Genomic DNA, 72089 nt, shown 5'->3' with positions numbered 1-72089 from the left:
CATTAGCCAAATCTGTAACTGGACTGTGGGTGATCCTTCCAGCATATGCAGAGGGCGTGCTGTAAATGGTGGAAGGAGCCACCTCTTCCTGTACAGTGATGGGAAGGTCAGGCTTCGCAACCACCAACACCCTTGGTCTCGCCTTGGGGATTTGTGATGCCATCTCTTTAGAAGGCAGAGTTGTTTGCTGTGTTGTTGATGACAGCTTAAGTCTCTTAAATTTTTTAGAGGGGGGGGGAGGAGGGGGGCTTAGATCCTTGGGTGAAGCTGAACCACTAGTCATGAACACTGAACTGTGTCGTAAATGGCATATTGGCAAGTTTACGTTTCTCCTTAGATGATTTCAATTTTCTTTTTTGCTAATTTTAGTGAACTTTGGCTTTTTGGATTTTACATGCCCTCTACTAGGAGATTGGGCATCGCCCTTGGCAGACGACGTTGATGGCATTTCATCGTCTATGTCATGACTAGTGGCAGCAGCTTCAGCATTAGGAGGAAGTGGTTCTTGATCTTTCCCTACTTTATCCTCCAAATTTTGGTACTCCATTATATGCAGCACAAGAGAGCGTACCCCTAAACCACACACACTCGGCAAAGCCTTTACAAATTATCTGCGGCACAGGAGAGTACCACTGGACTGGAGTTATACAGCAGTACCTATTATTTGGTACAGCAGCAACAGTGAACGTAGTTTGACTTTGAAATAACAGTACCTATTTTTGGTACAGCAGCAACAGTGAACGTAGTTTGACTTTGAAATAGCAGTACCTATTTTTTGGTACAGCAGCAACAGTGAACGTAGTTTGACTTTGAAATAGCAGTACCTATTTTTTGGTACAGCAGCAACAGTGAACGTAGTTTGACTTTGAAATAGCAGTACCTATTTTTTGGTACAGCAGCAACAGTGAACGTAGTTTATATAAACTATATGACATATTTTTATATATTGCAGTACTAATATTTCTTGACTGCAGGAACAGTGAACCTATTCATATATTGCAGTAGAAATTTTTAGAGACTTTTTTTATAATTTTTAATTATTTTTGTATAAGTTTTTTATAATTTTTTTTTCTTTTTTTATAACTTTTTAATAATTTTGAAATAACAATGCCCTTAGCAGAACAGAGCACTGGACACAGGCAGCACCACTGGACTCATCAGGACAGAGCACAGGACAAAGCACCACTGGACTCAGCAGGACAGAGCACTGGACAAAGCACCACTAAACTGATCAGCAGGACAGAGCACAGGATCTCATAGGAAACCACTGAAAAGCAGGACAGGAGCTCCCTAACTACAACCTCCCTCACGAGTGATCACAGCCAGAATGAAGATGGCGGCTGCGAGCGGTGAATTTATGACATCCGAGTCTCGCAAGATCCGACGCGAGACTTGGATGTCATAGCCTCTTTTTGGATTTATTTCGCGGGCGGAAATACCCGAACAGTGCTCAGATCCCGTCGGATCCGCACTATTCGGGTGGGCTCGGATTAGTGAAATCCAAGCCCGCTCATCACTAATTGTGGAGTCATGGTCTCACACCAGTTCCCCACTGCAGAACTGTAACGGGTATATTTACTAAACTGCGGGTTTGAAAAAGTGGAGATGTTGCCTATAGCAACCAATCAGATTCTAGCTGTCATTTTGTAGAATGTACTAAATAAATGATAACTACAATCTGTTTGGTTGCTATAAGGAAACATCCCCACTTTTTCAAACCTGCAGTTTAGTAAATCTAGCCCTATGTCTCTTTCATTTAAGTTCCACCAGGTATATTTAAATAGGTCACGGTGTGAAGTAACTTAGAACTACCTGTGGGAAATAATGTTTTACTTGGTGTATTGTGGAACGGTGTTATAGCTGAATCAGCATAATCTGTTGCATCTCAAATTTTGAGACATTTAGCCATCAGTCTGCATTACACTATCTTTACTGGGGCTGGATTTAGACCATTGAAGCCTGTAGGCACAAAATTTTTTGGTTCCCGAAAACCCGCAAATCAACTGACCACACGCTTTAAGACTTGTGGAGACATAACGAGAAAACACTGCACAAGACAAGATTATATTGAACTTACTTAATTGGCATAATTAAGTAAGGACTGCAGGAAAGGAGGGAGCCATTTCATTTTTGAAAGTATAAGAAATGGATGTTGTATTTAATTATCAAAATGGCAAATGTGACTTTCTCTAATAAAACCTTTTAAGACGTCCGCCTTTAAATGAGCCCCATTATGCAAAGGAGTTGAAATGATGGGGCAGTGGTGCACGCAGGGGGGGTTTCTGAGTCTCCAGAAACCCCCCCCCCTGCGCTAACTAAATGGCCACTATAGCTGCACTGTCCTATGCAGCAGCGCATGCGCAGTAGCTGGTTTTTTTTGGGGGGTTTTTTTGGTCGGGGGGGAACCCCCTGTCCGACAATCCTCCGTGCGCCCCTGTGGGGCATATTAAATTCTCGACGGAAACACCGAAAATCCCACGGTCCGCACACTATTACAGTTACTACGGTAATAGTGCACGGAAAAACCATTAATACAGTAATTTTCTCGCTGGATTTCAGCTCGCAGCTACCTGAGCCGCGAGCTGAAATCCAGCTAACTATTACAATATAAATGTGGATCTTGTTGCAGATATAATGCCTATCCTATTTACAACTGCTTGTTAGATACACTCTGTGAGAGAGTGTATCTTGCTATTACATGTTTGAATGCCTCACAGCACTGGGGTCATGAGTTCAATTCCCGACCATGGCCTTATCTGTGGGGAGTTTGTATGTTCTCCCCGTGTTTGTGTGGGTTTCCTCCGGGTGCTCTGGTTTCCTCTCACACTCCAAAAACATACTGGTAGGTTAATTGGCTGCTATTAAAATTGATCCTAGTCAGTGTCAGTGTCTCTCTCTCTCTCTCTCTCTCTCTCTCTCTCTCTCTCGGCAGGGACTGATGTGAATGAGTTCTCTGTACAGCGCTGAGGAATAGTGGCGCTATATAAATAATTGGTGATGATGATTATCTAGCCGATGTATCCAGTCTGAACTGAGTGAGGCTCTGGGGGGGATCAGCCATTGACAGAAGACTAAAGGACTTTTCTATTAAATATATGCTAGGGTCATATTCTTCTTCACAATACAATATTACACATATTGTTCTCATGTAACATCCACACAAGAAGTAATACCTAATGGTCATCTTAGTTACAATAGAATATGCCCTGTTTGAGCTATCACCATATATATCTCTGGTGTTATTAAATGACTGGGTCACAGTTGGACATAATTTGCAGCTTATTTTCTTATACTTTAACATTTTAATTATGGCTGCGCTATGAGACACCACCCTCCTAATATTTAGGGTGGAAACATTAGTAAAAATTTCCTTTATAAGAAAACTGTAAATATAAGGAGTGTACAGAAAAATGTGCCAAAGTATGAAAGCTGGAGACGTATCAGCAATTAATTTATTTGCTACACTGTCCATAGTTGGCCAAATAGAGGAGTCTACACTTCCAAAAAATTTTCTCTGATTTATTTCTAACATTGGGATAGTCCTATTTTGAAGGCGTGTCACTCTAATGCAATCATATGTTGTTCTATGTGTGTCTAATATGTTATTTTATTATTATAAATTAGCTAAGTTGGGCAAAAGTAATGCTCACTTTTACCGGGTCTTGGTGTCATCTTCCAATTGTGGAAATAGTTGTATCCACTGGTGAATCTAGTACCATGGTTGGTGGGTATGCAGGGCACAGAGGAGTCAATGGAGCTTCCAGTCATCCATTCGTCTTTTGGGTATTACTCTGGCACAGAGACCCTCCGCAATTATAACACATCCCTGGTTGTATTGCAATAGGTTTTCACTCCAAGCTACCTCTTACTGTGCGATTATGTCTTTAGGCTTGCGCAGCACAAGACTATCAGATCTTATAACTTTGTGGTTAACCCCCCTCTTTACTAAACTACACTGCCCACATAGGCAAACCAAGGGGTGGTTTCCTAGTGCCTAAAAACCCCTCTCCAAGCCTGGGGCACTGTATAATTGAGGTGGCTGGACCTTGCTCCCACTTTACATAGCTCTGCTTGAAAAGGGAGAGCTGCGTGCACCTAACAGTAGTCCACGCTGCATTGCCCATGTATATTATGGGGATAGGAAGAGTTGGAGAGCAGCCAAGCACTGTCTAAAATTATAGTCACGCCCCCATGCATGCTGGTCACAACCACTGGCGGCGTGGTGTGGAAACCCCCCTCTACAAATCCTGCATTTGCACCTGGCCCAGTGTTGATGTGTGTTGTTGAGAACCTACAGAAATAAGTATTTTCTTTGGGAGCCATGTATGGTGATCGGAGCATGCCCCTCGACTTCAATAATAATAAAAAATTATCTTTTTGAAGTAAAGTTATGATCTGGAGGTCCAGCTAAGAGTGAAAAACTAGCTGCCCTATATTGGTTTGTATTAATTGGCAGAACACTTGATATGTCACTGCAAAGGATTGTACGCTCCTTTGAGCAGGTTCATCTCTCCTCCTGTCTTCACCACTTTTAACTCTGGTCTCCAGCTACCTAGCCCTCCTCCTCGAGGACCCTCTTCCCCCCGTCACCTCTCGCTCCCTCCTATCCCCTCTGGGGGTCTCCCTGTCATCCGTGCCCTCCGTCTTGGACTCTGTCATAGGCGGACCTTCCCCTCTCCCCTCCCCCGCCCCTCTAGCTGTGCTTTGAGCTCACTGAGTTACTGTGCTTATTGTTTACTGTTAATTTGTGCTGACCCCCTCATAAGCAAAATCTAAAAACATAAACAACCTTTTCGTTTTGTTTTTTTTGTTGCTAATTCATTCCACGTTTTAGTGTTTATTAACATCAAGTGTTTAGTGACTATTACTTAATTATATATACAAATAATAAATAAGTAATGATGTTGCAAGTCTTGTGACGGCAAATCATTATTCATGATCCATGACTGCAATCTGTCCAGCTCTAATTTGTCCTTATACTCTACGCTCTCAGACTGGGTTGTTTGGTTGCACAACCTAATAATAACGCAGACCGAGAATAGTTTTTGATGCTGGTCCAAGAAAATAAGCTACTGAATAATCTATTCTGCAAAGAACAATATATAATTTGCAAAGGAAATAACTACTAAGACGAGGTCTCTGCAGGACATTGTTGGGATATTATTTATCTGTAATAGGCTGTAGAGGAATACATCTCTATATATTTGTAATAAATACGTATAACCTCTACTATTAATAAATACAGTATTTGTAGTTTGTATGTGATAAACGAAAGGTGTTAAGACGATGAAGAAATTAACAAACTGCTGCGGATTAATTCTGCCAAAATGACTACTCGTCCTACCAAAAATTTTTCATTTTTGGCGTATAGTTTAGCCTCCTTTCCTACCATAAACAAACATGTGATTTGTACATGAAGCAGGCTGTCACAAAGGAATTTTCTGCTTTAGAATTTGTATAGTGATATCTCATACTTGCCTACTTTCAGCAGGCTTCGCCGGGAGAGGGGCGTGTCTAATGGGCGGGAGGGGGCGGAGCACCTCAAATTGCGCCATTTTGGCCCCGCCCCCACGAGTAAAATTATGTTTTGACGTGGGGCGGGCCAAAATGCTGCGATTCTCTGTGAATCGCGTCATTTTAACAAGAAATTCGCGGGAGCCCGGGAGACAGACCCGAATTTTGGGAGTGTCCCGGACTTTCCGGGAGAGTTGGCAAGTATATGATATCTTTATTGGTGTTCCAGGAAGTGCTTGTTGTAATCTGAAGACTAAGTGAGGTGAGTTCTATTTTTTATGTATGCAGGATAAAGCTACATAGGGACTACCAACCATAGCACTCAGGGCCGTCTTAACACATTATAGGCCCCCGGGCAAAGCATTACACTGGAGCCCTACGTGTAGCATGTGTATGTGGTAGAGAGAAGAGGAGGAATTGGAAGTAAAGGAGAAACAGCAGATTTAAACACAGTTTTGCGTCACAGGTTGCAGAACAGAGTCAAAGAAAACTGAACCAAAGCTATTGTCGTGTCATAGACTTCAAACTTATTTGCGCTCTGTTCCATTTCTTTCATTATTTACATTTAGTAGGTAGCAGGGCAGGGCCGCCATCAGGGCGGTACAGGGGGTACTGTTGTACCGGGCTCGGGAGCACCAGGGGGCCCGGTACAACAGCGCCACACATACATACCTGGGGGCCCGCTGTCTTACAGTCCGCTGGTCTCCACTACTCTGCGCTGATGTCTTCAGCCTGGCTGTCACCGTGACAGCCAGGCACCAGAATGCGATCGCAGGGGTGGAGGAATCATTCCCCTGCGATCATGTGATCTACCGTGACAGCCAGGCTGAAGACAGAGTAGCAGAGACCAGCGGACTGCAAGACAGCGGGCCCCCAGGTAAGTATGTGTTGCGCTGTTGCTCATGGGGGGGCGCTCATCGTGGAGGGGGCCCGCTCATCAGGGGGGGGGCATGATTGCTGATGGCGGCCCTGAGCAGGGGGAGGCAACTGACATGGACTCTTAAAAATATTAGAATATCCGGGAGACTCCAGCATTTCAGGTGGGTCTCACGAACTCCCGGGAGTGTATAGCAATCTCCCGCATCTTCCCACTTCCTAGTGAAGTGAGCAGAGTTAGGTTCAAAATGCCATGATTCTCTGTGAATCGGGGCATTTGGCCCCGCCCCCGCTGTAAAATGACGTGTTTGCGTAATTAAGTCACGCCCACTGCCCCCCAAGAAGTTGACAAGTATGCTTTATGGCTTCAAAAAATGACGTGCTGATTTTGTCTTGCATATGTACAATTAGTATGTGTACGTTGTTTTCATCAAGGTCAAAATATGTATTCGCAACAAGATTGCATGTACAGATAACAGCTGATACTGAGGGGATTAGTCCACCGAAATGTTTCAATAAAGAGAGTTTGAAGGTTCTGAATAAATCTCCTGGAATAATATACTGAAAGCTGGCAAGCCTCTGGGGCCCCTATGCTTGTGGGGACCCTGGGCAACTGCCCAGTGTGCCTATGTGTTAAGTCAGTTCTGATATCACTATATTAGTAATGTATGCTGCGTCCAGTGGTGGATCCAGGGGGAGGGGGGGGGGGGCGATCGGGGCAGCCAGGCAGGGAGAGTGTGCTGCCCGGCCGCTCTGATTAAAACACAATCAGAGCGACCGGGTAGCACTTCTCCTTGCCTGTCTCTGCCGAATGGACTGGCAGTCCTGCACACAGTGTGCAGCCGCAGGCAGCCTTAGCTGTCAAAAAGGGGGCGGGGACTAAATCCCCCTCCCCCTAAATCGCCCCCCATAAAATAAAATTCTAGATCCGCCCCTGGTTGAGTCCAGCTTAATTTACAACTATAAGGAAACCAATCCTTGCCATGAAACCTGTCTGAAACCATCTGTGGTCTCTTTAAGTTGTAGTAACTTTGATTCTACAGACCGGTCCTAACAAAAGTTGTTCTATTAGCGGGACAGGTCATATATGTCTTTGCTTGAAATAGGTTGTAATTTTTGCTATCAGGTTTTCATACACAGTGAAGATCCCAATGACTTGCAAGATGCTAATTATGAGCTGACTTTATTATTAAATCTATGGGGAAAGCAGCCTGAATGTAGCTACATATAGTCTTTATCTGCAAAGACTTGCGGGAGAATATATATCTCTACATATTTGACATTTACATTTGTTGTAAACATTAACACACTGTATTACACAGGATCTTAATAAAGCCTCTGTCTGCAAAAAGTCGATGAGAAATAAATATTCTACATAATTAGTATTGAAATTTGCTGTAAGCATTGATTCACTTAATTACACTGCACAAATATTGGCCACTTACTTGCAATTGTCTGTGACTAAATCTTCCAATATGTGAGACTTAAATTTGTTCTAACCATACACAGACTGTCTTGCAAAAGGCCTATATATTTCCCTGATTAGCAGTATCTATCTATATCTCTTTGTATTTTGGACTTGAAAACTGCTAAATGCATGGACATACTAGATCATTCACTTACATATTCCCTCCATCTAGAGTAGCAGTGAAGAATCTAATATATATAAGCCTAGCGGCGTGTGTTAGTGTGTGTGTGTGTGTGTGTGTGTGTGTAAAAAACTATTTTCTCAGAAAGGGCTCATCCAATTGACCTGAAATTTGGTATACTGACATTATTTGACAAAAAAATTATAATAGTGAAGTCAGTTAACTTCCATCATCCCCCATTCCCCCCGTGGGAGGGGTAGTAAAGGCTAAATTTACCAGTCGAGGGCTCAAACTCTTGACCGTGTGGGTATTTATTTACCAGAGTCTGTGTTTGGTCATGGACAATTGTATGTCGCATTTTCACGAGTACGGAGAAGCAGTGATGTGAAAGTGCAGGTTATGAATACTGCCCTTCAAGGAAGACTGATTGAGCACAGCGATAAGGTGTTTAGCAGAAACGTTGTGTATCGAGAGGTTTTAGAACAGTAAGACAATGGAGATTAAGGATGTGGCGATGAAGATGAAGGATGAGGTGATGGAGAAGAATGATGAGGTGGTGACATGTGGACAAAACCACGTTAAAAAAGGGCGCTTACGTCGGGAAGTAGCGCTCTTCCCCTGAGGAGGCCTGGGCTATGGCCCAAATGCATGACAAGAACCTTTTTAACACCTTAAGTAGCTTGATTTGACTAGAATGCATGAGTATCATGCACGGGTTAACTTGTTGTATATATTCATATAGTAGTCTTAGGATTAACATTTTCTGTAAGCAGTCACCAAATTATGTTTGTTTATAAATACTTCTTTTATCTTCAAAGGTAAAATAATATCTCACTATTAGGGGCAGATTGAATTAGCCGCAAGGTGCCGTCAGACATTGTACCATATTGCCTGCAGAAATCTCTGCTGATTTTCTCTTGCATCTCAATGGGAAATAAGGGAAAATGAACAGAGTTTTCTGTAAAAACTCTGAAGCGATGTGTCTAAGCGGACTGTAACGGAGAAACATTGCATCCAATTAAAGCTCCCCCATTTGAGATTTTTTTTTTTTTATATTCTCTGCTACTAGCTAAATGCAGGTTCTCTACATCCTTTATGGATACGGTGTTAAGTGAAGCCATTTAGCTGAGGACACTTAAAAGCATTGGATTAGGATTTTCAGGCACTTACCCATTCGCGGTTAAAGTTTTGCTGATATCCAGCCAATAGGATCCGTGGGGAGTGGCATAGCCTCTTCATATTGCTTAACAGGGAATGCTGGGTCTTTTCTTCCCGCACTTTCTCGGATGCCTTCCCTCCCACCCAACTAAATGTGTATGGTTTGTATTAACAAAATTTTGTTTCAGAAATCGAGGCGCAGTGGGTGAGAGAGCGTTGCAGTCAGCGACTAGTCACAACGGTGCTTGTGCTAGTTGGCCGCACGTCACTGCCCCTTTAGAAGTAACATCACTCTTGATCCTTCTGAGTGAAGGATCCCTTGGCGTGCTTTACGTGGCCGCCAATGTCGGGTCCAGAGGGGAGCAGTCACGCTGACGCCTGTTTTAGTACTGGCCAATGTTAAGGGATTGTTCCTTGGTTGGTTTAATGCCATCTTGGCATTGTACAATTTGGTTAAAAGATTGGCTGCTAGCTGACTGCATTTTGCTCTCGCCCCAACCATTCTGGATTTTCATTCAATTTGTTATTTAATAAAACTGCGACCTTTTGCCAAAGAAGCTGATATGTGTCCGTGTGTTCATTTTGGTTTAGTTAAGTCACATTTATAGCATACGAAGGTTAGTAAGGTGCGTGAAGAAAAAGACATTAACCATATGCATTATATAGTATAATTGTACCTGGGTCGCCGTCCTCTGGGGTAGACGGTTGCACTACAGCCAGAGAAATCAAATCCAACGTTTCAGGTTAATAGCCTCAGCGAGATTTATTCACCAGCTTGCAACACATAACAAGACATAAACAAAACCCTAGCCGTCTGGCTAATAGCTAACACAGTGTAGTACACTCTCTAGAGTGAGGGGCTTAATGTCCCTCACTTTAAATCAAACAAGTGGCACTCACAGCATAATTTGCAGCTTCTCACAGGAGACCACTGATCTCCTCCCCAGACACTGAGATAGTGAGAGATCAGGGCTGGAGCCTTTTATAAGCCCCACACAGGTGTGTGTCCTGATTACTCTGCTGGGAGTCTGCAGAGCCAAAGACCCGGAATGGGCCTTTTGTATGGAGCCCACCCTACTCTCTCCATATAAAACACCAGGGATCCATTACCAGCTATTCCTGAAGCGGAGCAACCAAATGAGAAGCTTTTCCTCAGAAACAAACAATCTCCCTGGTGTTTAAAATACAAACGACAGGAACCTGGGACTTATGTACCTGCCATTTACCTCTTGCCCAGAGCTTCTGTCACAATACTATAAAACAGAAAAAATATGGTGATGATGGCAGAGTGACAAGCAGCTGGCTAGTGCTTATATGGAAAGTAACGGACCAAGGATGCAGAAGGAAAATGATCTGATATCTCAAAACCTGATTAATTGTTTCAGTCTTTCTCTTATCTCTATGCAACACCCCCTTTTCTATCCTTTGGGCTTTCTTTTGCCAAGCCTGGCTCTGCTTGCCTCACAATTTACCTATTGGCTCCACTGCAAAACTGATTATAAATGTATAACTATATCGCTTTTGTGTACTAACATTATTTTCTCTACTTTGATTAGATATTTTACAAATCCACTGACAATAGCGTTTGACAGGATATTGAATTTACTAGATTTAGGAAATAATCATGCAGCTCAGTGATATTGTTTTCAACAATGCAAAGCTTGTTCCATTATTAAAATATCAGTTACAGAAGTCATAGTTACACAGGCTTCTACTAAATGGCAATTTTATGGTCCTTGGCAAAACCGTAGTACAAACCAGAAACGGCAAGTGAGGTGGGCTCATTATTATTATTTCAAAGAGCGGAATTTAAAGTTTCCATTACTGACATCCACAAGATCTCCCTGAAGCCTCATAAAAGGTACAACAATCATGGAACCCCTTTATTGCACTTTTAAAGGTAATCAGGATATGCCTTCTTTTAAAGTAGAATAAATCAAATTTTTTTTAGTGTTCTCCCCCTCTCCACCATTAGCTGCACAACATTGCTCTTACCCTGATACGCAGAGCTCTCAAAATTTTGTTTTTTGAATGAAGAAAAAACTGGTAGTGACACAGCTTTAAACAATAGCCAATAGGGAGTCATTTCCCTCACATTGCTAGTAATTGTAGAGTGCCAGTAACGTGACTGTTATATTCTCAGAACACAGAACTAAAAATGACACGAACATTCTATTCTGAAGCTACCAGATCCACTTGCTGCAGTTGGAATTCGACCTGGTAGTTTTAAATTAAACCTCCATAGCCACTGCATAAACTACATATTATGTTATTTTTTATCTAGAAAGTGCCGCCCACATCCAGTATAAAGCTGTGTACACACTACAGAAATTTTCTCCCGATGTGTTATCTATAACGATTTTACCAACGACTGTAAATAAAAAAAAAGTCCTGATCAGCATGCTGATTCATGTACACACTGTACACGATTTACAAGATTTACCTTCAGATCTGTGCTCTGTCATTACCCGTCGGCTGAAAAGATCATGACTCTGTAATCTCTATCCTGATGGTGGGCGCATACACACTGCAAAATTGGAACAACATTGTTCCATTGTTGAATGAGATTTTTAGTTCAGTTTAAAAATCAAATGAAAGGATACAATCTGTTTTGGAACGATAATCGCTCATTGTTGCAGTGTACACACTAATGCAATATCGGGCCAAACAGTTGTTTATCGGGTGGTTGGGCCGATAATCGGCTGAAAACCTTGTGGTGTGGACCCAGCCTATCAGGAGGCAGGTTGTCTCTCTGCAACTTTAAATAATGAAATAATAATCAGGTGTTTCTGCTCTATGTCAGATGTCCATTTCTCTTGAGGGAATCTCGGACCAGATATCCTCCTACTTACCAAGATCCACAAAAAAACCTGAATCCAATAACTCCATATCCTGGAGACCATACATGTAACTGGATTTGGTGACCTGCCCAAGAGCTCTGCTCTGCAACCATCTCAGCTGCATAGAACACACTTTTTTTTTCCTGCTATATGTTTTCAGTTTGAAAAGATTTAAACACTTCCTGCTCCCGTAACCCAGGACAGATTCTGTTCGGAAAAGTCTAAAAACATTTTAAAAATAGTAATGACAAGATATTGAGCTCAAGGAGGAAAATACAGTAAATTCAATCAGGGAACATGTACAAGAAAAAATCCCGCAGAGCTGACTACGTATGGTGAAAATGTATGAAAGGATTCTCAATTTTCTTTTTCGCAAATACAAAAAAAAATTACTTGTAGAAAATATTGGCACGCAAATCATATTTCCAAGCAAACTTGGGTTTAGTGATCAAAGTTTAATCCAGAGTAGGATTACAACATTATGTGATGTGGAAGTGATAACAGCAAATTTTGAAGTCATCTGGACTAAACAGTTACATATGGTATCCTTTACAGTCAGGGGCATACGCAGGATTTGTAGAGGGGGGTTTCCACACCACGCCACCAGTGGGCGTGGCCAGCATGCATGGGGGCATAGCTATAATATTAGACAGTGCTTGGCTGCTCTCCAACTCTTCCTATCCCTATAATATACATGGGCAATCCTGAGTGCACTACTGTTAGGTGCACACAGCTCTCCTTTTTCAAGCAGAGCCGTGTGAAGCAGCGGCAGGGTCCAGCCTCCTCAATTATACAGTGCCCCAGGCTTGGAGGGGGTTTCCGGGCACTAGGACACCCCCCCCCTCGGTTTGCCTATGACAGTGTAAAATATCAACCCACCAATGATACTGAAATCTGGTGTTGAATATGACAGACCAGTTTTTTTAAAGTTTAACTAAAATCCAATGTCGAAATGAAAGAGATGATCTATTCCGTGCCTCCCAGAGGGGAAGGACACATGATATAATTATAATTATAAAATATATATATTTCTTTTCATATCTAATTTGAGGTTGACACTCCTTGTAAACTATTATGTTATGAGAACGCCAATCTAACCGCGATGGCTGACTATTACTAATGAGGCTAGTCATTCTGAAATTCTTTACAAAGTAATTATTTTGCCGTGCAGTCATCGAAATACATGAGTAATTGGATTTTAAAATTACAATAAATAAAGAAACGGTGGGAGTTTAACAAGAAATTAATTCCCTGTGTTTTATTGAGTTGGTGGAGGTTCAAAGTGGCGGTGCTTGAGTTTCTATAATCACTTCCAGGCGGACTTCAATTATCGTATGGACTGAAATCTTCAGTTCCTTGATAGCCTCGGATGAAGCAGATGGGATCTTTCTCTAAGGATAACACAATACTTGTAAGAGAGAGGTGATTTAGAGTCTGTGAGTCAATAGGATCATATTTGGAGATTTATTAAACTAATATACTGATTGCAAATTGCAGCTAGTTAACCCGTTAAGTTTATTTAGCTGGATGAGATATTTATTTTAATTGAACCGTTGCGCTCATCAGTTGAGTGACAACCAATTTCTCCCTTTATTTAAGCTAAAGAGAACACCTTAAACTTGACGTTGTTGAAAAATAATCTTTTTTTTTTTTTTCAAATTACTGTAGGGTTTATTATTTATCAAACGCAGAATGCCCTAACTCATACAATAAACAAGTTAAAATACTTATTTCCTAAAATTGCATCTAGGTACAAAAATTGCACTACACCACAGCGATCAATCAAATAATAGCTTTCATTGCCTATCTTGCACTAGGTAGATAAAAACGTATTGCTGATTGGTTACTGTTTCTTCATTGGTTTTCCAGTTAGGAGTGATTGCATTAATTTCAATTGACTAAGACAACATCTTAGTGCAAAGATAAGGGCCTTTTCTTTGTGGAGTTTGTATGTTCTCGTCGTGTTTTCGTGGGTTACCTCCAGGTGCCCCGGTTTCCTCCCACACTCAAAATAACATACTGGTAGGTTAATTGGCTACTATTAAATAGACCCTAGTCTGTGTGTGTGTGTGTGTGTGTGTGTGTGTGTGTGTGTGTGTGTGTATGTTAGGGAATTTAGACTGTAAGCTCCAATGGGGCAGCGACTGATGTGAGTGAGTTCTCTGTACAGCGCTGCAGAATTACCGCTGCTATATTAATGATTATGATGGTGATGAAATTATAGACTACTTCTCCCGCGTCGCTCCCCTCCATTGGAACAAGCTCCTCCGCTCCATCAGAACTTTCCCTAATTTGTCCTGTTTCAAATGAACATTAAAAACCCACCTTTTGTTAAAAGCCTTCCAGTCTCCTGCCTAACCTCCCACTGGTCGGTTACCTCTCTCTCTCTTCCCTTTTCGACTCCGTCTCCATTTCTCCCGTCTCTCAGTCTCATCCATGTGTCTGTCTGTCTTCCCCTCCCTTTAGATTTTACTCTCCTTTGAGCAGGGCTCTCCTACCTCCTGTTTCCATCACTTTTAACTGCGCTCTCCAGCTACTCAGCTCACCTCCTCTCAGTCCCTCTGCCCTCTGTCTCCTCTCGCTTCTCTCTGCTCCCCTCAGTGACTCTCAACCTGTCATCCATGCCCACCCTCTTGGGCTCAAGTTACCTGCCTGTACTGACTTTTCCCCTCCCTCTCTTTCTAGCTGTGCCTTGAGCCCCCAGAGTTATAGTGCTTACTGTTACTTGTACTGTGCTGTTTCACCTTGTACTGTGCCATTGTCTGTCCCTGTACGGCGCTGCGGATACTTTGTGGCGCCCTATAAATAAAAATTAATAATAATAATAATAAATACTTTAAATCCAGTGACGAGTATTGTTTGAATTAACATCAGTAAAATTGATAGTTATATTATTTAGGTAGGTAGATTTTGAAAGTATGTAAGTTGAATTTTTATTACCAATTGATCAACAGATATCCTCAACAGTCATACAAATTCACTGTTGATTTCACATGGGTATGTGTCTTCTTGTAAGCACAAATGATTGTAATGCAGTCTTCTAAGGAGAAAGTTTATGTCCACCTATAAATAAAACAGGTCTATAGTCAATATAGTAATTACTACAAATAATTTCTATTTGGGAAGTGATTATATATCTGCTGGGTTTGCGGACTCAGGACTTTGACCACCCAGGACCATTTGTGGCTGCTGGGCGTTTTGTCTCCCAAAACAGTGTCCTCACCCCTAGACAGAACATAAACACAGACAGTAATGTTACATTTACTTTCATGCGCACTAAACAATTAAAGAAATACACATTTTGAGATGAGTGTCCCTTTAACTTTAATTACTAGTCACTCTACGCGTGTACTGTTAAATGTGATTTTTAAAAAAAAATAAAAAAATAAAATAAAATTGTATCTATCAGCGTGAATTAGGATTGTGCAGCAACAACCTGTCTATTAGGCAATAGAAGAATGACAAGTCATGGCTTTATTAATACATACTGCTTCTTTTAGTATGGCACCATTATTACCGTGAGCACAAAGGGTGTAGTAAGATGATCGCCTTCATCTCTGTGTTGGAAAGAATATGTCTTTCTATACATTCTGAAGATTCTAATATGAAAGGAGTGAAAGGGGCCGAGGCAGCTTCTGTGATCTCAGAACATGAATGAAATTTGATGAAAGAATAAAGCATCGAGCATCTGACCGAGCTGAACGGAACACTTGCATTCCTCAGCGCAACTTTTTATCAGTCTATTTACCCCATGGCAAAAAAAGACTATCGCGTCCCATCTGCTTAGAAAATTATATCTTCGCTCCATAATGAGGCCATTTACAGTGTTACAGAGAGAAATCACACACCTAGACTTCGGATCGGTTCCCGTTCAGACAATCTGATTGTATTTCACAAGTAAAGCAAAAAAAAGTTATATAGCTTTTCGTACTTGTATCTCCTTGTGGGGCACATTTATCAATCTTTTCATAAAGTGAAAAATAGTTTTCAATCCTTATTGCATTTATAAGGATTGAACTATTTCTCAAATTTATGAAAAACGGATTACGGAAACAGCAGTTCCGATAAACTGCTGTTTCTGTGATAAAAAAAAAATCATACTTACCCCCCTCTTCGGAAGCGCTGTCTCAGGATCTCCTCCAGGTGTTCTTCGCTCCCCTTCATCCTTCAATTGCGCATGTGCATTTCGAAGAACTGCACATGCGCACAAAGATCCCCGCTCTGTCTCTGCAACTATAGTTGCAGAGAGCCAGCTGTGAGTGACAGGGAGGGATCATGTGATCCCTCCACACATGCGCTGTCCAGCTCTGCTCTTCAGAGCACAGCTGATAGCATTGGATTTTTTCAATTATGATAATGTACGCCAGCATCAGCTTAACATGACAAGTTTCCGAAAAAAAAATTTTTTGGGGAACTTGTTAGATTGAGTCACCATACTGTTGAATGATGACTGCTCCCAAAAACGAAAAGGAGTGCAAAGCAGCAGATATCCACGACATCTGCTGCGATGCACTCTTCTTAAATATGCGAGGGACACAGAGGGACTTTTTTTTAATGGTAAGTGAACGATAGTGCACTATCATTAATTTTTAAATATGCCCCTAAAACTTTTTTGCAATTACAAAACTGTAGCATCGTTCAGAATAAAGACGAAGAACATTACAATATCAGTTATAAAACGTATGTAATGTTACATACATTGTAGATAAAACACAAAACGACAGTATTCAGTATCAGTTATCAAATCATCTGTTAAAATTCCTGAGACATGTTGCAGTATCTATATGACAACTGGGTAATCGGGCTACAACTGCTATAAGGAGGACGCACAATTTTATTTCATCTTCAAATGATGGCCATTGGTTCAGATGATCCATTTTCAACCTGTTCAAATTGAACCTCACTGTTCCACACTCAGGCTAATCAACTGGATCAGGTGGTGTCCATGTGGTCTGAAGATGGATGTGTACTCTGGCAGACAGTGCGTGTCTCCCAACAAGATTTATAGACCTGCCAATAAAAATATTTGTTTGATTTAAATTGGATTTGTGGGGGAAACATGCTGCTCAATTTTCAGGTATGCATCCAGCAATCCTGGGCCAATTTTATGATCTATCACCAGTGATGTCACTGTGCGTTTAACCAGCCTAAGCATCCATACATAAAGACTGCGTAGCTGGTATGTAAGGGTTAAAGGGTCCTATTTATCAACCACCAAAGAGGTTAAAATACACAGAAATCTGCAGCTAGCTCTGAAAGCTGCTGTGGTCCCAGTCTCAATGTTAGCAAATCCTGTCCCCATAGGTGTCTATGAGGACTGTGATTATACCCTATTTATCAAGGTGAACAATTCGGAGATTGACCCCGGCAGCTAACACCATCTGAGGAACATGGCAGTAGAGGCAGATGCCAGTCTTTGACGTTCATTACAATAAATCATTCACTAGTTATGGCATTTGGGCATTGCTGTGGATAGTCCACATCCTCCACTGAAGACTAGCATCTAGCCAGCTCCTTCCATCATAAGCAGCAATAATGTTCTACACGTGTATAATCTGGCATTGCTGCGCTAATATAGTTTCTTGAGTCAAAAAAAACAAATTATTTCTGTCCTGCATCACCACTTTTTTTCCCTATTATGGGTATGACCTCTACCCTACTATGCTGACGGCAGGTAAGTAAGAAAGCTTTTACTAAATTGCTTCTTCCTTGAAAACTATTGAAAATAGGCTCAGAATTCATCTCTTTACTGAGGCTTTTAACTTTAGGGGGAGAATTACATTCTCTGTAACCTTCATTTTTTTTCATTGTGCTGTGTTATGGCCACCAGTGCAGCATAAACTCATAGAACAGGTAGAAGAGGTCTTCACCTTTAACAGTCGCCTTTCCCGTAGAGACTGGTTATGCTCACAGCTACTCGGATGCCCCTAGGTCTTATGCTCAGAGTATTATGAGTTTATGCTAACACGGCAGCGCACAGGTACAGGAGGTAGCGCACGGTATAGTAGCAGGCCATAGGTCAGCGGATTGGACAGAGCACCAGAGAGAATGTCAGGTACATCAAAAGGGTCAAGGTCACAGGCACAGGTTCAGAATCCAGGGACAGGCGATAGGTCAGGGTCACTAGCACAGGTTCAGAATCCAGGGACAGGCAAAGGTCATACACGGGTAATCAATCACAGGTTCCACACCAAACAATAGAACAGGAGCAGGCAGCAGTACTGGAAACAGGACACTATAACCGGCAGTGAGGCTCAGACCTCACTGCCTTAAATAGTACTAAGAGCCAATGAGGACAGAGGAGGACAGGGCTAACAAACAGCCTCAGGAGGCAGCTAGTTAATTACTAGCTAGAACTAGCATAGGTAATAACATAAACCAGGAAGCATGTATAAAAGTATAAATTAACCAGTTTAAATCATATGAGAGCTCCCCCTGGTGTTGGAGGATGTCCCTACACCCTCCTACATCTATGCCACAAGGATAATAACAGAGCATAGAATCTAAAGCACGCGCCCGGCTGCTAGTTCACTCCAGGATGCGGCGTACCGCAGCGGCTCGTGACATGCTGTTATTTGCACAGTTTTTTTTCCCACCATTAGCTTTAACATCATGTAATTCATTCAATTTCAAGTGTTTTTTTCACCCCAGTCGAGCTTTGATGATCGGAGAGCGTGAAGGAGGGATGGTATTGTCAGCTTTCCGCACCGAGACGGACTCCATAACAAGCACTAGCCTCCATCAGAAGCTGCCATCTGTTTAGACTTCATCTTGCTGGCCCCACTGTCCTCCCGTTATCTACAGAGTATCTACAGATTGGTGATTGGAAATACTTCCTTACTGAGTACACCACACATATTCACTTACTGTATAATACTACATAAGTATTTTTTTTACTGTATAATACTACACAAACCTTTTTTTTTTAACTTATCTATCCCATTACACCTGTCAGACCTGTCGGATCTTCTCAGCAACCACACCCCAAACACACAACAGACACTTATACAACTAGCCACTTAAAATATATTTCCGTTTGATTTTAATAGATTATAATTTATTTTATATAGGTAGTTTTTTTTTACCATTTTTTAATTGTGTTATTGTATTTGTCAGTGTACTTATTAAAATAGGAAATAGTGGTGTTTTTCTAATTACTTGATTTTGTTAGTTTAAATATTCAGTTAATATTTTGTTACTTAGAAATGCTTTTTTTCTTTCAAAAAAAGACAAAAGAGCAGATAGTTTAGGGAATGTAGGGATAACATTTTTTCCAAGGTCACCCCTGAATAAGATCTAAAACAGGTGGTGGCAGTGTAGAAGTATGATCACCACCCACAGAAGGTTAACAAGCCAGAAGGTGAGAGCGGTTCCTGACCAAGCCCCATCAACTTGCAAACAAGCCACACACAGGACTGACGATGATGAGGAGGACTCCACATGGAAGAAAGCGCTAGCGGTACAACCAAAGTCCATCGCTTCTCAGAGAACACAATCCTTATCACATGGTTACTGCAGAACTATGATATCCTGATAGGATCATTGGCGCTGAAGACCATCCAAAAGAGAGACAAAAAATTTGGAAAAAAATTGTACCTGCCGTCAGCGATGTGGCTGTCCAGCCTAGATTCATGGATACATGCAGGAAGTGTTTCTGGAAGCGCATCACCAAGGACAAGTGAGCAAGGCTTTCCCAACATTCCAAGGACACAGGTGGAGAAACACTATGATTTGCCTTCAAACTGTGGGAGGAATCATTGAGGGAACATCTGACTGCAGTACATTTGGAATAAGTGGGCAATGGACTACTCAGTAACAGATGCAGCCTGCATTCTCTTCCTCATTCACCGCAACATTCTGCTCACTTTCTGGAGTATTCTAACAGGCACTTCTCCATACATGCAGCATACATGTACATTCAGACAATGCCCCGCAATAGCATTGTTAACAGTCAATAAAAAAGTGTGTGTGTTTTTCTTTTTAAAATGAACATGCAAAAATTGAAGTATTATTGTAAAATAATTAAATATATTATCTGTAAGCCTACAGCAAGCAAGAGTTATCCAATACGTGAATCCTTGGGGTAAGTGTTATTTGAATCCTTGTGACTGCTTGGTGGTGTGCAAATCCCTGATCCGAACTCAGATGTGTGACCTTGGCAAAAATGATTTCTCATACATATATTATTTTCTGTTATATCTACTGTACTTTTGTATACATTTTTTTATTTTTCACATTTTCATCATTTTTGACCTTGGGGATTATTATTTGATGTATGTATGTAAGAATAATACATTCCTTGAGTTTCCTACATTTTTAGAAACTTTTCACCCCCTTCAGAGGTGCGCAGAAAAATATGTGATTCTGGCTGTAACACATAGTTGCCTACTCTCCCGGATTGTCCGGGAGACTCCCGAATTTTTAGGAGTTCTCCCGGGCTCCCGAGAGAGCAGGCAAAAATCCCGGATCCAGGTGTCCTTGCTGTTGAAGAAGGCGGGGGCGGGGCCAAACGTGCCATCGTGGTTCCCCATTGGGGGATCCCCTGCTGCGATTGCTAAACTGATTGACAGGGGGCGGAGCCTAACAGCACCACATGCGTGGCCACGCCCCTCGACGGACCCCCTCCCGGACAGATGCCTCTAAAAGTAGGCAAGTATGCTGTAACATCACCACGATGTTTAGGAAATGAATAGCTTTCCCCGCGGCCGCTAATACTTTTAATAGCGGTGAAGATATGGTTGCGATATGCCTGAGATGTTGACAACATCTTGGGATAGAATGCTGAATAGAATGGTGTGATGTGTAGTAATTCACAGCGTAAACCACGAACAAAATCGCTGCATCACCTCCTATGACTATTCAATCAACAATTACAAATATGACCTTTGACTTATATGATTAATTGCCAAGTAATGATTTGTAAACTGAATACCAGCCCTATGAGAAAAGGCTCATTGCAAATAGAGCATTGTTACTCCTCGTTAGTGACAACATATTAAATTGATGCTGCAAGTAAAATATTTAAAGATTTCTCTTTCATTTTTTTTCACATAACATTTGCTAAAAGTAAAAAGATATTGGAGACAGGACACCTCTGAGTCTGATTACTGTCACTTCAATTCACAAATATAAACAGAACTTGTTCAAAGGGGCCATTCCTTTGTGTTATGACACACTAAGACACAGGTAAAAGCCTCACTCACTGTATAGTGTTTGTATAACATAGATATTTAGGTGGTGTCTGCAGGATGTCTGCTACACACAAACACAATCCTGTCAGGTTTTCTATCTCCACCTGTCCGTATGCCCCATGCATCCCCTTATGGTGATCTATCCAGCTGCAATGATGTGTGTCATTTTCTTCTTATTATCCTTTATGAAATTCACAGATAAATAGTCCATTGCAGTTTTCTCAAATATTCTAAACCTGTTTCGCCACTAGTACAGGCTTCAATAGTGAGGTCATTCTCAAGAATTAGAATTAGAATTCTTGAGGAATTCTGAGGAAGACCCTTTCCCTACATTTCAAATACTGGTATTCTAATTAGAGATGTTCACTGACCCCCGTGTTCTCGTTTTGGCTTTGGATCCCGATTTTTTTCTAAAATCCCGATTTTTTCCCCCTAAAATTACGTAATTTTGCTTTTTTTCGCCCCTACATTATTATTAAACTCAATAACACTAATTTCAATTCATTTGCAGTCAATTTGACCATCTCACAGGTCACAATATTATTTTCATACACTTTCAAACAAATACTGCAGCGACCTGGCTGGATGGTAAGCGACAGAGCAATGACTCAAACACACGGCAGTTCATAGCACATCTAGGAAACATTACCACACAGCAGTGGCAGAAAAGAAAAGTGGTGCAAGATAGAATTGTCCTTGGATCATGAAATCAGTTATGGTTAATTTGATCACTCCACCCATTCCTTGGATAACTGTGGTAATTCTACAGCTAATACATGGCGACGAAAGCTGACCCCCCCGGAATGCGTGCTTTTATCAGACCCAGACCCATCCAGGGTGCCAGACAATGCACTAAAAAGACCCATTGTAACTCACAGCAAAAAGTAAGTTCATCACTGAGCTTCAAATCAGCCCCAATTCCCCAAAAATTAGAATATAGTTAGGTACCTTTGAGGTAAAGTGCAGATTACAAACACTTTGTGCAATACTGATGAAACAGCAGCAAAGTGGAAGGTAATACATATACACGTCTATTTACACATCCATGCTTACATTACTCTGGCTTTACAAACTTTACAAATGGCTAGAAAACTGTTGTCAGGATTTGAGTAAAAATAATTCCACACATAAGAGGTGGATTTTTTGGTCTTATGCCCAGGCATTAAAAAATGGCCTTCTTCTTATCACGTGCAAGAACTGCTTCCACTGGTGCAGGACTTACACAAACAACATCCTCCTCATTAACATCCTCATTAGCGCCCTCATCAGCTACACAACTATCCCCCTCATCCTGTTGCAATTCCAAAGTGGTATCCTCAATTTGTGTATCACCGGCTACACTTGGGCTGTTCATGCACACATCTGCAGAAATGCTGAAAGGGGCCTTCTTTATGGGTACACTATCAGACAGGTCAGGATTACACATAGCACTCGTGTCTGTGTCCCTCTGTGAAATGGTGCTGGATTGCCGTGGAGGGCGGTAGTTATAAAATTCAAAACTCGCGAGATCCAAGATCCAACGACGTAACAATGACGTTTTGCCTCGTTTTCAATTCTGTACTCGGATCTAAGTTCGGATGTGTTCGGTTCTCGGGGAATCGAGCCTGAGCATCTCTAATTCTAATATTTATATACCAGTATTGAAATACTATAATTATTAATACTTGTGCACTAATTTATAACTGTCTCTAATTGTCCATCCACCATTAATACTTCTTATCACCTTCCCCCAACCCCCTGTTTTACCTCCTACCTCTCCCCATTTCTCCACATCCCCCACCTACCACTTTGCTCACACTGACCACCAGACTCTACCCCCTCCCACCTCTCCACTTGGTCAATCATTACTCCACTGACTTTCGCATCTCTAAATTGTTCTGAGTAATTCTGGTGAATATGCTAATGTTTGAGCCGCAAGTACTTCCAGCTCTACTTGAGCCCCATAGTATCTTTATAATCTGCAGGACTCAGGAAGAGATTCTGCTGGTTGGCTGCATAACACGCCTTCAACCACAGGGCTGGGCCGTCTGATGTGGTACAGTGACATCATCACAGTGCCAGCCAATAGAAATCCTAGGAGCTGTCTGCATTTCGTCCTGTGTGGGACAGTTTAGGCTGGTCCCACACAGGAGATCTTGTGCTGAAAGCAGCAATGAAGCAGGCTGCGGGCTTACTATTTGTGTGTCTAGTGCAAATAGACCTCAGATATGTGAATAGGTTATAAATGCCACAACAACCTAGGACTAGATAACGAAATTACAATAGCCAGAAGACTACCTTTGTTTCATCAGATTATTACACTTTTTATGTTCTTTAAAATTACAGGTAGATTACATTTATATCCATGGTTCAGGCTTTCAAAAAACATTTCCTCAGGGACCATATTTTCCAGGTCTCCTCACATATCCACGAGTGACATAAATTAGTATCGAATGTGTCAGTCACTGACTAATAAACCTGTGGTCCAGCTAAGACAATCTGGAAAACATACACTGTTAGCGATACCTGTGTACTGGATTTAACAAACATCGGTTTAGGAGATGTGGTGGACATTGAGCGTAAGGAACTGTGGTGATGGAGGAATGGCAGCAGGTTTTTGAAGGCCCTCCCCACTCCCATCACTGGGATTCTCAGACAACAGATTACACTAGGCTGCACTATGAAGTGATGTACTTTTTTGTGTGTTTACGTCATAGACACCAATCCTGCAAATAGTGTGCACTTCGAAACGTGGGAGGGGGATGTGCCTATCAGACAGATAAAAATAAGTGTTGCATTTTCTTCAGTTCTTAAATAACCCCTATGGTGACTAACTTATTATGGAACATTGTATAATGTTTGTGGATACATCTGCAGAGAGTAATTCTCAGACAAAGGAGTACCATTATTTACTCAGGCAGAATAGAGATACACAACATCTGTGACTTTCAGAGTAAATATGTTCTGTCTCTTGGTGCTAACATGATGTTGTTACCATCATAATTACAATAAGTTACCAGTAATTGCCATGTCCTGTTTCACCACTTAAATCAAGACTGGACATATTAAAGGTCAGGTGTCATTATTTTACATTGGCATCTGTTTATGTATTTGTCAGGGAGGTATTCAAGAACTGTCACATTGTTTGGAAGGAATTGAAAAGTATTATTTGACGTCCTTTAATCTTCCGTGCTGTTATTAACCTGGTATAGGGGCTCAAGACCATGCTTTAAACAACCTCAAGCCATGTGTCTGTTACCTGTGCCCAAAAATGTAAAAGGAATGTGGAGAATTCACTAACAGAAATATTCCACATTCTGTTTTACAACTGCCTCCTAATGAGTTTGTGTAACGAGCTGCTGTGGGTCGGTATGTCTATAGTCTTACAAGTTAGTTCATAGCAATATTACTGGTAATACTGAGACTCAGCAACGGAGAACTGAAACAAGGGAATTCTGTATAAATGGCGGAAACGGGAAGTGGAGGCACATTTTCTTTAGAATTAGCTTTATACACTTTATAAAATATGACAACTCTTATCTAAAGTATCAACACTTTTTGGTTCTAAACTGTAGGTAAAAGTGGTAGCATTTTTTTTATTATTATTTAGCGTGGAGTTCATTTACTGTGCTTTTAGGTACAGTTTATCTCCCCTTCCATATAATTCCCCACAAAATCTCACTAGCATGAGGTAAAAAATGCATACTCTAATGTACTAAAACTGTAGTCTTGGCTGGCATTCAGCAACATAAGAGAAAATACCAATAGTTACTTTCCTTTGATGTGGTGGGTATTCCTTTCCCCTGCAATTATTTGTCCGATTTAAACAGGCAGCCGTGTAGTTATCATCATCACCAGCTATTTCTATAGTGCCACTAATTCCACATTGTCATGCAGAGAGCTCACTCACATCAGTCCCTGCCCCCATTGGAGCTTACAGGTTAAATTCCCTAACACACACACACACACACACACACACACACAGACTTGGGTCAAATTGATAGCAGCCAATTAACCTACCAGTATGTTTTTGGAGTGTGGGAGGAAACCGGAGCCTCCTTGGGAAACCCACGCAAACACGGGAAGAACATACAAACTCCACATAGATAAGGCCATGGTTGGGAATCAAACTCATGACCCCAGTGCTGTGAGGCAGAAGTGCTAACCACTAAGCCACTGGAGGTCCAAACAAGTGATAACCACTAAGCCACAATGCTGCCACTCTCTATGAATTTACCATCCATATTAATGGGACATCCACTGGGTCATCAGTAACAACTCTCTCAATTCACATTTTTTTAATAACATTTTACCATTTTTACATTAAGAATATATCTCCATTCTATTACACACCGTTTATTAGTTTCTTTTTGCAGTCCTGATTTTTACGGAAAATGTGGTGACCTTGTGCTTTGGTGGAATCACTTTGGGCCTCATGCATAGTTGGAAGCAATTTCCATCCAAAATGTAGATGTATATTACGTCCGAATAAAGGACACATCTTACAGGGTATGTTGAGCCTGACGCATCTCAGTTGATCGCCATCATTATCAGTCCATAGCTTACACCAGTGGTGGAGCTCACGCAAATTTCCCATCTACAACCAGGCGCATGTGCTCTTGAATCTCAGTCTACATAAGTCTTTACTCCAACACCCCATATTGTGTTTTGGCTACCCTTACAGACCCTTTCCTTCCCCATTTCGTCTTTTCAATCATATCGGGACGCTAGCGGTGGTAAGCGCAAAATGCCGCTAATCTAGCCGTAACCGTAACTAGTGCTTGATGCGTATGGCAGAAGAAAAAATGGTACACACAGCGTACCACACTTTGCATCCAACTCTACATGGTCCCCTTTCTGAATGTTGGATGCGTACAATGACTATATTGTGATATGTATATTAGTATGTATTGTAATATATATGGGATTTTTGACAAAATAATATTAAAATGTGATTACAAATCAGTTGACAAGTCAGTAGTAGACAATAGGTTTGCAATGAGAGGATTTATGAGAAGCCATTGATCATAGGTTAAATGATGACTGAACTAAATGTGTTGCTAGTAGCATTTGCAAATTAAAAGTTACCATACCCATAGATTATAAGCTTGCGAGCAGGGTTCTCTTACCTCTCTGTCTGTATGTACTACCCAGTATTGTTTTATTAATGTTTGTTCCCAATTGTAAAGCGGTACGGAATTTGCTGGCACTATATAAATAAATGATGATGATGATGATGACACTGCCGGAACTTGCAAAATATTGTTCTATTGTCAACTATATTGTGCAGAAGAAAGCTCACCGAGGCCACTGTAGTGTATATAGTATATATAGTGTATAGCGTAAAGTAACAAGAAGTCTGCTGTGTATAGGAAAATATGGCCCCCCAATATTCTCAACTTTATCTCAATTTTTGGTGTTCTGATTAATATATATTTGTGCTTGAAATTTAAGTTTAGTTGTCTAGTTGTCCTTTAAAAGCCCCTGTTGCCATGTTTGAAGGCAAAGTTACTATTACTGCCCATGTTGTCTTGTTTTGTTGAATTATACGCATCATGATAATTTTTGCATTTTACATCTTCTTACATTTTTTAAAATACATTGTAAATGAATTATACGAGCCTGAGAATGATTCTGAGCACTGAATGACTCTCTCCTATTCACTTACATCCAGACAGTTTTCCTTAATAACTTATTTTATTGAAACTCCCAAATAATCGTTGGTTACTTACAACACTTTGTTGCAGTACAGACTTATTTATTGCAACTTTTATGAAAAATCTTAAATTAGTATGATAGCCTATGAAAGTGTTAACAAAAAGCAAAAACTATTCAGTGCTTTTATCATAACTTTCTTTCTGCTCATTCATAAAACCAAAACCTATAATAATTCAGTAAATTACATAATAACAATATAAAAAAGAGATAAAAGCTGAACCCATTCTACTATGTTGGATATACAATTTCTTAAGAAACTTATATAATCCACTTTCGAATATGACCATCATCAGCAACCTTAGCTAAGAGTTCATAGTCTGACTTCTCTTACCGTAAAGAACCATTTCAATGGTAATATAGTAGTATTCTAGCATAAACATACTCAAAACAAAGTTTATAGGAAAATAATTTGCACCAGAAGCGTCTATATATATATATATATATATATATATATATATATATATATATATATATAGCGACACTACATACTCCGCGTAGACTTCGTTGCCAACCGTGGCACACTAAAGTGACGCGAACTCTACAAAAACTTTCTTGTAAAGCAGATCGTCACTGACGTAAATCTTGTATCTCTAATGATTTCATCACAAATACTGGTATCTACCAGTCCTATAGAAATTCTCTGGACACCGCAAAACAAACATACTTCCAATCTCTCATCTATGCTCAGGCTTCTAACCCCAAACGCCTTTTTAACACATTTAAATCTCTTCTCAATCCTCCAACCCCAAATCCTCCGACGACCATCAATGCCCAGGATCTTGCTTTCTATTTCAAGGACAAAATAGATAAGATCAGACTTGAAATGGTATCATCTCCCTCGACAAGCAATCAGCTCATTTCCTTTGTAGCACCCTCTGACACTCTCTCTTCATTTGATCCCACAAATGAAAAGGAAGTTTCTACTTTCTTCTCATCTTCCTAATCTACCTCCTGTCCTCTTGATCCCATTCCCTCACAAACTAGTAGATCCCTGTCTCCTGTGCTCATTCTCCCTCTAACTAAAATCTGTAACCTATCTCTCTCTATTGGTATTTTTCCAACACTTTTCAAGCATGCAGTGATTACTCCCATTTTAAAAGAAACAAAATTCTGACCCAAACTCTCTCTCTCAAATTACTGCCCCATCTCTCAGCTCCCATGCCCCTCCAAGCTTCTGGAGAGAATTGATTACACTCGCCTCACACACTTTCTTACAGCACACAACTTACTGGAATCTCTCCAGTCAGGCTTTCGCTCTCAACACTCCACAGAGACTGCGCTGACCAAGGTTGTCAATGATTTCATCACAGCAAAAAGTAAAAGACATTACTCTCTTCTAATTCTCCTGGATCTCTCTGCTGCATCTGACCACTCTCTCCTCATACAAACGCTACAATTCATAGGTCTTGAAGGCACTGTCCTATCCTGGTTCTCATCCTACCTATCTAATCGCTCTTTCAGTGTTAAGTTCTCTGGATCCACCTCTGCTCCGCTTCCTTTATCAGTTGGAGTACCACAAGGTTCAGTCCTAGGTCCTCTGCTATTCTCTATCTACACCACTTCTCTTGGAAAACTAATAGGGCACTTTGGATTTCAGTATCATCTCTATGCGGATAATACACAAATCTATCTATCCTCTCCTGATCTTTCACTATCTGTGTTGTCTCGCGTTACTGACTGTCTTTCTGCCATTTCATCTTGGATGTCTTCTCGCCAACTCAAACTCAATCTTTCAAAAACTGAATTAATAATATTCCCACCCAAAAACAGAAGCTTCCTGCCTGACATTTCTATTTCTGTTGATAACATGACCATAAATCCCACCCGCAAGCTCGCTGCCTAGGTGTAATCCTTGACTCACAACTATCATTTATTCCCCACATCGACTCTATATCTAAATCATGTTACATACATCTAAAGAACATTTCCAGAATACACACATATCTCACACAAGACACTGCAAAAACCTTAATTCATGCACTCATCATCTCCCGCATCGACTATTGCAATTCCCTCCTAACTGGTCTTCCCAAAGTCAGACTTAAACTCCTACAATCTATTTTGCACACAGCTGCTAGATTGATTTTTCTTGCAAACCATTCATCCTCTGCTGAGCCACTCTGTCAGTCTCTACATTGGTTGCCTGTATTTCAATGAATCCAATATAAAATTCTTCTACTAACATACAAGGCCGTCAACAAAATTGCACCAACATAAAGCTCCTCACTTGTCTCAAAATATTTCCCAGATCAACACCTCCGTTCTGCACAAGATCTGCATCTCTCTTCCACTCTCTTCACATCCTCCCATTCCCAGTTACAGGACTTTTTTCGAGCTGCACCTGTCACGGTTCCGTTTCACAATACTGCGACTGGAGAGGTATTGAACGGTAACCAGACTGGAACTAACACAACTCCCAGTAAGGCGCGGAATCTAACAAGAGAGAGGTATTCGCCAGGGACCAGCCGCAAGGCGGTTTGGACTTAGCTGCACTCCCTTGCAGGTCGCGGCCCTTGCTGAAAGTGACCAGTAATGATATGAGAGATAAGTCACGAGAGTAGTAGGTACTCACAAATAGCAGAGAAGAGTCACGGGATGTAGCCAGCAGATAAAGGACAACCGGAGAATGCAGTAGAGTGTCAGCTCGGCAGACGACTGTTTACCACGGAGTGGTGCCAGAACTACTTTACAGTAGTCAGCAGGATACACAGGTGGTGATGATGGATTGCAGGAGAAATCCGGCAGGTTAAGCAGAGACACGAGGAAGTGCAGTAGAGTGTCAGCTCTGCAGACGACTGTTTACCACGGAGTGGCGGCAGGAATACTTTACAGTAGTCAGCAGGATACACAGGTGATGAAACAGCAGAACAACCAGTAGATAGTCAGCTCTTTGGACGAGATGTAGACTTGGAGCCAGGAACCCATGGAAGGTACATGAAAATCAGGCACTGAGGACAGGGAGCAGGTGCCTTTTAAACTTTGGAGCCAAAACTCCTAACCAATAGGGAAAGGAACAGTATGATTGACAGATCGGATCTGCGCATGCGCAGACCCGGCAAGATAGCGGCGCCCAGCACGGACGGCAGGAGAAGGTAAGTAAGCCGGGGATCGGGTATATGACCCGATTCCCCGGCGCGTGATAGCACCCACCTTGTGGAATGCCCTCCCTCACACAGTAAGACTTTCTTCTAGTCTTCAAACCTTCAAGCGTTCTCTGAAAACCCACCTCTTCAGACAAGCTTATGATATTCCTCAACCACCATCTTAATCTCCCTAGGTTATCCTATTACCACCCTCTACACAGTTAACACAAGACAACAACCCTCTGACCAACATCGCTGTGTTACTGATCACACAGCCCACTCAATACTTACCTTTGCATTCTAGCTGTTCCAGTGTGCCATGAAATGTAGCACATGCCCTTGTATTTCAAACTCCCATTGTCCCATAGATTGTAAGCGTGCGAGCAGGGTTCTCTTACCTCTCTGTATGTATGTATTACCCAGTATTATTTTATTAATGTTTGTTCCCAATTGTAAAGCGCTATGGAATTTGCTGGCGCTATATAAATAAATGTTGATGATGATGATAGATATATAAATATATATATACATATATCTACTATATAAATGCCTAGTGGCGTGTGTGAAAAAAAAAACCAAGCTGCAGCGCCACCTGCTGGGCAGTGTTATACACTGACCTATATATTTCTTGAAGGAGAAGTGACAGTTGGGAGTGGTTGGTGGTTGCCGGGGGTGACAGTGGGGAGTTTTTAACACCTTAAGTAGCTTGATGAAGGATGTGGCGATGAAGATGAAGGATGAGGTGATGGAGAAAAATGATGAGGTGGTGACATGTGGACAAAACCACGTTAAAAAAGAGCGCTTGCGTCGAGAAGTAACGCTCTTCCCCTGAGGAGGCCTGGGCTAGGCCCAAATGCATGACAAGAACCTTTTTAACACCTTAAGTAGCTTGATTTGACTTGAATGCATGAGTATCCTGCACGGGTTAACTGACCTACTAAGTTCTTAGTGTGTGTGGAAAAAACCCTCAAAAAGACCTGAAATTTGGTATACTGATATTATTGACGAGTTGAGGGGTCAAACTAATTTTCGTGAGGTAATTTTACCTCATGAACACACATGTGTACAGTGGCGGATCCAGGGGGGTGCGATCGGGCAATCGCCCCCCCTAGCAGGGGTTTGCTGCCGACGGCTGCACAGTATGTGCAGGTCCGTTTGGCAGTGACAGTGTGCTGCCCGGCTGCTCTGATTGTGTTTTAAACACAATCAGAGCAGCCGGGCAGCACACTGTCCCTGCCTGTCACTGCCGAGCGGACCTGCACATACTGTGCAGTCCCCGGCAGCCTCAGAAGTCGGAAAGGGGGCGGGGCTTAAATCGCCCCGCCCTAACATCCCCCCGGGGAACAGACATTTTCTAAAATGCATGAGTATCATGCACGGGTTAACTTGTATATATATATATATATATATATATATATATATTGTCGAAGTCAGCAAATTGGATAAAGTCATTTCAATTAAAGACGAGCAAACTTGGTTGTCTTTGTCTGAAAAGATGCGTATGGTACGCTACGACGTACAAGGGCACGCTACGGCGTGAAAGGGCGTACGCATCCACTACACGTGGCAGCAACAGTATTTGGTCTTTTACCATACATTCGCACAAACACGCATACTTATAAAATAGTACACATTAATGGTAGTTGCAACACATAGTCAGTTATGTCGAAATATAGTAGTATTTATGTGTCATATTAAAGTTACATGCATATTAGTGAAATATACGGAACAGGTTGAAGGAATCATATCATGAGTGGTATCATAATAAACCTCTTTACATTTCCTACTGTTTGGTTCACTCTGCGAAGGAATCACAGAGTGCATACACAAGTTATGAATGATAGGGAATTATGAACTACTTAAGACTAAGGAATCTTGGCAGGAAGAGACGAGCATACCCCCTGGAGAGGTGACCCCCTCCTTTGGATTCCTTAGGATGAACTAGCCAATGATTGCCAACCCCTTGGACCTTCCTGAGACCTGAACCAATAGATGCAAGCTATACCATCTTCATTGTATTACTGTATTTCTGTGTGTATATAAGCAGCAGCTTCTCATCTAGTGTTCAGACATCTTGTCCCCAGACTTCAGGATTGAATGACTGCACACTGGATCCAGAGCGCCTGCGATAAGTAACGGCTGTATTTATTATCACTTCGCTTGAGCATATTATTCTACTTGTTGCGAATAAATCTTTGTGCGTTGGAAACACAAAATCGAGACTCGGCAATCGTTATTGGTCAGCGACAATGTGCACATAACAATATTTATTATCGGCAGCACGGTGGCTAAGTGGTTAGCACTTCTGCCTTACAGCTCTGGGGTCATGAGTTAAATTCCTGACAATGGCCTCATCTGAGAGGAGTTTGTATGTTCTTCCCGTGTTTGCGTGTGTTTCCTCCGGGTGCTCTGGTTTCCTTCCACACTCGAAAAACATACTGGTAGGTGAATTGGCTGCTAACAAATTGACCCTAGTCTGTGTGTGTTAGGGAATTTAGACTGTAAGCCCCAATGGGGCAGGGACTGATGTGAGTGAGTTCTCTGTGCAGCGCTGCGGAATTAGTGGCGCTACATAAATAAATGATGATGATGATATATATATATATATATGTATGGTAGTATATCCTAAAACTTAATATTAACAAGCCCCCAACTGCGGAGTATATACTTACAACTATTCTAAGATTCTAGAACTGATTGCCAATCAGGTATATAATACCCTTATAGGACAATTTACAAAGAGAGTGGCGGGTATATCTTAGAGTACTTTCCTCCTTGATTTTAATCTATTGCACATAGACACTTCTGTTTCTACATATCACAGTTTCATTTTACTAATTCACTGGAGGTCACAGGACACTATATACTGTATTTCGGATACACATTTTAACAATTTCAGAAATAAAATTAATTTTTAATAAGTCAAAATGTATTTACTTTGAAAAGTAATTTGGAGTCTTAGAACTGGCAGTTTAAAGTAATGTGCCTCCACCATTAAAACTAGGGATAAGCACCGGCGACTTTTGGTGTCTCGTGTTTTATGTTTTGGATTCGGATTTAAGGTTTTGGATTCGGATTTTTTTTGAAAAAAGCATAAAAAGTTCAAAAATCAAGTTTTTGGGCTTATTTTCACTCCTACGCTATTATTAACCTCAATAACATTCAATAACAATCATTTCCACTAATTTACAGTGTATTCTGAACACCTCACAATATTGTTATTAGTCCAAAACGTTGCAACGAGGTATCTTTCTGGACTGCGTAGTGGAGTGGTCCCCACAATATAATTTAAAAACCCTCAAATGGTCTGAATCCCACCAAAAATTGTACCTGGACTGCGTAGAGGAGTGGTCACCACAATATAATAAGAAAACCATCAACTGGTGTTAATTACACCAAAAAAGTATCTGGACTGCGTAGTGGAGTGGTCACCACAATATAATAAGAAAACCATCAACTGGTCTTAATTACACCAAAAATTGTACCTGGACTGCGTAGAGGAGTGGTCACCACAATATAATAAGAAAACCATCAACTGGTGTTAAAATTATACCAAAAATTGTATCTGGACTGCATAGAGGAGTGGTCACCACAATATAATTTAAAAACCCTCAAATGGTCTGAATCCCACCAAAAATTGTACCTGGACTGCGTAGAGGAGTGGTCACCACAATATAATAAGAAAACCATCAACTGGTCTTAATTACACCAAAAATTGTATCTGGACTGCGTAGAGGAGTGGTCACCACAATATAATAAGAAAACCATCAACTGGTCTTAATTACACCAAAAATTGTACCTGGACTGCGAAGAGGAGTGGTCCCTACAATATAATTAAAAAACCCTCCACGGGTCTGAATTCCAAAAAAAAAGTTTCTTGACTGCGTAGTGGGGTGGCCCCGGTACACAATTTTTTACTGGGGCCACAATATAATTAAAAAACCCTCCACGGGTCTGAATTCTACCAAAAAAGTTTATGTACTGCATAGTGTAGTGTTCCCCACAATATTATATAAAAATTTTGCAGCAACAGTCAACGTTGTTTCATATCTGATACACCTCTATCTGGACTGCATAGTGGAGTGGCCCCGGTACTAAATTTGGTATCGGGGCCACAATACCTCCTCCAACTTCCAAGTGTAGTGTTTAAAACATATAAACACTACAGTAGTTCTAGCTAGGGATGAGCGCACTCGGATTTATGAAATCCGAGCCCACCCGAACGTTGCGGATCCGAGTCGGATCCGAGACAGATCCGGGTATTGGCGCCAAATTCAAAAGTGAAACTGAGGCTCTGACTCATAATCCCGTTGTCGGATCTCGCGATACTCGGATCCTATAAATTCCCCGCTAGTCGCCGCCATCTTCACTTGGGCATTGATCAGGGTAGAGGGAGGGTGTGTTAGGTGGTCCTCTGTGCTGTTTAGTTCTGTGCTGTTTAGTTCTGTGCTGTTTAGTTCTGTGCTGTTTAGTTCTGTGCTGTGCTGTGCTGTGCTGTGCTGTGCTGTGCTGTGTTCTGCAGTATCAGTCCAGAGGTGCTGTGTGCTGTGCTCTGTCCTTCTGAGGTCAGTGGTGCTGCTGGGTCCTGTGCTGTGTCCTGTTCAGTCCAGTGGTGCTGTGTCCTGTGCTCTGTGCTTCTAAGGGCATAGTTATTTCCCCAATATTCCCCTGTGTTTAAAAAAATAAAAAAAAGTTTTTTTAAAAAATACCAAAAACTACTTTAATATTTTTTAATTACCACAAAATTTGCACAACCAATCCTGCAGTATAAGCCCATTGGTACTGCAATATTACCAAGTTCACACATTCAGCAGTAAAAGTCCAGTGGTACTGCAATATTACAAAGTTTACACATTCTGCAGTATCAGTCCAGTGGTGCTGTGTCCTGTGCTCTGTCCTGCTGAGTTCCGTAGTGCTGCTGGGTCCTGTGCCGTGTCCTGTTCAGTCCAGTGGTGCTGTGTCCTGTGCTCTGTGCTTCTAAGGGCATAGTTATTTCCCCATTATTCCCAAGTTTTTAAAAAATAAAAAAAAAGTTAAAAAAAAAAAAAAAATTAAAAAAAAAAAAAATATATAATAATTATAACCAAATTTGCAAAACCAATCCAGCATTATAAGTCCATTGGTACTGCAATATTACCAAGTTCACACATTCTGCAGTATCAGTCCAGTGGTGCTGTGTCCTGTGCTCTGTCCTGCTGAGTTCCGTAGTGCTGCTGGGTCCTGTGCCGTGTCCTGTTCAGTCCAGTGGTGCTGTGTCCTGTGCTCTGTGCTTCTAAGGGCATAGTTATTTCCCCACTATTCCCAAGTTTTTTAAAAATAAAAAAAAAGTAAAAAAAAATAAAAAATTTAAAAAAAAATAAATATATAATAATTATAACCAAATTTGCAAAACCAATCCAGCATTATAATTTATAAGTCCATTGGTACTGCAATATTACCAAGTTCACACATTCTGCAGTATCAGTCCAGTGGTGCTGTGTCCTGTGCTCTGTCCTGCTGAGTTCCGTAGTGCTGCTGGGTCCTGTGCCGTGTCCTGTTCAGTCCAGTGGTGCTGTGTCCTGTGCTCTGTGCTTCTAAGGGCATAGTTATTTCCCCACTATTCCCAAGTTTTTTAAAAATAAAAAAAAAGTAAAAAAAAAAAAAAATTTTAAAAAAAAATAATATATAATAATTATAACCAAATTTGCAAAACCAATCCAGCAGTATAAGTCCATTGGTACTGCAATATTACCAAGTTCACACATTCTGCAGTATCTTGTGCTACATATAATGGAGACCAAAAATTTGGAGGATAAAGTAGGGAAAGATCAAGACCCACTTCCTCCTAATGCTGAAGCTGCTGCCACTAGTCATGACATAGACGATGAAATGCCATCAACGTCGTCTTCCAAGCCCGATGCCCAATCTCGTAGTACCGGGCATGTAAAATCCAAAAAGCCCAAGTTAAGAAAAAGTAGCAAAAAGAGAAACTTAAAATCATCTGAGGAGAAACGTAAAGTTGCCAATATGCCATTTACGACACGGAGTGGCAAGGAACGGCTTAGGCCCTGGCCCGTGTTCATGACTAGTGGTTCAGCTTCACCCACGGATCTTAGCCCTCCTCCTCCTCCCCCCCCCTACAAAAAATTGAAGAGAGTTATGCTGTCAGCAACAAAACAGCAAACAACTCTGCCTTCTAAAGAGAAATTATCACAAATCCCCAAGGCGAGTCCAAGGGTGTTGGTGGTTGTCAAGCCTGACCTTCCCATCACTGTACGGGAAGAGGTGGCTCGGGAGGAGGCTATTGATGATGTAGCTGGCGCTGTGGAGGAACTTGATGATGAGGATGGTGATGTGGTTATTGTAAATGAGGCACCAGGGGGGGAAACAGCTGATGTCCATGGGATGAAAAAGCCCATCGTCATGCCTGGTCAGAAGACCAAAAAATGCACCTCTTCGGTCTGGAGTTATTTTTATCCAAATCCAGACAACCAATGTATGGCAATATGTAGCTTATGTAAAGCTCAAATAAGCAGGGGTAAGGATCTTGCCCACCTAGGAACATCCTCCCTTATACGTCACCTGAATAACCTTCATAGTTCAGTGGTTAGTTCAGGAACTGGGGCTAGGACCCTCATCGGTACAGGGACACCTAAATCCCGTGGTCCAGTTGGATACACACCAGCAACACCCTCCTCGTCAACTTCCTCCACAATCTCCATCAGATTCAGTCCTGCAGCCCAAGTCAGCAGCCAGACTGAGTCCTCCTCAATACGGGATTCATCCGAGGAATCCTGCAGCGGTACGCCTACTACTGCCACTGCTGCTGTTGCTGCTGTTAGTCGGTCATCTTCCCAGAGGGGAAGTCGTAAGACCGCTAAGTCTTTCACAAAACAATTGACCGTCCAACAGTCGTTTGCCATGACCACCAAATACGATAGTAGTCACCCTATTGCAAAGCGTATAACTGCGGCTGTAACTGCAATGTTGGTGTTAGACGTGCGCCCGGTGTCCGCCATCAGTGGAGTGGGATTTAGAGGGTTGATGGAGGTATTGTGTCCCCGGTACCAAATCCCCTCGAGATTCCACTTCACTAGGCAGGCGATACCAAAAATGTACAGAGAAGTACGATCAAGTGTCCTCAGTGCTCTTAAAAATGCGGTTGTACCCACTGTCCACTTAACCACGGACATGTGGACAAGTGGTTCTGGGCAAACGAAGGACTATATGACTGTGACAGCCCACTGGGTAGATGCATCCCCTTCCGCAGCAACAGCAACAGCTGCATCAGTAGCAGCATCTACAAAATGGCTGCTCATGCAAAGGCAGGCAACATTGTGCATTACAGGCTTTAATAAGAGGCACAACGCTGACAACATATTAGAGAAAATGAGGGAAATTATCTCCCAGTGGCTTACCCCACTTAGACTCTCATGGGGATTTGTGGTGTCAGACAATGCCAGTAACATTGTGCGGGCATTAAATATGGGCAATTTCCAGCACGTCCCATGTTTTGCCCACACCATTAATTTGGTGGTGCAGCATTACCTCAAGAGTGACAGGGGTGTGCAGGAGATGCTTGCGGTGGCGCGCAAAATTGCTGGACACTTTCGGCATTCAGCCAGTGCCTACCGCAGACTAGAGGCACATCAAAAAAGCATGAACCTGCCCTGCCATCACCTCAAACAAGAGGTTGTGACGCGCTGGAACTCCACCCTCTATATGCTGCAGAGGATGGAGGAGCAGCAAAAGGCCATTCAGGCCTACACAGCCACCTACGACATAGGCAAAGGAGTGGGGATGCGCCTCAGTCAAGCGCAGTGGAGACTGATTTCCGTGTTGTGCAAGGTTCTGCAGCCATTTGAACTTGCCACACGAGAAGTCAGTTCCGACACTGCCAGCTTGAGTCAGGTCATTCCCCTGATCAGGCTGTTGCAGAAGCAGCTGGAGAAAGTGAGGGAGGAGCTGGTAAGCCATTGCGATTACACCAAGCATGTAGCTCTTGTGGATGTAGCCCTTCGTACGCTTTGCCAGGATCCGAGGGTGGTCACTCTTTTAAAGTCAGAGGAATACATTCTGGCCACCGTGCTCGATCCTCGGTTTAAAGCGTATGTTGTGTCTCTGTTTCCGGCGGACACAAGTCTACAGCGGTGCAAAGACCTGCTGGTCAGGAGATTGTCCTCTGAAGAGGACCGTGACATGCCAACAGCTCCACCCTCATTTTCTTCCACATCTATGGCTGCGAGGAAAAAGCTCAGTTTTCCCAAAAGAGGCACTGGCGGGGATGCTGATAACATCTGGTCCGGACTGAAGGACCTGCCAACCATTGCAGACATGTCTACTCTCGCTGCATTGGATGCTGTGACAATAGAAAAAATTGTGGATGATTACTTTGCTGACACCATCCAAGTAGACATGTCAGACAGTCCATATTGTTACTGGCAGGAAAAAAAGGCAGTTTGGAAGCCCCTGTACAAACTGGCTCTATTTTACCTGAGTTGTCCCCCCTCCAGTGTGTACTCGGAAAGAGTTTTTAGTGCAGCGGGGAACCTGGTCAGTGAGCGGCGAAGGAGGTTGCTTCCTCACAACGTTGAAAAAATGATGTTTATAAAAATGAATAATCAATTCCTCAATGAAGTACAGCACTGCCCTCCAGATACTACAGAGGGACCTGTGGTTGTGGAGTCCAGCGGGGACGAATTGATAATGTGTGATGAGGAGGAAGTACACACTGTAGGGGGAGAGGAATCAGAGGTTGAGGATGAGGACGACATCTTGCCTCAGTAGAGCCTGTTTAGTCTGTACAGGGAGAGATGAATAGCTTTTTTGGTGTGGGGGCCCAAACAAACCAATCATTTCAGCCAAAGTTGTTTGGTAGGCCCTGTCGCTGAAATGATTGGTTTGTTAAAGTGTGCATGTCCTATTTCAACAACATAAGGGTGGGTGTGAGGGCCCAAGGACAATTCCATCTTGGAACTTTTTTTTTTGCATTATATGACCAAGCAACAGTCGTTTGCCATGTTCAAAAAGTAAAACCAAATGTAAAAAAATTCAAGAAATTAAACCAAAAGTAAAATGCCGTGTCATAATTTAAAACAAGAGGTATTGACGTGCTCTAAAACTACTGTATTGTTGTTTATATTTTATAAACACTACACTTGAAAGCTTGAGTCTTTCAATAGAAAAGTAACTGTCCATTGCACGAATATTTGCAACAGGGACAATTTTAGGGTTAAGAAAGTCAACTAATAATAACACTTCGACGCTGTGTGTCTTTATAAACACTACACTTGGAAGTTGGAGGAGGTATTGTGGCCCCGGCACCAAATTTACTACCGGGGCCACTCCACTGTGCAGTCCATATTTAGGTGTATCAGATATTAAACAACGGTGACAGTTGATGCCCAATTTTTTAATTATATTGTGGCCTCGGTACCAAATTGTGTACCGGGGCCACCCCACTACGCAGTCCAGATACTTGTTTGGTGGAATTCAGACCAGTTGAGGGTTTTATTATTATATTGTGTGGACCACTCTATCTATACCACACTACAACTCTATACCACTCTATTTCCTACTTTAATTCTATTTCATACTTTAATTCTATTTCCTACTTTAATTCTATTACTAATTAATTACCATAAAGAGGAACAAAATAAACCAATTTTACCAAAAGTATAATATGACTTAGACTTACAAACACTACACTTTAAAGATCGTGCCTTTAAATGAAAAAGTCAGTCTTCATTGCACGACTATGTGCAACAGGGACATTTTTTTGGGTTTACAAAGTCAAACAATAACACTTCGACCCTGTCTGTCTGGGGTCTCTCAATGACGAATTGTCTGTACCATGTTTGGAGGAGGTATTGTGGCCCCGGTATCAAATTGGGTACCGGGGCCACCCCACTATGCAGTCCAGATACTTGTTTGGTGGAATTCAGACACGTGGAGGGTTTTTTAATTATATTGTGGCCTCGGTACCAAATTGTGTACCGGGGCCACCACACTACGCAGTCAAGATACTTGTTTGGTGGAATTCAGACCAGTTGAGGGTTTTATTATTATATTGTGTGGACCACTCTATCTATACCACACTACAACTCTATACCACTCTATTTCCTACTTTAATTCTATTTCATACTTTAATTCTATTTCCTACTTTAATTCTATTACTAATTAATTACCATAAAGAGGAACAAAATAAACCAATTTTACCAAAAGTATAATATGACTTAGACTTACAAACACTACACTTTAAAGATCGTGCCTTTAAATGAAAAAGTCAGTCTTCATTGCACGACTATGTGCAACAGGGACATTTTTTTGGGTTTACAAAGTCAAACAATAACACTTCGACCCTGTCTGTCTGGGGTCTCTCAATGACGAATTGTCTGTACCATGTTTGGAGGAGGTATTGTGGCCCCGGTATCAAATTGGGTACCGGGGCCACCCCACTATGCAGTCCAGATACTTGTTTGGTGGAATTCAGACACGTGGAGGGTTTTTTAATTATATTGTGGCCTCGGTACCAAATTGTGTACCGGGGCCACCACACTACGCAGTCAAGATACTTGTTTGGTGGAATTCAGACCAGTTGAGGGTTTTATTATTATATTGTGTGGACCACTCTATCTATACCACACTACAACTCTATACCACTCTATTTCCTACTTTAATTCTATTTCATACTTTAATTCTATTTCCTACTTTAATTCTATTACTAATTAATTACCATAAAGAGGAACAAAATAAACCAATTTTACCAAAAGTATAATATGACTTAGACTTACAAACACTACACTTTAAAGATCGTGCCTTTAAATGAAAAAGTCAGTCTTCATTGCACGACTATGTGCAACAGGGACATTTTTTTGGGTTTACAAAGTCAAACAATAACACTTCGACCCTGTCTGTCTGGGGTCTCTCAATGACGAATTGTCTGTACCATGTTTGGAGGAGGTATTGTGGCCCCGGTATCAAATTGGGTACCGGGGCCACCCCACTATGCAGTCCAGATACTTGTTTGGTGGAATTCAGACACGTGGAGGGTTTTTTAATTATATTGTGGCCTCGGTACCAAATTGTGTACCGGGGCCACCACACTACGCAGTCAAGATAGATAGATGCGTATTGCGTATCATAGATAAAGTACATTCAGTGGTGTGGGGCAAATTGAAAAATATTCAAAATGCACTGACATTATCAAAAACAAGAGGTTGTCACACGCTAAAACTCCAACATGTATATGATGGAGAGGATGGAGGAGCAGCCGTATGTGTAGTGTAATGCAGATCTGTTGAAGGTTTTTTATATATTTTATTGTGGTGCCCAGTGCCCACTCCTCTACGCAGTCCAGGTACAATTATTGGTGCGAATCATAAAAGTTCAGGGTTTTTAAGATATTGTGGTGACCCACTCCTCTACGCAGTCCAGGTACAATTATTGGTGCGAATCATAAAAGTTCAGGGTTTTTAATATATTGTGGTGACCCACTCCTCTACGCAGTCCAGGTACAATTATTGGTGCGAATCATAAAAGTTCAGGGTTTTTAAGATATTGTGGTGACCCACTCCTCTACGCAGTCCAGGTACAATTATTGGTGCGAATCATAAAAGTTCAGGGTTTTTAAGATATTGTGGTGACCCACTCCTCTACGCAGTCCAGGTACAATTATTGGTGCGAATCATAAAAGTTCAGGGTTTTTAAGATATTGTGGTGACCCACTCCTCTACGCAGTCCAGGTACAATTATTGGTGCGAATCATAAAAGTTCAGGGTTTTTAATATATATTGTGGTGACCCACTCCTCTACGCAGTCCAGAAAGATACCTTGTTGCAACGTTTTGGACTAATAACTATATTGTGAGGTATTCAGAATACACTGTAAATTAGTGGAAATGCTTGTTATTGAATGTTATTGAGGTTAATAATAGCCTAGGAGTGAAAATAAGCCCAAAAACTTGATTTTTAAACTTTTTATGTTTTTTTCAAAAAAAATCCGAATCCAATACCTTAAATCCGAACCGAGACCTTTCGTCAAGTGTTTTGCGAGACAAATCCGAACCTCAAAAATAACGAAAATCCGGATCCAAAACACAAAACACGAGACCTCAAAAGTCGCCGGTGCACATCCCTAGTTCTAGCACGTCAATACCTCTTGTTTTAAATTAAGACAGGGCATTTTACATTTTGTTTTACTTTTTGAACATGGCAAACGACTGTTGAATGGTCACATAATGCCAAAAAAAGAGTTGCAAGATGGAATTGTCCTTGGGCCCTCCCACCCACCCTTATGTTGTTGAAATAGGACATGCACACTTTAACAAACCAATCATTTCAGCGACAGGGCCTACCAAACAACTGTGGCTGAAATGATTGGTTTGTTTGGGCCCCCCACACCAAAAAAACAATTCATCTCTCCCTGTACAAACTAAACAGGCTCTACTGAGGAAAGATGTCGTCCTCATCCTCAACCTCTGATTCCTCTCCCCCTACAGTGTGTACTTCCTCCTCCTCACACATTATCAATTCGTCCTCGCTGGACTCCACAACCACAGGTCCCTCTGTACTATCTGGAGGGCAGTGCTGTACTTGATTGAGAAATTGATAATTCATTTTTATGAACATAATTTTTTCAACGTTCTGAGGAAGCAACCTCCTTCGCCGCTCACTGACCAGGTTCCCCGCTGCACTAAAAACTCTTTTCGAGTACACATTGGAGTGGGGACAACTCAGGTAAAATAGAGCCAGTTTGTACAGGGGCTTCCAAACTGCCTTTTTTTCCTGCCAGTAACAATATGGACTGCCTGACATGTCTATTTGGATGGTGTCAGCAAAATAATCCTCCACCATTTTTTCAATTGTGACAGCATCCAATGCACCGACAGTAGACATGTCTGCAATGGTTGGCAGGTCCTTCAGTGCGGACCAGATGTTATCAGCATCCCCGCCAGCGGCTCTTTTAGGAAAACTGAGCTTTTTCCTCGCAGCCATAGATGTGGAAGAAAATGAGGGTGGAGCTGTTGGCATGTCACGTTCCTCTTTAGAGGACAATATCCTGACCAGCAGGTCTTTGCACCGCTGTAGACTTGTGTCCGCCGGAAACAGAGACACAACATACACTTTAAACCGAGGATCGAGCACGGTGGCCAGAATGTATTCCTCTGACTTTAAAAGAGTGACCACCCTCGGATCCTGGCAAAGCGTACGAAGGGCTACATCCACAAGAGCTACATGTTTGGTGTAATCGCTTTCTCCAGCTGCTTCTGCAACAGCCTGATCAGGGGAATGACCTGACTCAAGCTGGCAGTGTCGGAACTGACTTCTCGTGTGGCAAGTTCAAACGGCTGCAGAACCTTGCACAACACGGAAATCAGTCTCCACTGCGCTTGACTCAGGCGCATCCCCACTCCTTTGCCTATGTCGTAGGTGGCTGTGTAGGCCTGAATGGCCTTTTGCTGCTCCTCCATCCTCTGCAGCATATAGAGGGTGGAGTTCCAGTGCGTCACAACCTCTTGTTTGAGGTGATGGCAGGGCAGGTTCATGGTTTTTTGATGTGCCTCTAGTCTGCAGTAGGCACTGGCTGAATGCCGAAAGTGTCCAGCAATTTTGCGCGCCACCACAAGCATCTCCTGCACACCCCTGTCACTTTTGAGGTAATGCTGCACCACCAAATTAATGGTGTGGGAAAAACATGGGACGTGCTGGAAATTGCTTATATTTAATGCCCGCACAATGTTACTGGCATTGTCTGACACCACAAATCCCCATGAGAGTCTAAGTGGGGTAAGCCACTGGGAGATAATTTCCCTCAGTTTCTCTAATATGTTGTCAGCGTTGTGCCTCTTATTAAAGCCTGTAATACACAATGTTGCCTGCCTTTGCACGAGCAGCCGTTTTGTAGATGCTGCTACTGATGCAGCTGTTGCTGTTGCTGCGGAAGAGGATGCATCTACCCAGTGGGCTGTCACAGTCATATAGTCCTTCGTTTGCCCAGAACCACTTGTCCACATGTCCGTGGTTAAGTGGACAGTGGGTACAACCGCATTTTTTAGAGCACTGAGGACACTTGATCGTACTTCTCTGTACATTTTTGGTATCGCCTGCCTAGTGAAGTGGAATCTCGACGGGATTTGGTACCGGGGACACAATACCTCCATCAACCCTCTAAATCCCACTCCACTGATGGCGGACACCGGGCGCACGTCTAACACCAACATAGCAGTTACAGCCGCAGTTATACGCTTTGCAATAGGGTGACTACTATCGTATTTTGTGGTCATGGCAAACGACTGTTGGACGGTCAATTGTTTTGTGAAAGACTTAGCGGTCTTACGACTTCCCCTCTGGGAAGATGACCGACTAACAGCAGCAACAGCAGCAGTGGCAGTAGTAGGCGTACCACTGCAGGATTCCTCGGATGAATCCCGTATTGAAGAGGACTCAGTCTGGCTGCTGACTTGGGCTGCAGGACTGAATCTGATGGAGATCGTGGAGGAAGTTGACGAGGAGGGTGTTGCTGGTGTGTATCCAACTGGACCACGGGATTTAGGTGTCCCTGTACTGATGACGGTCCTAGCCCCAGTTCCTGAACTAACCACTGAACTATGAAGGTTATTCAGGTGACTTATAAGGGAGGATGTCCCTAGGTGGGCAAGATCCTTACCCCCTCTTATTTGAGCTTTACATAAGCTACATATGGCCATACATTGGTTGTCCGGATTTGGATAAAAATAACTCCAGACCGAAGAGGTGCATTTTTTGGTCTTCTGACCAGGCATGACGATGGGCTTTTTCATCCCATGGACATCAGCTGTTTCCCCCCCTGGTGCCTCATTTACAATAACCACATCACCATCCTCATCATCAAGTTCCTCCACAGCGCCAGCTACATCATCAATAGCCTCCTCCCGAGCCACCTCTTCCCGTACAGTGATGGGAAGGTCAGGCTTGACAACCACCAACACCCTTGGACTCGCCTTGGGGATTTGTGATAATTTCTCTTTAGAAGGCAGAGTTGTTTGCTGTTTTGTTGCTGACAGCATAAATCTCTTCAATTTTTTGTAGGGGGGGGAGGAGGAGGAGGAGGGCTAAGATCCTTGGGTGAAGCTGAACCACTAGTCATGAATACGGGCCAGGGCCTAAGCCGTTCCTTGCCACTCTGTGTCGTAAATGGCATATTGGCAACTTTACGTTTCTCCGCAGATGATTTTAAGTTTCTCTTTTTGCTACTTTTACTTAACTTGGGATTTTTGGATTTTACATGCCCTGTACTAGGAGATTGGGCATCGGGCTTGGAAGACGACGTTGATGGCATTTCATCGTCTATGTCATGACTAGTGGCAGCAGCTTCAGCATTAGGAGGAAGTGGGTCTTGATCTTTCCCTACTTTATCCTCCAAATTTTTGGTCTCCATTATATGTAGCACAAGATACTGCAGAATGTGTGAACTTGGTAATATTGCAGTACCAATGGACTTATACTGCTGGATTGGTTTTGCAAATTCTGTTATAATTACTTTTTTTTTTAAAAAAAAAAATTTTAATTTTTTTTTATAAGTTTTTTTTTATTTTTTAAAAACTTGGGAATAATGGGGAAATAACTATGCCCTTAGAAGCACAGAGCACAGGACACAGCACCGCTGGACTGAACAGGACACAGCACAGGACCCAGCAGCACCACTGAACTCAGAAGGACAGAGCACAGGACACAGCACCACTGGACTGATACTGCATAATGTGTGAACTTTGTAATATTGCAGTACCACTGGACTTTTACTTCTGAATGTGTGAACTTGGTAATATTGCAGTACCAATGGGCTTATACTGCAGGATTGGTTTTGCAAATTTAGTTGTAATTAATTTTTTTTTAAATTATTTTTTTGTATTTTTTTTTAGACGTTTTTTTAAAATTTTTTGAAAATGGGGAATAATGGGGAAATAATTATGCCCTTAGAAGCACAGAGCACAGGACACAGCACCACTGGACTAAACAGGACACAGCACAGGACCCAGCAGCACCACTGAACTCAAAATTGACAAAGCACAGCACACAGCACCACTGGACTGATACTGCAGAACACAGCATAGCACAGCACAGCACAGCACAGCACAGCACAGAACTAAACAGCACAGCACGAGATCTCCCAGGACAGAGGACCACCTAACACACCCTCCCTCTACCCTGATCAATGCCCGAGTGAAGATGGCGGCGACTAGCGGGAAATTTATAGGATCCGAGTATCGCGAGATCCGACAGCGGGATTATGACTCCGAGCCTCGGTTTCAGGTTTTCATTTGGCGCCAATACCTGGATCTGTCTCGGATCCGACTCGGATCGGCAACGTTCTGGTGGGCTCGGATTCACGAAATCCGAGTGCGCTCATCTCTAATTAAAACCAATTTTTTCTTGCCTTTTTGAACAAAACAATGGTTGCAATATAGATTGCAAACTATGGGTAAATATTTTTTTTGCAGTAGAGAACCTCTTTGGCTATTATCAATATATATATTTTTTATCTTTTTAAAGCTATATAGGTGGGTAGGTACTTAACAAACATGCACACACACACACATAAATATAATCTAAATGTAGATGATGTGGATCGATACATCACATTTTGATTCTGCAATGCGTATTTGGAATGCGGGCAACATTAAAGGCTTGATTGAGGGCTTGATTGAAGTACTCTGATCACATGTGTCTGTTAAGTAGAATGGCTGCAAAGCCAGTGATGGCTGCTTAGTTAGTGTGTATAGCTCTAAGTGTATAGATACAAGTGTGAAACAAAAAATTTAAACAGCATAATTCGGAGTTATACCGGAGTTACACAGGAGGAAACAGGAGAAGAACATTCTGCCTATTAACTCAGCTTCACAAGGACAACAGTCAGTATTCACCTGAAATTCCATATTCTACCTCTGATGTTTTCAACTCACTCTGGCTACAAGCTACATGCAACATGAGGACTGTTTTGGACTCTGATCTCATTTTCCTCTCATCTCATGAAAGTTTGTTCTATTTGTCAGTTTGTTTTCAATGCAAAATCCACTCTGTTTAATCAGACTGCTGTACTACTTGCTCAACCACTCTCTACCCATGCTACAGTTATTTCTGTCCCCTATCTCACCACTGTACTTCAATTCTATTTAAGCTTTGTCTCCCTTTACAAGTAGGAAGAAATTATACTGTCTTTCAACCAATCTCCTCTCTCATGAGTCTGCAAAATCTCAGCTACTCAATTACCTGCTCTTTATTACTCTCCATTCAACACTTCCACCCACTCTCCCACATGGCTCCCCACATCATTACTTTATACTATCCAGACATCCATGAATACACTACATTTGCTGCAGCCTAGCTCTACACTACTTATCTGATTACACTGGACATTGCAATTAGGCAATTCCTTTAATTCCTCATTTTTGCTATTTGACTACTAGTCCCAGTGCTTGCCAAAATATTTTTCTTTCTCTCTTTTCATGGCATTATCTTTAGGACTATATCATCCCTCACCCATCCTGCAACACACACCTCTGTCCACATTGCCCCTTCATTACTTCACTCACCTCTAGTTAACACTCATGAACTCTTTTGCTATTTAAATTCAATAACTTTAACAGCCTCACCCTGCCGCCAGAAACTAAAAGGACATACATCTTACAATCATCTTTTCTACCTTTCTTCCTCCCTGCTTCTATTAGCTGGTGATATATCACCTAATCCAGGTCCCCCTCACTTCTCCCACACACATATATCTGAACATTACAGAAATCTGGCAAACCTCAAACACATCACCTGTCTCCCCTCGATTCCAAAGTCCTTTAGATGTGCCCTTTGGAATGCACGCTCTGTTTGTAACAAACTTACCTCCGTACATGATCTCTTCCTCTCAAACAAACTCAACCTACTAGCAATAACAGAAACATGGCTCACGCATTCAGACACTGCCTTACCTGCAGCCCTTTCACATGGTGATCTCCATTTCACCCACACCCCCAGACCAGGAGGCAGACTAGGAGGGGGGGTTGGACTACTTCTCTCCCCACAGTGCACATTCACAGTTCAGTTTTAACCCATTCTCTATGCGTGTTGCTGTCATCTATCGCCCCCCTGGTCCACACCAACAAATTTCTTGAACACTTCTCTGCATGGCTCCCTCACTTCTTATCTACTGATATCCCCACCATCATCATAGGTGATTTAAACATCCCTATTTCTAATCCACGTTCCAATGCTGCTTCCAAACTACTCTCTCTAACCTCCTCACTTGACCTCTCCCAGTGGATTGAATCTGCTACTCATCAGGATGGCCACTGTCTTGATCTTGTTTTCTCTAGACTATGCTCAGTTTCTAATTTTCTTAACACTTCTTTTCTCCCACTCGGATAATCATCTTATTAGCTACGCGCTCACCCCCATTTCTTTACCCTCCCTGGTGTCAAACTCTTCCAAGCCTCCTCGTACCCGCAGGAATATCAACGCTATTGATTTTCAACAGTTTTCCACCTTCTCTCCCCAATTTCTACATTCTCCTCCCCTGATCGGGCAGTACCCCATTTTCATGAAACCCTAGCAACTGCTCTGGATCAAGTGGCTCCAGCGACACTACATACTTCGCGTAGAATTCGTTGCCAACCATGGCACACTACAGTAACACGAACTCTACAAAAACTTTCTCGTAAAGCAGAACGTCACTGGCGTAAATCTTGTACCACTCCTACAGAAATGCTCTGGACACTGCTAAACAAATATATTACCGATCTCTCATCTATGCTCAGGCTTCTAACCCCAAACGCCTCTTTAACACATTTAACTCTCTTCTGAATCCTCCCGCCCCAAATCCTCCAACTAACATCAGTGCACAGGATCTTGCTTCCTATTTCAAGGACAAAATAGATAAGATCAGGCTTGAAATGGTATCTCCCTTGACAAGCAATCTGCTCAATTCCTTTGTAGCACCCTCTGACACTCTCTCTTCATTTGATCCCACAAATGAAGAGGAAATTTCTACTCTCTTCTCATCTTCCTACTCTACCTCCTGTCCTCTTGATCCCATTCCATCACAAATGGGTATGTCCCTGTCTCCTGTGCTCATTCCCCCTCTAACTAAAATCTGTAATTGTCACCAATACTCACCTCTCCTCGTTCCCCCGCCGCTCAGTCGGACCCGGAAGCCGCACTTCCGGGTTCGGCGGTCACGTGATCGCTACCTAGGGTGGTCACGTGATTACTACCCCAGGGCGGGGAATTCAAATGGGACACACTATAAAAACATAGCTCTGACACTTGGTGAGTGTCAGAGCAACTTACCTGTTCCTGGCTCCTGATTCCTGTGTCCTCCTCGTTCCTGCTTCCTGTGTGCTTGATCTTCTGTGTACCGAACCTGCTTGCTGACCTCCCAGATTGCCTGTGCCCCTGACCCGGATTGCCTCACGCTCCTTTCTCTATACGTTTATCTGCCTTCCTGTGTACCGACCCGGCTAGCTGACCACCCTCCTGTTCTGGTGACCCGTGTACCGATCCGGTTTGTTTGACTCCGAGACTGCTTCCTGATTCTATCTTCATTGCCTGCCTGTGTACCGACCCGGCCTGTCCGACTACTCTCATCTTGCTCCTACTCCGCTGTACTACATCTTGGGGCAAACCTGAGGACAGCGACCTGCGACTCCTGGCAGCAAAGCCCAGCCCGCCTTGCGGCGGTTCTTGGTGAATACCGGGGAGATCGTTAGACTCCGCACCTCAGATGAGCCAGCGTTAATCAAGATTAGTAGTGAATCCAGTAAATCCGTTACAGTAATCTATCTCTTTCTACTGGTATTTTTCCATCTATATTCAAGCATGCAGTGATTACTCCCATTTTAAAAAAAACAGAATTCTGACCCTAACTCTCTCATAAATTACCGCCCCATCTCCCATGCCCCTCCAAGCTTCTCGAGAGAATTGCCTACAAACGCCTCACACACTTTCTTACAGCAAACAACCTATTGGATCCTCTTCAGTCAGGCTTTCGCTCTCAACACTCCACAGAGACGGCGCTGACCAAAGTTGTCAATGATTTGATCACAGCAAAAAATAATAACCAATACTCTCTTCTAATTCTCCTGGATCTCTCTGCTGCATTTGACACTGTTGACCACTCTCTCCTCATACAAACGCTGCAATCCCTAGGTCTTGAAGGCACTGTCCTATCCTGGTTCTCATCCTACCTATCTAATAGCTCTTTCAGTGTTAATTTCTCTGGATCCACCTCTGCTCCGCTTCCTTTATCAGTTGGAGTTTCACAAGGCTCAGTCCTAGGTCCTCTGCTATTCTCTATCTACACCACTTCTCTTGGGAAACTAATAAGCTCCTTTGGATTTCAGTATCATCTCTATGCGGATGATACACAAATTTATCTATCCTCTCCTGATCTTTCACCATCTGTGTTGTCTCGCGTTACTGACTGTCTTTCTGCCATTTCATCTTGGATGTCTTCTCGCCAACTCAAACTCAATCTTTCAAAAACTGAATTAATAATATTCCCACCCAAAAACAGACGCTTCCTGCCTGACATTTCTATTTCTGTTGATAACATGACCATAAATCCCACCCCGCAAGCTCATTGCCTAGGTGTAATCCTTGACTCACAACTGTCGTTTATTCCCCACATCAACTCTATATCTAAATCATGTCACATACACCTAAAGAACATTTCCAGAATACGCACATATCTGACACAAGACACCGCAAAAACATTAATTCATGCACTCATCATCTCCCGCATCGACTATTGCAATTCCCTCCTTACTGGTCTTCCCAAAGGCAGACTTTAACCCCTACAATCTATTTTGCATGCAGCGGCTAGACTGATTTTCCTTACAAACCGTTATTCCTCTGCTGAGCCACTCTGTCAGTCTCTACATTGGCTGCCTGTATTTCAACGAATCCAATATAAAATACTTCTACTAACATACAAGGCCATCAACAAAATTGCACCGACATACATCTCCTCACTTGTCTCGAAATATCTCCCTACTCGACACCTCCGTTCTGCACAAGATCTACGCCTCTCCTCCACTCTCATCACATCCTCCCATTCTCGGTTACAGGATTTTTTCCGGGCTACACCTACTTTGTGGAATTCCCTCCCTCGCACAGTAAGACTTTCCTCTTGTCTTCAAACCTTCAAGCGTTCACTGAAAACCCACCTCTTCAGACAAGGTTATGATATTCCTCAACCATCATCTTAATTTCTCTAGATTACCCTTTTGCCATCCTCTACACTGCTAACGCAAGACAACAACCTTCTGCCAACATTGCAACACACACAGCCCACTCAGTACTTTTACCTTTGCAGTCTGGCTGGTCCATTGTGCAATATGATGTAGCACATGCCCTTGTGTTTTTAACTCCCATTGTCCTATAGATTGTAAGCTTTCGAGCAGGGTTCTCTTACCTCTCTGTCTGTATGTATTACCCAGTATTGTCTTATTAATGTTTGTTCCCAATTGTAAAGCGCTACGGAATTTGCTGGCGCTATATAAATAAATGTTGATGATGATGATGAAAGTGTTATATAGAAACATAAAACACCAAAGTTAAAAACATGGGCCCACAGATAATAGTAAAGAGGCAAGTTGGTTCAAAGCAGGGAACTCTCATTCCAAAATTATGGAAAATATCACTTAGCTATTATTATCATGCTTTATTTATTTAGTGCCAGCATATTCTGCAGTATTCTGCAATCATGGAGTGTGTTTTAAATATTCAGGAGCTCATCTAGGGTCGATGTACATTAATAGCCAGATTAAGGGGATAGCCGCCTGGGAGGAGAGTAGAGGTCGGTGATGTAAACTCCTTCCATGCCTAGTGTGCCTTATGTTTTTATTAACTTTCTTTTTCACCACGCCTCCCCTGCTCACGGCACCTCCCCCCCTATCTTCCTATCTGATTGACTTCAGATAGGAAGTGCTCATTTCACTTCCTGTCTGAGCAGCGCGGAGTGATGCAGCAGAGAGCAAGGTAAGTGTGTGTGTGTGTGTGTTTTGACATGGGGGCTTGTGGCAGTATAATATGTGTGAGGGCAGCAAGGGGCTTGTGGCAGTATAATGTGTGCGAGGGCAGCAAGGGGCTTGTGGCAGTATAATGTGTGTGAGGGCAGCAAGGGGCTTGTGGCAGTATAATGTGTGTAAGGACATCAGGGGGCATGTGGCAGTATAATGTGTGTGAGGGCAGCAGGGGGCTTGTTGCAGTATAATGTGTGAGGGCACAGGGGGCTTGTGGAAATGTAGTGTGTGTGAGGGCACAAGGGGCTTGTGGCAATGTAATGTGTGAGGTAGGTAGTGGCTAATTAATGGGTGTTATTTTGTTTGTGGGGTGATGGTACGGCGATTTAATTTAATAGTGGGGTTGGTGCAGACTTATCAATGTAGGGTGGGATGATTAATTTAATGTTGGGGTGGTTTGGGCGCTATTAATTAAATGTGTGGCAGAGTTTTGGAAAAAAGATTGCTATTTCTTAAAAGTGAATGCAAGTTATTAAATGTATGGTAGGAAATTGGTTTATTTAATAAATGTGATTACTATTAATTTAATGTTGGTGTTGTTTGGAGGCAATGGGTCTTTTTATTAAAGGTGAATAAAATAATTTTACAGTCAGGCTGGTTACAGGAAAGGGGCACTAATAATAAAACATGAATTGTTTTGATTTAATGTTGGACTGCATAGAGGCAGGGAGGCCTACTGTGTTCACTCACTGCTGATATTTTTATATGTCATGTACCTATTCTATTTCTAAACAGGGAACCAACATTCCAAGATCCAGATAAGCACACCTGAGCTTAGGACCCAAGCGGCTACTCTACTCATGAAGGGGAGCTGCCTGCACCTAACAGTAGTGCACACAGTATTGTCTGTGTATTTGTCTAAAATTATAGCCATAGTACACTGTAGGGGCCCCCTGTCTAAAGTGCCCCGGGCCCCCCAGAGCCTTAATCCAGCTCTGTGTACATCTGCCTTATTTGCCTAAAATAAGCATTCCCGTACTGTGCATCAGAATTGTGTATGCGTACATCCTTATGCAGATTTTTCTGCACCTTATATTTGCGACTTCTTGCGACCAGAGAGGCGCCATGGGAAAGGGAAAGGGCAAGCATAGGTGGAGGAATGGGGTGTTGGCTGACTGTGTATTGACGCCTCCATCTGATTAATGAACTGAAATCATTAGTGTGACAGATATACTATATGAAGTTGCGGCTGTTTGTTTGCATTAATTAATCGATCAGATGTTTGCATTTAATTACATTTAATTTGTATTTTGTATTCGCATTTAATAACATTTTATATGGAATATGCATCTTTCACATTAATTAATAACTGTTGAGACATTATTCACTCTTGTGTATAGGACACTTCATAACATTATTATATTGTGTACAAATAGGATAATGCACATTGCACTTACTACTAACACTGACAAGCCACATGTCTACGCTACCTCTGCGCTCTCATGGGACATAAGTACACACTTGTACACTTGTGACGTACACCTGGCGCATACGCTAGTGATGTACAGTTGGACGCACCGTGAGGTGTGTTGTACCGAACACATGTGTGTAAATGCACTTTATCATGTGTGCGTCTTTTCCTGTGTACGGTCGGTGAGCAAATGTGTTGAGCTCGACATGAGCCCCACAATGTCAAAATGGGAAATTCAATGAAACAGAAAATGGGAAATCCCTGATCAAGAAAACTTATAGTTTACAGGTGATGAACTGAATGGAGCAAAATGCACAAGTACGCTACATATTAACGCTAGAGATGAGTCTGTAATGAGACAACGAGGGAGCAGACTTATTGGGAGAGCAAAATCTAATATACAAAATGAATAACATTTAATACTATTTAATACATTAATATTTTAACACAAAGCACATTTTCATGTTGTACATTAGTGGGTTCTATTTTGCTTATAAATGTTATATGATTAAAGTACCAGTTTTTGACTTTTATAATTTGCACCACTTATATACAAATGTCTCTGGTAGTGTCTGTTAACGATGAGAAAAGCGTCCGCTCAGTTTTCTCCCAGGCAGAACGTGGATTAACACATGAAACATTTAGAGTTATGATGTAGGGGGATCTCCCTCACTTTGATAAAAAAAACAAAAAACGAAAAAACTAGACATAATTAGCTGAGTACTTTTCCAGTTTAATGAAGCTAGTTCCGGACATTGCGTCTTCTCAAGTTGTAATGCCGGCAGCTCACTTTCCTGGTCCTGAAATATAACACTGTTTTGTAAATTACATGAATGAATAATTAACTCATCGCTGCCCTTTACACATATTAAAACTATCACAACAATGCTGTTATTTCAGCACCAATATTATGTATAATCTGAAACGATTGTGAGCGTTAAGTAAAGGAGCACAGTCGTTGTATAGTGAGTGTGCCTGATGGTGACGGCAGTGATACATTGATTAAGGTCTGCGAGGTACAAGGGTCATGTATTGTTTAAGTGTTCTCACTGTTCATCCTACTTATCCAAACACAGAGACTGGGATAACTAGTGTCTTGTAAACTTATTACACTGGAAGGTAACAAGAATGTAGGCAGGTATCATAAACAAATGAGGTTCTTGGTTGTGCTTTAGGCCTCGTACCCACCGATGTCAATTTCTTGCCCTATACAGTATAATGCCAACGGCCCCATGCCCACTTGTCATGTTATTCGTGTTCAATAGTGTTGTGGTTTTCCAGATATTGCTTCATTCATTGTATTTGGTGAAAGTTAAACGCATGAGGATCAATAGGGTGACCACCAATTACCTCATATTTGCCAACACTCCCGGGATGTCCGGGGGACTCCCAAAATCAGGGTAGGTCTCCCGGACTCCCGGTAAAGCAGGCATGTCTCCCGGACTCCCGGTAAAGCAGGCATGTCTCCCGGACTCCCGGTAAAGCAGGCATGTCTCCCACATCCTGCCCACTTCCTAGTAAAGTGGGTAGGATGAGAGCCTCAATAACGCGATTTACAGCGAATTGCGTCATTTGGCTCTGCCCTGCAACAAACTGACGTTTACATCACAGGGGTGGGGCCAAAATGACGCAATTTACTGCACCCTGCCCCCTCCCGCCACACCCCTGACGGGGATCTCCTGGACTTTAATAATTAAAAGTTGGCGAGTATGAATTACCTCCCAAATACAAGTAAAACATCTGCGTGTGCCAATACTGTTCACTTGAGTTTTTAAACATAAATCAGGCACCAGTAGCTTCCTGGCGTTATTATGACATTATGGCTCAGCAAGCTTTAATTTTTGGGCATATACTGTATAAACTTTCTGGGCCCTGTGCAGATTTGTTTATAAAATGTTCATTATTGCACTAAAAAAGCAGTACACACAAAAATAATTATGCTCTGCTTATAAGCAGAGAACATCGTGAGAGGTGTCCTAGCTGAACTCTAAATTTGAGTGTTAAAATAAAGCAGCCAGTATTTTCTCTCTATGCCCAAAAACTAAATGCATTTGAACCCCTTGCATAGCAACATGGTTTGGCAAATTGGCATTTTCTTGTTTTTTTTGCTACTTACTCTAATGCTGAGTTCTTGGGTTCCAAACTAATGCAGCAGATTCACATTTCGCTGTATTCGTCCTTAATTATTATGCTGCTCTTTAGTACGCGGGGGTGCCTGGGAAAGAGCAATGTATACTGTACTTAAAATACATACTTTGCTCTCCCAATGAGACATCACATTTTTCCTTGTTTGTGCAAAACGCTTGAATGTATTATTAAAATTATAGCATTACATTTTGAGAGAAAGCAGTAATTTGTCCTACTTTGCCACATTATAGTTATTATTTTATTTCCATATTAATTGTCATGGTTTTTCATTTTACCAGTTATCCGTCTGTTTTTCAGTTTTAGTATTTACATTTTGTTTTTTTATTTTACTACCTGACTTTAAGTGACTACATAAATATAACCGGGCAGCATTCTCTACCCAAATATTCTTCTGGGGGTGAACCAATGTAAGGGGACCTGAGGGCAAAAAGCAAGAGGGGGAGAGATGGAGGATGACAGAGGGTGAGGTGTACTGCATGGTGAGATCATTAGCTGTAGGACTGATTTTCAGAGTTATTTTTTCAATGACAGTTTGAAGCTATACCGGCTAAGGGATTTTCTGATAGAACGAGGGATATCATTCCAGTTGTGGGGAGGCTGCACAGAAGAAATCTTGGATAAGTGAGTGAGATGTGGTTACCAGAGGGGAGGAAAGGTGACGGTCGGATCATTGGCTGACCAGAGACGGCGGAAGGAAGTGTGTACGGAGATGAGGTTGGAGATTTAGGGAGCAGTGGAGTTGGAGAGGACCTTGTACCTGAGTGTGAGGAGTTTGAAGAGGATTTTGTAGGGGAAGGGGAGCCAGTGTAAGGTTTGGCAAAGAGTTGAGACAGATGTAGAGCGGCAAGAAAGGAAAATAAGTCTATCTGCAGCATTAAGTATAGATCGAAGAGGAGCGAGATGGGAGCGGGGGAGGCCAGTAAAGCTAAGGTTACAGTAGTCGAGATGAGAAATTATCAGTGAGTGAATAACAGTTTTGGGAGATGAAGGGTCTGATACGGGCAATGGTGCAGAGCTGGAAGCCAACGGATTGGGCAAGAAATTGAATATGAGGGGAGAGGGAGGAGTCAATGACACCCAGGCAGTGGAGTTGGGGAACAGAGGAGGTTGTGGTGTTGTCAACAGTGACAGAGAGGTCGGGAGGGGAGGAGACTCTTGATGGAGGGAAGACAATGAGTTCAGTTTTGGCCATGTTAAGTTTGAGACATCCAGGGAGAAATGGCAGATGGGCAACTGGACAAAGCAATGCCTGTGTGTCAGGAATTCATCACGTATGCTGTCTGCGATGTGTTGGAAAACAGAGCACAAAAGCATAAGGTTGCCTAGGCTAATAGTCATGGGCATGCAAAGCTCCCATATGCAATAAACCTTTGGGGTTTCAGGCTCAATGGACCCCTTGTACAGTAGCCATAGTAGCGGCACGGGCTGCTATGGATAATGTTACACCCTTGCAAATGATGATAAGATATGAGTTCTAAATCAGAATCAACACAGTTCAATATGGTCAACATAAAAGGTTAGCTGACCTTTATCTTCCAGTCTTACATGCAGTCTGAGCAGTCTCACTTATCAAAACTAGGTCTAAAATACTAGACTTCTTTCATGCAGTTTGGCTTGTGGTTTTGGAAACCGTCATTTGATGCATTATACGTTTCCTATTTGTCTAAGATCTTAAATCTAACAGTTCATGTTTAACCTTAGGCCGTTTTAATTCATTCAGCTTTATGTGTTTGCGTGGGTTTCCTCCGGGTGCTCCGGTTTCCTCCCACATTCCAAAAGAAAAACATACTAGTAGATTAATTGGCTGCTATCCAATTGACCCTAGTCTCTCTCTGTCTGTGTGTATGTTAGGGAATTTAGACTGTAAGCTCCAATGGGGCAGGGACTGATGTGAGTGAGTTCTCTGTACAGCGCTGCAGAATTAGTAGCGCTATATAAATAGCTGATGATGATGATGATGTGCGGTTTTGCCTACGATGCAATTCGTAGTTTGGAAACAGCACGTCAAATTACATGCAAATTGATTTGAAAAATACCAGTCAAAATGTATATTCAGATTGATCATAAATACTATAAACTGTGTATTTTACTTGGATTCAACAAACAAACCCGAAAACATATTTGTTTGCAGTGGCTATTTACAGCAAAAATAAACTCAGGAAAGCCTACTTTTGCAGTCCTTTCACAGAACGGATGCTCTGCATATTGGCAGTGTTTTGTAAACACAGGATTAGAGCCTGTACCACTAGTCATCATTACTCAAAGCATATGAAAAGCAGACACAACAAAGAGAACCAAAACGTGTCAAGTTATCAATCACTGAAAATTCAAACCCAGTTCGTTTATGTGCAAAATAAACCATTAATGACTTAGAAGTGTTGATGTAGGTACTGTATGTGCTATGCAGATTTATTTCAGAAATAATAACTATGAATTGTGGTATTAACTTAATCCAAGATTTTGATTTGAAAAAAGTAAAGTTACCAGTTTGCTCAGGGTAGCGTAATGTTCGGCTCGTTTTCTGCCACTGCTTGAACCCAGCTTCAGTATTAAATAAAATATAGAAGTCCCACAATGATAATTTTATTGACATTGATGGAATTAAGTGATTGGATGACAGTATACTGCAAGGTATGCAAATCAGGTCTTCCTTTATCTTAATCATCATTTATTTATATAGCGCCACCAATTCCGCAGCGTTGTAAAGAGAATATTTGTCATTCACTTCAGTCCCTGCCCCATTGGAGCTTACAATCTAAATTCCCTAACACACACACACACACACAAGTCAATTTAATAGCAGCCAATTAACCTACCAGTATGTTTTTTGAGTGTGGGAGAAAACCGGAGCACCCGGAGGAAACCCACGCAAACACGGGGAGAACAGACAAACTCCACACAGATAAGGCCATGGTCGGGAATCGAACTCATGAACACAGTGCTGTGAGGCAGAAGTGCTAACCACTAAGTCACTGTGCTGCCTGTTATAGAAACTTTCATCAGGGCTCCCTATCCTGGCACAGAGAAAGTAGGTACCAAGGAATGGATCCCCACTGCCAAGGGCTGGCTGGCAAATTTTAGCCCTGGGGGCAAGACTCGTCTCAACAGCCTATTAGGAAACTCTTAAAAGAAAAAAAAAGCAGGTAGCCTAGTGACCCAGCCCAAGGCAGCCCATTATGGGCCTGGCCAAAGAGCAAATGCCCCATTGCCCATTCAGCCCCTGCCGCCCACGTACCTCAGCAGCATTCTGCTGTTATTTGGCTATTTCTAAAAGCATATTGCCGTGTATTTTGCAAACACCTATTTATAAAAAACATTAATGTATCCTTCTTGACCACTTTTTCCCCCCGGATACAATAATACTCAATTATACTCTGGCAACACACTATGTACCAGAGCAGGTTTGTATAGACTGAGGCTGATTTGGGTGGGCTGTGTATTCAGTGATCACATGACCACCACTTTAAATCTTACAGACAGTTGTTTGCCAACCCTGCCAGGTTCGTTGCTGGTTAGGTTATGGTATAGTAGGTTATGGTATAGTCAGCGCCGGTGCTATGGTCCTTGGCGCCCTAGGCACAGTGTGAAAATCGGCGCCCCCCCCTTTAAAAATCAGCGCCCCCTGTCAAAATTGGCGCTGCGCTTCCCTCCCCTCAGCTCCCCATGTCTTTCTTTAACTTACCTGCATGAAGCTGCTCCTCTCTGCTCTGTCTTCTCCCCTCCACTCACAGACACTGTCGGGCTGTGATGATGACATCATCACGGCCTGTCACTGTCAGTGAGCGGAGGGGAGGAGACAGAGCAGAGAGGAGCAGCTTCATGCAGGTAAGATTCATAGCCCCTTCCCCCCTCCCCTCCCCGTGGATTTTCGTTTTAAATGACCATAGTCATTTTTTTTTAATTTCGAGGCGCCCTGCAGAGCCCGGCACCCTAGGCAATTGCCTAACCTTGCCTAATGGGAGCGCCGGGCCGGGGTATAGTAAGTTATGGTATAGCACCATAGGCGATGTGAGCGCAGAAGTAATGGGAGATGAAGTAGAAGGACACACACACGTACGTACGCACACACAAACACACACACAAACATACGCACACACACACATACAAACATACGCACACACACACGTACACACACACACACACATATATTCCATTTGTGCAATTAGCACACTATACTAATCTAGTTCATGTTGCATAATTAGACCATTTACAAAGCTGGAGAAAAACGTTATCCCATTAAGCTCTATATCTGAGTCACATTTTGTTGTTTCATACAGAGCCTGGAAAGCATTTGTGCTTTATCCAGTGTTTAATGCTGGATGTCTGTTGGATTATCACGGTCTAGCGCTGTCCCCATTGTAGATTCCCAGGACTTATGAATGGAACTCCCAATGATGACTATATTGAAGTGATACAAAAGCTATTTAACCCTTTGTGACAAGATATATTTTAGTTTTCTTTACTATGCGCTGGCTTTTTAGTTGTTAGGGCATCAAAGTAAATTTTATATTGTTTTTTTTTTTTATATATATACTATATTATATTTTATTTTGTTTTTGTTGTTTAATAGTCTGTTATTTTTAGAGTTATAAAAGCTATTTTGGATGAAAATAGTAACAAATACACTTTCTATGATTCTATGTATGGTTACAAGCATTTAGCGCATTAGCAGAATTATGTTCTTAAATGTGCTGCACTATATTTACCATTTTTATGCCTAATATGTGTCATTTTCTGTAGTTTAGGGAAAGGTATAGAGGCTTGAAATGAGTTTATATGAGTGTGTTTGTTTCACTTTTCTCTTGTTTTTATTTCTAGTTATATTCTTTATTAATCTTGATTAGATTGATCCCCAGTAGGTCAGAATGGACCCTGTGTGCACACGGCACATACTGTACATTTTAATTATTAAAGCTGTTTGCTTCCTTTCACCTTTACTTTAAAGTACCAGCTACAGCTCTGAAACAAACAGATTAATTTGGGTTTTTTTTGTACTATTAAAGCTAATCTGGGTTATTTTACACCCAGTAGCTGTCCTGCAGAGGGGTCCTGGTGATTGAGTGATCACCGGGAGGATGTAGGATGAGGAAGCACCGCATCCTGTATACACAGCACAGACATCTTGTAGTACAATATTCTACATCTTGCAGTACAATATCCTATGAATGAATGATGCCCCCGCATGGAGTACTATGTGATGTGACAGTCTATGAAGGGGTTGCATAGGCTGCCTGCATCCATCTCTATAAGGTAGTGGCTAGATCTCATCAGAGTCACTGTGACATCACCAGGTCAAGTCACTGTGACATCACCAGGTCAAGTCACTGTGACATCACCAGATCATGTGACTGCGGCAGTCACATGGTACACAGTGCAGGAGGCTGCTGCTGGTAATTCTCCTGTTTAGGTGCTGTCACTGGTGAAGAAAAAGGTAAGAAAAAGGGGTAATGTGATGCGGAGAGGACATGTGTGTGTAAGTGGCTTGGCAGAGGGTGTGTGTGTAAGTTGCTTGGCAGAGGGTGTGTGTGTAAAGCATGTGGGCAGAGGGGGCATTTGTGTGAGTAAAGCTGCTGGGCACAAGGGGCATGTGTGAGTAAAGCTGCTGGGCATTTCTGTAATGCCACAGGGCTCCATCCCTAGGCTACGGGAGCCCTGTAGCACCAAATGATTGTATCCTCTAATGAGGATATATTAAATTATTTCTTGCCTTGTGCTTTTCACCTCCTGGACATGGCCCTAATGATGCACAGTCATGCCCCCAATGGTATGGCCACACCCTTTTGGTGGTGCACCTAGGTTTTCCTTCCCTTCTAGTCAACTATAGGGGGCCCCATGAAGTCGCTGTACCAGGGGCCCAAAATTTCACTCGGCGGCCCTTAGTGGTGCTCTCACCGATTTTTGTGATGTTCTTATTTGTGCATAACAATATATGGGCTACAGTCAGTCAACCAATATTTAGCACCAAGAGTCATAGCAAAATGAACTACTCCTTGAGCCTTGTCACATTTTGGGATGTGGCAGTCGATGACCAAACCAAGTAAGAATGGAGAGGCTGCAGTGGGTTAAGAAAAACATACACTGAACATTGAAGGATTGGAAAAACATTGCATGATCTGTTGAATCGTGGATATGATGAAAAATGGATGAGTCCAAGTATCTATCTTTCCAGGTGCCAACAACGCAGACCAGTGGTGGTGTCTTCATGCCACTAATTGGGTCCATTGAGATGCTTAGATTAACATTTGAATGCTAAATGAGATTTGAATATTATTTGTGATCATCTTTTCATGGTGTTAGTGTCATCTGTAAATAGGCTTCTTGAGGTCACATATTTACTGTACGGCACTTTTATACATTTACATTTATTAAGGAATCAAAGAATAAGAAAATAAATGTATAGTTCTTAAATATATACTGTACTTAGAATTTTCCACACTCCAAAAACTTACTAGTAGGTTAATTGGCTGCTATCAAATTGACCCTAGTCTGCCTATGTCTGTGTGTGTGTTTGGGAATTTAGATTGTAAGCTCCAATGGGGCAGAGACTGATGTAAGTGAGTTCTCTGTACAGCGCTGCGGAATTAGTGGCGCTATATAAATAAAGGATGATGTTGATGATTTGACAGACAGCTACGTACATCATACTGTTAGGAACCCCCAACAGCCAGCAACACAGAAACCCAGAGTCTACTTAGAAGTCTGGTTTTCGCTGGAGCCCCTAGTGGTGGGGACAGACTTGGCCGCAGACAGCTGAGGGTCGTGAATCGTGCGCTGACTGGGGAGAACCCAGCGATAGAGTACAGGAGCGATAGCAGAGTGAGGTTCAGGCAAAGGTTGAGGCCGGCAGCAAACAGAAAATCCAGATACCAAACCGGGGTCAGAGGTCACAGGCAAATTAGCAGTGTAAGATACCAGGCAAAAAGGTCTAGGGACACAGGCAATCAAACGAAGTCAGAAGTCAGTCAAAGGTCGGCAACAAGAATCAATCCAAAGGTAGCAGAAACCAGAAATACAGCAGGCTAGTTAGCAGCAAGCAGGAACTATAACCGGCAGGGAGGGCTTGCCCCTTCCTGCCTTAAATACTAATGCAGTCCAATAGGAATTGTCCTGAAAGCAGGAGCAGAGTACAACCAGCTGGCACCTAATTACTGCTTTGTGCACGCGCCTGGCTGCCCTAGATGCCGGTACGCGGCGCTAGAGACCAAAGAGCGTCCCGACCGTTGCCTTGGCAACGCCTGGGACAAAGCGGAAGTGACGTGAAGACATCTGAAGAAGCGAGTCGGGGCGGTGCCTGAAGCCGCCGCGACTCGTTACACATACTAAGTAAGTTATATGCGCCCTGGAACAGTGTCTGTTCTAAAATCTGTTTTATGTGCCATCATTTTTTGTTTTGTTTTTAAATTATTATTATAGAAAATGTTACGTTGTCCTGGTAACAATAATCACCTATGGGTGATTTCCAAACACTACAAATTTTAAAAGAAACATTTTCTTTATTTATATTAGTGAAAAATGTAAAGGAAACCTAACAAAAACATTTTATAAAGTTGATACAAAATGTCATATAGACAATCAATATATATCTATAAAAAACAGTAGTGACCATATAAAGTACCACTATTTACTGATAGTGGTTGAGTAAACAAGACAGACATTCATTGATCAGCGTTCTAGAACACGATAGTTTGATTTACTGCTGAATGACCTGCACTGGATTAAGGTAGCAGGGGAGGCAGGATTATAAGCAAATATTATAGTTAAAGGAACACACTCCTTACTACTTAAGTACAACGTATTGATTTATTTTATGGCATGTGAACAAAGAAAGATGGCAAGAATGCTCTTACATAGAGGACCTCCATAGTAGTTTCAGATGATTTGTTTTACACTTTTCCTACATCAAATTCTCCATTTATTAATCAATGGACCTAAGGTCGCGCACGCACAAAGACATTTTGCGATAGTAACCCAGGAGGGGAGAGCAGATAAGCTGCAGTGAGGATCTAAAGATCCCTCTACCGTATTATTCTCCCTATATGATTCAATGACTAAGCTTTTTGAAACCTGATAAAAATGTCTATTTTTGGGACTGCCGTTAATGCTGTAATTTGCCTAATGCAGGATATATCATTTAAAAAAATAACATTTTACTTAAAAATGCCTAAACCGTGCAGAAAAAGCAGTTTCCGTATGGTGTAGAGCTTTATAAATAGGCCCATTCCTAATGATTGTTCCTGATTAAGAAAAACAACAGTTAAATATGAAAATCACATCAGGTAATTCACTTCAATAATTATTTATTTACAGATCAGCACTTTAAGCAAGGATATGTTTTTCTCTTAAAAAAGTCAATTGGGAACAAGCGCAGTAACAGAGCAACACGGCGTAATACAGACAGACAGGTAAAAAGATCCGTCTTCCTAGGGAATCCAACCTGTGCTAACCAATCTGGGACCATTTTAGCATTATGGAAGAGGACCCCACTCTGCGGGTTCCCTGCTATAGTAGCACCAGCTCTGGCTGTCAAGCTAGTACTGTTAATAGTAAAATCGGGGGGACCCCATGCTTTTTGTCTTCCCGCTTTTGCTAGTACCAGCCTAGGCTGGCAGCACTAAAATTGGTTAAGCTGTTGTGGGGGAAGCACAAGATTTTCTTTTAACATTTAATTCCTTTTTTTACTGCATTTTCAGCGGTATTGCCGGTGGCGGCATTGCAAAATTAAATGTCATGCTTTTTGTCGACTTTGTGATTGTTGACTTTATAGCCAATTGACATTCACAAGGTCAACATTTTAACCCGGTCGACCTAATTAACATTCTGAAAGTCGACTTTTTATCTGTGTCAACATTCTGACTATGGACCTTATGCTGTCGACGTTTTGAATGTCGACATGTTAATTGTCGCAATTTCATACCCACCCTGTTTCGAATAGATCTACTAAAACTATATAGCCATAAAAAAATCCTTGCTCAATAAGGTCAATGCTTTCTTATTGTATTAATGCATTAAAAAAGAGAGAACATATATTCAAATCTCATATATATATATATATATATATATATATATATATATATATTTGATTATTTTATTTGCGCCTTATTTTTTTGAGTGTTCTGTTTTGGAGGACAGCCTGTTCTAGGCAAATTCACAATTCTTCTTATTCTTTCCATCTTTTTATGATGTAGTTGACTGTGCTCCAGTGAACATTGAAATTCTTTAAAAATGTCTTTACCCTTACCTTATTGGTACTTTTCATTAAAAATATTTTTTTAGGTTTACTTTCAGTGCTCCTTGGTTTTCATGATGAAGCTCTAATTTGGAAATACACTACCTAGGGATGAGACCTCCCACAGGCAGGTGTATTTTATTGCACACAGGTGGATTACAATCAATTAAATATGTGACCTCTGCATTCAACTCATTGCACTAGGGCTTATATGAGGGTGTCGTAGAAAAGGGGGTGAATTCTTATGCATTCAATTATTATCAGATTTTTATTTAGGCTATATCAATTAAGAGAAAGCTTTAGAGGTGTTTTTCTTTGACACAACAGAGTATCTTGTATTGATCAGTGGTAAGAAGTACTGAATGACTCAATTTTGATTCCATAAGGTAAGAAAATAGAATGTTTAAAATGCTAAAGGGGTTTGAATACTTTGTATACCTACTGTAGTTGATGGTGAAGTACTATGGGCTGTTTATTTAGAGCATCTGTCACTGGGCAGCAGCAAGGTGTTCATAGATATTAATTTAGATGTTTTACTACTCACTTCTCATACACTGTCCTCTCTCCTGTTTCCTAGGTGGGTAAAGGTTTTGCCCATAGCAACCAATTAGATTCTAGGTATGATTTTCTAGAATGTAGAAGATAAATGATTGCTAAAATCTGATTGGTTGCTATGGGCGACACCTCCACTTTTCCTTTTTATAACATTTGATAAATCTAACCCTGCTCTTTTATATGAATACCTCCTTGCACATACCCCACATATTGCACATGTGGGCAAAATAGGTGCAGGGGAGCTGAGTAGCAGGGCATATAAAAGCTGTATTGTTATGATACATATTTAAAGGTTCATGCAAAATGTTTTAGCAAAACATGATTTATTATGATGTACTGTATTGTGTTATTATTGTATTCCAAAATGTTAATTTTGGGGGTTTTTATATTTGTTTTTATTTTGTAACTATTTTCATTTTATCACTTTACTTACTGGGAGATTTTATCGGTCGCTTTTCTATATGTTGTTTAGCTTTTTGCGTTTTCTATGACTGTTATTGCATAAAGCATGTGTATTATTATAGTGAACTATTTATTCTAAAATAAAACCATACCAATGTCCCTAAAACATCAATTTGTTTTAATTTAAAAATGTTCATGGAGATGGGTTCACATTAAGGGCACAATGAGTGATATAATGAAGTTTAACATTTCTTCATAGTGTGACTCTCCTAAACCAAAATGTTCTGCCTCAATGTCAGACATAAAACCACGCGGACTTTGTGGCTCCATGTAACATTCATATCTATCAAACACATGTCTTTAGAGTTGGATGTTAGGTGGATTATCCCGGCTGTATCATTTACCCTGAAATCTTCTGGCAACAGCTTCTAGTGCCAATGAAATGTGACAAAGCAGAATGACCAGATCTTTTACCTTGCAGACTGCCGGCCAAACATGATTAATGCAAAACAACATCTTATTTTTTATTCTTAAGTGGGAAGAAAAAAACAAATAAAAATGAACAGGACAAGAAATGTGATCTTTTATCAACAAATTCTCATAAAAATTCAATGTGTTAAGAGTAGGATTTAAATAATGTCACTTTTGTTTCATAATTACAGTACAATACATCAGTTTTAGGAATGTCCCATTTGTAAAAATAGATTGTGTATTTAAAGAGTTTGGCTTCCCTTTTGCCGATCGCATCATTTAATGCCATTCATTGGACAGGAGACACTGGAGTAGAAGACATTTCTGGCCAAAGAGGATGTTACGTTATTGGATGTGAGCATGATGTGCCCTCGGCTTCAATCTCTCCTGGTCATTAGTGGTGCATAATGCAATTAGCCAGGAGTCTAATTCCTTTAACTACAAAACAATAAAGAGAAAACAAACTTCCTTTCCCAGTCTGTAGGCAGCATATATCCTTTCTCATCCCCTTTTTTCCTGGTAGGACAAAGGTTTATTAGCTACATATATACATATTTTACTGCTTAGCAGGGGTGCAAGCAGAAATTTGTGGACCAAAAGCAAAATTTTGAAAGGGCCCATATAATTTTCATGTCATCAATCCTCCCATTATCATCATCAATATCCTCCTTGAGTCCCCCAATATCACCACTTTTCCTATCAATTTACCATATCTCCATTAATCTTCCATGACAGTTCCTCATAATTCCCCGTTTACCATGGCCTCCATCAATCTGCTATATATGTTCATGTCTCCCATCAATCCCCCATATCATAATGCATTTTATAAATCCTCTGTGCCATCTTGACCTATATGCGTCATTCATAAATACTACACTATGTTATGATATATATGTATTGTAGATAAGATATAGTGATGCAGTCTTCAAGACGAGAGGTTTCAGCAAGATTGAATTTCGATGTATAGAGAAGATTAAATTTCTCTGTGTTTTGAGGGAGCGCTTGATGTATTTATACAAAGTATTGTTTCTTTGTCATTGTGGTATTGAGGGCTAGTGGCCCCTCAGTATATGTACTCGGCAGCATATCAAGTGAAGCGCCATATATACAATTCCCATTGCCATATATTGTACATTTATATAACACTGATTATTCCCATGGTCAAGAAGATAATGGTGGTGTGTATAAGGGAGGTAACTTGCTGGTGATTGGTGGTAATATGACCGGCTAATCCCATAGTATCCTGATTGGTGACCGTTTGTTCCCTGGAGAGATAGTGCCTAGGAGTCTGGGGCAGAGTTCTATCATGCCATGTCCTTGTCAGCATGTCATCATGCCCCATAAATCCCCTATATTATCATGCACCCATCAATCTCCATATCATCATGCCACATCAATCCCCCATATCACCATGCCACATCAACCCCTCATATCATCATGCTCCCATCAATCCCCCATATCATCATGCCCCCATCAGTTCAGCATGCCATCATACCCTCATCAATCCCCCATATCACCATGCCACATCAACCCCTCATATCATCATGCTCCCATCAATCCCCCATATCATCATGCCCCCATCAGTTCAGCATGTCATCATACCCTCATCAATCCCCCATATCATCATGCCCCATCAATCCCCGATATCATCATGCCCCCTTCATTACACATATCATCATGCCCCCATCAATCCCCGATATTATCATGCCCCTATCACTCTCAGCAGGTCATCAAGCCCTCATCAGTCCCCCTTAACATCATGCCCCCATCAATCTCCCATATCATCATGCGCCATCATTCTTCCATATGTTCATGCCCCATTAATCCCTCATATCATTATACTCACATCAATCTCCCATATCATCGTTCACCCATCAGTTCAGCATGTCATCATACCCCATCAATCCCCCATATCCTCATGGCCCTATCAGTTTAGCATGTCATCACGACCGATCAATTCCCCATATCATCATACCCCCATCAATTCCCCATATCATCATGCCCCCATCAATTCCCCATATTATCAAGCCCCCATCAACCACCCATATTATCATACCACCATCAATTATGCATGTCATCTATCCTCATCAATTCCCCATATCATTATACTCCATCAATTCTCCATATCATCATGTTCCCATCAATTCCCCATATCATTATGTGCCCAACAATCCCCCATATCATAATGCACCCATCTATTCTCCGTATCATCAACAGCTTCATCAACCCCCATATAATTAAGTCACAAATCAACATTACCCAAGCCCTTAGAGGATATGGCAGTGGAGAGCAAGGATCTATGCAGCATTGGTGGCAGCTATATAGGCAGTGATATAGGTGGCAGATATATGGGGCCCAGCAGTTGAAGGCGTGCCATAGCAGCTACTACCCTGGCTATTATGGGAGTTATGTGCCCATGCTTCCTGGGTCTTCCTACTCATGTTAATTTATAACCAATCATAAAATAATGCAAACTTCTTTATTAGGGTGGGTGTGTTGTGCTGACAAAGTAAATGTTCTCTTTCCTCCGTGTTCTATGGCAGCCCATAACAAAGATGTATATGGAGCAGGTTATGGTAGGAGAGTATTGTCATTAAGAGTTTAGAGCTTAACAAAAGTGTGAGGGAAGACCACAATGCTGATGCTGCGTTGCAGATTTGATCAAATGGTATATGTGATAGTTTTGTATAGGATGTTGCTGTAGATCTTGATAAATGAGCTCTAATCGGTTTAGGAGATGTTAGTTCTTCCATTTTGTAACAGTCACATATAATATTTTTTTATCTATCTTGTAAAAGCTGCCCTACTTGTTTTGTGATTCTTTCTAGTGACTCAAAAGGATTTGTGGAAAGGTTATTTTAATGCATTGATGGTAGACATATGCACCTTTAATATGATGGGTTTTAACTAGAGATGCTCACTGACCCCCGTGTTTTGGTTTTGTTTTTGGTTTTGGATATGGATTACCTTCGTGTTTTGGTTTTGTTTGGTTTTGTTTTGCAATTTGTTAAAAAAATTACATTTTTTTGGGCTAAAATAACATAATTTAGGTATTATTTTGTAGCTGCATTATTATTAGTAGAGGTAGGGACCTTAACCATCTGGGATCCTCATCCATGTTTCGTCATTTTTCAGCGAGTTCTTGGAAAACTGTTGGGAAAATCAGAAACTTCGGTTAAAAAAAATAACAACAAGCATTCAGAATAATCTACCTCCCTTCTCTCATCTACATCCCAGCACCTGCAATCTTCCCGCCCAACACCTTCATAATCAATATCCCCTAAACCAACAATTGCCAGTTATACAATCCTCTGCAAGAGGAAGCAAGAATTAAACCTGTCACTCAGTCGCAAAGCTGATCACAAACGCCCTGGGTACTATGCTAGTGGTAGATCTGTGTCCAATGTCCACTATTAATATAGTTGGTTTAAGACATTTAATTGAGGTGTTCAGTCCCTGTTAGCAAATGTCATCACTATACCATTTTAATAGAAAAGCTAATTCTCTCCTGTACCGGAAAGTTCCTAAAAATTTAATTATTGGGCGACAAAATGGCATTCTACCCACTGTACACTTAACCACAGTTATGTGGACAAGCGGAACTGGGCAAACTAAAGATTATATGACTGTGAAAGTCCACTGGGTTGGTCATTCGCCTTCCCCAGCATGGACAGCAGCAGCATGTACCCAGGTACGTCACATTTTTGAGAAGTAGGCTACTCTATGTATCAGCGGCTTCAGTAAGAGGCATACAGCTGACAAACTGTTCCAAAAACTAAGGGATGTCATTGAAAGATGACTAATCCTGCTTGGACTCTCCTGAGGATGTCATTTCTGATTACGACCCCAATATTGGTCAAGCATTACAGCGGGGTTGAATTCTATCACATTTCCTGTTTTGCATACACTATCAACTTGGTGTTACAGAACTTTTTAAAAATGACATGCAGGAGATGCTGTTTGTGTCCAGAAACATTTAGGGTCAATTTCTGGTTTCTGCAACAGCATGTAGGAGAATGCAGCAGCTGCAAGAAGACGAGCATTTGAGGGGAATATACTTTAGACCAGCGAATTAGTTACCTGTGAAGAGAGTGCAGACACGGTTAGCTTGAGTCAAGTGATTGCCTTAATAATATATTTTGAAATGGTGCTACAGAAAGTTATAGTGTGAAATAAAACAAAGTAAATGTGCTAACTATATTTTAATTGTAGATTAAATACTTAATTTTCTTCGCAAGGATCCCAGACTTATCAACATTTTGTTTGGACGTCTTCTCCTTCAGTTTCTCTAGCAACTGCTTGTTGTAAAAAAAAATTGCTTTCCCAAGACACCCAGTGGTGATGCAGATGAGTCCGCACAACATTTTGATATTTGCTCTGCTGTAAAAGAATTGGCCTAAAATCGTGACAGCTCTGCCCTAAAATCAGCTAGTAATTCCATTTGGAAGGCCATTATCGGCAATTACATCATACTACACAGACTTCTATGATTGTGGGATGAATTAGTATTGTTTGAGGAACATTATCACTAAACCCTGCCACCTCTCCTGTTTCGGAGTGAGCTATGGTACAATAAAATGTAACTGCAGATTTAGACCAAGACTGTCAGCCCTATTATTTCTATTTCAGCAATTACAATTAGCAATAGAGCAATGGAGCTCTTCTCTTTGGGTGTTACCTATATAACGCAGCACAATTTACCTGCAAATTCTACAGACAAGCCTGCTTGTCTTCCTCTTCATCAATGACTCTTAGCAATTGAGCACTCGTCTTTGGGTGTATATTACACCCAAACATTATTAGTGCAAATTAGGAAAAATACAGTTTAATCCCTGCTAGGCCCTCCACCATCCTTTGCATGTTAATAGTAGGATTGGTTGTAGTTATGGTCAAGGTCACACATTTTTTTGACAAATCCTTCAAACCAGCCCAGATGTCAAACTGTTGTGGTCTTCAACCTGCGTCATCCCTGCTTGTGTTTGGAAAGTGCAAATTGGTGCCAGAACTTCACGTGCCAGAGCTGCTGCCACTGGTGCCACACTGCTGCCTCTGGTGCAGGACTTACACAATCAACCGCATCATCATCAGCGCCCTCGTCGGATACCAAAATCTCTCCCACATCCTCTTCTAAAGACAAAGTGTCATCATCACTTGGTGTATCACCGGCTACACTCGGGCTGTTCAGGCACACATCAGCAGAACTGCTGAAAGGGCCCCTCTTTATGGGTACACTAACAGAATGCTCACGATTAGACATCCCACTGTTGGATGGACTCTCCACAGGGATTGGTGTCATTTCTGATTCTGAGCAAACATTATCCTCTAATGCCTTACTGTTATTTTGCAGCTCGGCTTTGATGCGTAACAGTAGTTGTGCACCATTTGTAGGCTCGGTAACATTTTTTGATCTGCCACTAATAGACAAAGGTGAAGGCCTCATTCTCTCTTTGGCACTGCGTGTATAGAATTTTTTTTTTATCGGCACTTAACTTTTGCTCAGTTACACTTCTTTTGCTCTTCAACACGGTAATTTTTTTTAGGATGTGTGTTTTCTTGACTGATTTCAAGAGACTGTGTAGTTTGACATCGCCTTTCCCAGATGACCTACTGGGAACACTACCATCAGGACTGGTGACAGAACCTGGTTGCTGATTCTGCTCATATGTGGACTGCTTAGAATCCATTATGAGCCCAACGCACTTCTAATGCTACAAATTGTTTTAGATACTGCTGACAAATATGACTTTTGACAGCCACAAAAATTAATGCAAAAGAATGGGGGACACCCCAAAAGCACTTGAGAGTGTTAAAAATTATATTTTAAGTTTGCTGACAGATTGTACTTTTGACAGCCAGAAATATTAATGCAAAAGAATGGGGGACACCCCAAAAGCACTTGAG

Source organism: Mixophyes fleayi, chromosome 1 (genome assembly GCF_038048845.1).
Source record: "Mixophyes fleayi isolate aMixFle1 chromosome 1, aMixFle1.hap1, whole genome shotgun sequence".
NCBI classification, from domain to species: Eukaryota; Metazoa; Chordata; class Amphibia; order Anura; family Limnodynastidae; genus Mixophyes; species Mixophyes fleayi.
This window is presented reverse-complemented; position numbering follows the sequence as displayed.